Genomic DNA, 72,089 nt, shown 5'->3' on the forward strand with positions numbered 1-72,089 from the left:
ACAGTGGGGTGACTCAAACGTAAGGGAACTTGTACCAGCTCTGGTCTGCACAATGACTTCTCAGTTCTTTCTACAGAAAGGAAAGAAATAAGGAGAAAGTTCAAAGCAATGCCCTTGTCACAACCTCTCTAGAAGTCAGGAATGGCCCATAGTGATTTTGATTTTTATTGTTGTTGTTTCTTTAACTCTCATGTGCCAATCTTGATTGATTAGTAGTGGCTCCTTGGAGCACTATGTGACAAAGAATTCTAAGGCATGTAGGAAGCGCTCAGTAAATGTTTGTTGAATGTTGACTGAATGTCTGCCTTGGGTATGGGGGAGGGAGTGATATCACATGTGCCACAGGGTTGCCTGGTTGCAGCAAGATAATCCCAAGGAAGATGTCCTAAAGAGGAGGAAGTTGTTAGGAATGATGGCTAATATTTAAGTATGTAGTATTGTGGTTGCCTATTAGTGAAGAGGAAGAATGTAACCCATCTTAGGTAACCCAAATTTCTGTTCTTTCCTATTTGCAAAACAAAGATGGGTGTTAAACATTATGAGTTATTCTCCTAACAGATGAAGTCTGTCTGGACCTCAGACTTCAGGACGCTTGAGTAGCCTGTTAAAGAATGCTACGTTAATTTGGCCATATGCCTCTAGACTTTTAAAATAATGTGTATCCTTTGACTCCACTTCCACCTCCACCTTACAAATCTACTTCAAGCAATTTAACCTAAGGAAATAATTTAGGAGGTATGCAAAAACTTAGCCACAGTGGTGTTCTACAGAAGGATTCTTAGTTGCAAAGAATAGAAACCCATAGACACTAATTCAAGTTAAAGAGGTTAGCATAGAGGAGGGTTCTGCAACTTCAGCACTATTGACATTTTGGGCTGGCTAATCCCTCATTGCGGGGGCTGTCCTGTACATTATAGGATGTTTAGCAGCATCCTTGGCCTCTACAAGCTAGATTACAGTAGCAGCCCCTCACCAGTTGTGACAACCAAAAATGTCTTCAGACATTGCCAAACTCCCCTGGGGAGCAAAATCACACCTAGTTAAGAATCACTAGTGTAAGGGTATAAAGATAGTTCATGGGAATCAAGAAAAAGCTGAATATCCAAGACTCAGGAACCGAAGAGCTTGAACATCTTGGGGGCAACCAACTCGCACATTCCCATCTCTACATCTCCTGGCCTCCTGTTTGTTCTGTAGATCCACTCCATTCCCACTCTGAGTCTCTTCTCCTCATAGCTACAACATGTATGCGGGGCAATAATGGACATCCTACACCTAACTTTTCATGACTTTTCAGCTCAATTATCCACCATTGACTGGTAACTTCTTTCTGTTTCTTAGTTTAAATTTTAAGAAAAGATGCAGCTGATTGGTTCAGCTCATTGTGAAAAGTCAGGCCAAAGATGCCTTAGGTAACTCTCCACAGAAGGATGATCTTTAGCCTGCTTCCAATCTGAATCAGGTATCCACATCTAACCCACCCAGTTATAACTGGAGGAATACAAAGATCCTCAAAATTCCAGTGATAATGGTGCTCATTGCAACATGTTTTTCCTGCTTCTTTGTGTGTCTGGCAATTTTTGATAGGATGCTAGACATTGTGATTTATATGGTTTTTCATGCTGGATCTTTTAAAATTCCTATAAATTTTCTTGAACTTTGTTCAGGGATGCAGTCAAGTTACTTGAAAACAAGTTGATCCTTTAGCCCTAGACTACTCTAGTCCCACCCAGCAAGCCTAGTCTAGGGATAATTATTCCTGACTGCTGAGATAAGACTCTTTGAGTACTCTACCCAGTGCTCTATGAATTACGAGGTTTTCCAATCTGATGGAGGGAACAGAAATTATTTCTGGCCTTGTGTGAGCTCCAGCTACTGTTTCCTCTAATCCTTTTATGTGGTTTTTTCTTTGGACTTGGGTAATTTCCTCACATGCATGATGTGATTAGTACTTCCTTGAATACTGAAAGAGGGCTCTGCAGATCTCCAGAGTCTTCTCTCTACGCAGCTCTCTCCTTTCTAATTCTCTGTCCAGTGAACTCTAGCCACTTTGGTCTCCCTGGACCTCAACTCTCTTCAACTCAGGGAATCTGCCAGGCTCTGCTCATGTTCCCTCTCTGTGGCTATGAAATCCTCTTAAGATCGAAATCTGGGGTTTACCTTCTTTGTTTCCTCTCTGCTTTCCTTCATTGTCTGATGTCCAATGTCTTAAAAACCATTGTTTCATATATTTTGTCTAGCTTTTAATTGTTTCAAGTAGAAGGGTAATGCCACTCACTGTTATTTTACCTCGTCTACAAGCAAAATCCCACAATGTGCTTTTTATAGCGAAAAACTGGAAACAATCAAATAATTCAACCAAAGAGGATTGTGTATCTACAGGATGTTGTTAGAATGAAATTCCATTCAATCATTATCAATGATCCTCTAGATGAATATTACTTATATGTAAATACGTCATAATCTTTTGTTAAGTGAAAAATTAAAAAATAAGTATATGCCCAGTTTGACTTTATTTTTGCATGTATACCCATGTATATATACAGACATACATAAATATATATATCTATATCCACACGTATATTACTTATACTTTTACATATCTCTTTATATATACTCGAAATTACACATATATATATTATGTCATAATTTCTACAAAAATGCTCTCTAGAGTGGATAATAAATTTTTTTCTTTTTGCTAATATTTACTTTCCAATTTTCTACAATAAATAGGTATTATTTCATAAAAATTATATAAATATTACTTTAAATGTACTGCTAGTAGAAGTACATTAGTATATATGTTTAATAAAATTCTAACTTTTACTTTTATGCATACTTGACATTTTGAATAAATTTATAAAAAGCCTTTCCACCATCACAAAAATGAAAAGACAACCCACCAACTGGGAGAAAGTATTTGCAAATCATACATGTGATAAAGGGTTAATTTCCAAAATATATAAAGAACACATACATCTCAACAACAAAAAAATGAACAACGTGATAAAAAAATGAGCAGAGGATATGAACAGACATTTTTCCAAAGAAGATTTACAGATGGCCAACAAGTGCATGAAAAGATGCTCAACATCACTAATTATTAGGGAAATGCCAATCAAAACTACAATGAGAGGCTGGCCTGGTGGCATAGTGGTTAAGTTCACATGCTCCACTTCAGCAGCCTGAGGTTCACAGGTTCGGATCTTGGGTGTGGACCTACACTGCTCATCAAGCCATGCTGTGATGGTGTCCCACATGCAGGACAGAGGAGCATTGGCACAGATGTTAGCTCAGAGACAATCTTCCTCAAGCAAAAAGAGGAATATTGGCAACAGATGTTAGCTCAGGACCAATCTTCCTTACCAAAAAGAAAAAAATATGAAATCAGATATCACCTCACATCCATCAGAATGGCTATTATTAAAAAGATAAGAAATAACAAGTGTTGGAGGAAAAGGAACCCTCATACACTGCTGGTGGGAATGTAAACTGGTACAGCCACTAGGGAACCAGTATGGAGATTTCTCAAAAAATTAAAAATAGAAATACCATCCAGCCATTTGTGGCAACGTGGATGGACATAGAGGGTATTATGCAAAGTGAAATAAGTCAGAGGGAGAAGGTCAAATACCATATGATCTCACTCATTAAGTAGTAGATAATAACAACAACAAACAAACATATAGAGACAGAGATTGGATTGGTTGTTACCAGAGGGGAAGGGTGGAGGATAGGAGGGCAAAAGGGATAATTGGGCACATGTGTGTGGTGATGGATTGTAATTAGTATTTGGGTGGTGAACATGATGTAGTCTATGCAGAAATAGATGTATAATGATGTACACCTGAAATTTATGCAATGTTATAAACCAATGTTAGCGCAATGAACAAAAAATTAAAAAATAAATAAATAAATAAAAATAAAAATAGAAATACCACATGATTCAGCTGTTCCACTTCTGGGTATTTATCCAAAGAACACGAAAACACTAATTCTAAAAGATATACGCACTTCTATGTTCAATGCAGCATTATCCACAACAGCCAAGACTTGGAAGCAACCTAGGTGCCCATCAACAGTTGAATGGATAAAGCAGATGTGCTATATATATACACACAGTGGAAGACTACTCAGCCCCAGGAGAGGGCAGGATCATGCCATTTGTAACAACATGAATGGACCTTGAGGATACTATGCTAAGCAAAATAAGTCAGACAGAGAAAGACAAATACCATATGATTTCACTCAATATGTGGAAGATAAACAAACAAACACATAGATATGGAGAACAGATTGGTGTTTACTAGAGGAGAGGGAGGTAAGGGGAGGGCAAAAGGGGTAAAGGGGCACACTTGTATGGTGACGGATGGAAACTAGACTTTTGATGGTGAACACAGTCTACATGGAAGCCAAAATATAATGATGTACACTTGAAATTTACACAATGATATAAACCAATGTGACCTCAGTCAAATAAAAAAAGTCTTTCTAAAATGAAACACTCAAAAATTAAATTAAGTATTGTAATAATTAGTAAAGCTTTGATAAACTATTATTGGGTTTCTAATATTTCGAAAATAATGTTTCCACCTTACACAGCTATGTACTTTAGTTATTACCGTTAACTTATTAAATATTTGCCATTAAAATATTTTTAGGCTTTCTTCTGTATGCTTTCATTGAAATCAAATACATGAATGAAAGACAAATGTAAAAGAAAATATGATGTTAATATACAGGTCCAGGCCATCCAAGGCAGCAATTATGAAAGGAAAGACTGATGCACTGAGGAGGGTGGAAGAGTAGGAGAGCATGGCCGTTCTGGGCAGTTTAGAGAAGAATTCTTAACAGTCTTTGAGTGAATAAACCTTCAAGTTCTCACTAATTAGCAGCCAGAGCTGATATATTATCGTCCACAAACCAAACAAAAATCACTGATTTATTCCTATTTCCAATCCTGGCAATTCTATCTTTTCATCACTACTCTTGGAACTGTAGAAAGATGTGTGCAGGTGTGTGTGCCTGCGCGCACGTAAGCGTGCACACACACCCACGCAACAGCACCCGAGGTCTAGAGGCCCCATCTGGCCTGTGGTGGTGAGCACGATCAGGGCTCCGTTCCTGTCTGCATCCCACAGAAATTACATCATCTGAATGGTGGTTTTACAGATATTCCTGAAATAGCACACTCCACCTGTGCAAAGGGGAGGCTGAGGAAACACACCACAAAGCAGATTTCAGCAGGCCTGTGCTCAGCACTGGGAAGGAAAAGATACACAACAAAAATTCCAAGTGAACACGTTTCACAGTTAACTCTGGGTGTGGGACCCCGGAAGCACTGGAAATTGCAATCCGGGCTTTGATTTAAAACAGTTCCTCTTTCTTACAAAATTCGCTATTTCCCATCTCAACGGCCAAGACTGCCCAAAACAATCATCATAAAATACAAGCTTATTGAATATACCTAGAGGTCCAAAATTTTGCTTCACACTATGGAAAGTGATAAAGAAATATAAGAAATAGTGTCACTTAATAAGGAGATAAGCCTAATGCACAAGAAACAAATGAGAGTATTAAGATAGGGTCCAAAGGCAAACCGATTGAGAGCACTGTGCAAAACAATTGTGTTTGCACATGGGCGCGTGCAAAAGCAGTTCAAAACAGAGAGAAATTGGTAATGGAAGGAAAGGAGTTAGAGTCCTCATGAAGGAGAGAAGACTTGATGGACCGTGAGATACATTTTTAAATCTTTCATTTTGTTGAAAATATAATCCCATGACAGAAAACTTAAAAGTTCAGGAAAAAAAGTCACTTCACTTCAACAAGCGTTCCCTACATTCTTTGCAGTTTTATTCACAATAGCAAAAAAGGAAAACAATCCAAATGTCCATCCGCAGGAAGAGGAATAAACAAATTAACAGTATCTGCACATGTTGGTACACTAACTCCTTAGCACTGAAAAGGAGTGAACTGTTGATACATGCAACATCGAGGATTAACCTCGAATTCCCTACTTTGAGTGAAAGAAAGTAGACATGAGTAGACATGAAAGAGGAAATTTATGTGAAGGTCAAGAACTGGCAAAACTGATCTACAAGGAATCAAAATAACAATTGCCACTGACCAAGGACGGTCATTGGCTGGAAAGGGGCACAGAGGAACTTTCTAGGGTTGATGTTCTATATCTTGATTGGGGCATTGGGCATGTAAGTGTATACATTTGTCAAAACTCAAGCAACTGCACGCTTAGGAGCTGGGTTTTTTACAGTAGGTCCTTCTATCGCAAAAATCTACTTCCCTAAAACTGTGATATCCAGTCTTTCCAGTGTTTCACTTGGAACATATATATTTTTTCCTGACTGTAGTTGAATGTTGATAATTCCAACCTGTAATGTAGACCTACGAGAGCCAAAGACAGGCACACGCTTGGACCCTGTTGTCAGGGTCTCTGAATCGAGATGAGACCCTTTTGATTCTCTCCATGTTTTTGCACAAGGATAGTGGAAAAGTTATAGATGGAGAGAAACATTCACATTTGTGTGACTGTACAGAGCCCCTGAATAAACAGTGTGAGACGAGGCAAGAGAAATGAGGTCAGTAATCCAATTAATTTTTTTCAATAAGTAGTGACAACTCTTGATAAGAAAGACTCTAACTCTATCCTTTTATGCCCAGGAATAAAACACATCAACTATACTCATGAGTACACGAAATCAGTCTCTGGAAAATAATGACTACTGGCGAACATTTATTTACTTATTACTCTGAGCCCAGTGCTTGCCATGTGTTAATCGTTTATCCTCACAACAACTCTTTCAGACAGGCAGAATTACTACTCCCTTTTTTTTCGGGGCACAGAAAGGTTAAATAACTTGCCTAAGGTCACACAGCTAGACAGAGGAGAAGCCAGATCAAGTCATTAACTGGAATGAGGACTAGGAAATGAGAAAGGAGTATGGAGGGAATGGACAGATGGACAAGAAAAGAATTAAAGGCTTTATAGGGGAGGAAAGTAATTCAAAGGAACATTGGCTATTGTCAAGTGAACCCTCATCACAGGTAATGAAACTGAGGCCCAAAAAGGTGACGTGACTTCCCAAAGTCACTCATCTAATTAGGGCAGAGCTGGGATAAGCAGCCACATTTTAAAAATTCCAGCTCAGGGCTTTTCTACTACATCAAAAAAAAAAAAATAATTGAATTTTTTTCAGATCATGTTCAATTTTGAAATCTACCCCCGAGGGGACTGTTGGTTAGATATTCATAGTGTTATAAAATTCAAGTATTGGAAACGGCCTGGAGAGATCCTACGGCCCTTGGTCCCCCAGCATCACTCTTAAACCATCCCATCCAGATGAGAATCTTTCCCAGTTTTTAAAGCCTTCCAGATGTATCTCAAGAGGATTTCTTCATTTATTTACCAGAGCAAAAAAGCAGAATTTGGAAAATAGCCTGATATTCATAAGCCATTAATGACATCCCAGGAGATAGATGAGCCCAAACCCTGGATATCTAAAGCATTTTAATTCAGGATGCAGTGCACTGAAGCCCTGGGGATTATTTTCATCAGAGTCGACTCTATGAATATGAATTATTTTTCATGTTGGCATTTTTTTACTGAGAAGGAAATCTTAACACAAGATTTAACGTGGGAACAAGTAGCAGAATGTAGGGAAATATGAAAGGGCATAGAACGAAGGTGAACGGATATTTCCACCTTGCCCCAAAAAACGTCAATAAGCATGTTATGGCTTCCTCTTTTCTTTCCTCTCCTTGCCATCCTCACTAAAAAAATGCCCAGTCCACAATCCAATGTCCTTTGAGAGTGCCTCCAAATTAAGTCTCAGATGAGTGATTACCCCTGAGTCTCCAACTGGTTCCATTCCACAGCTGTGTTTGCAGTGATGGAAAGATGCTTGTTGAAATTGGGACATCCAAGAGACCACTAAGTGAAGGAGCAGTTGCTATGCATTGTCTAGAAACCACCATTTGGATCCTTCCCCGCTCTTGTAGAAAACACTGAACATGTCATAGCAGAGTAAACACATCCGAAGAAGAACCATTTTACCATTTATGCAGGTACTCAACATATGATTAGAAAGACTTGACAAACAAAAGTGGAGTTATGACACTATGTGGAGTGATATGTTGCTGCTGGAGGGTAGCGCAAATAGTCCATGGCACTTTAAAGCCAGATAACCTATCTGCTTTGAATAGAAATGTTCCAGTCACTTGGATATGCTTCCTCAAGGAACTGTCTTCCTCTCTTTGGGAAGGGTATTCAAGACTAGAGATGATGTGCATGGAATTTTGAGAGAGGAATCTTGCCTGCCTATCAGATCAAGAAAATTACTTCTAGCAATAACACAGTGACAGATTACCCTCATATTCGCTTTTGATCAATCTCTGGATGCCTGTTTGCAAGCTCAGTTGGCTTGTCCATAGTACATAGCAGGCAGGGAACATTTCCATGGAGCAACACACTAGGCAATTTCCAGTTTCCAGGGTGATGAGCTGGCTTCATCTGCCAATTGTCCCTGTATGTGGCTTGAACAGACCAAGGAAATGGTCAAGAGAGCATTCAAGGGCAGTACTGGCCTCTTGTAAGGGCTCAAGTAAACTCCAGTGTCTCAGTCTGCCCTATCCCTTTGGATCTATCCAAGTTAATGGATTCCCTTGTCTGGTCCTTTACTTCTGCAGTTCTCTCAGTTCTGGGAATAATAACCTTTGGGTTGCTCTTCAGGCGGAGACTACAGAAGACCTCTAACCCTTGCTTCATTTCTGATATTCTATCTCCAAAGGCTGAGATCAAAGAGAAACTTGCAAATATTTATTAAGAGTCTATGATGGGACTCCTGCTTCTGGGTAAGATGGAGACATTTGTGGTGGACCAACCTTTCCACTAAGAACAACAAGGTAAACCAGATGAAATCCTCAAATCACCTGTTTTAAAGGCACTGAAGAGCTGCTTAAGCGATGCCAAGTAGAGGGGCTAAGATTTGGGAGAGGGGAGAATCTGCAACAGCCTTTTATCCCAGAGCACTGCGGTTCTGGCGAGGACACACAGCCCAGTGTCTGCACTGTACCTGGGAAGAGCTACAGAACTAAACAGAAGTTCCAACAGGGGATGGGTTTCTCCTGAAGACATTACTGAATTCTGAAACTACACAGGGAAGGAAACGGAGAAGCTAAGCTGAAAATATCTGAAGAGCTGAGCAGAGTTTTCTGCAGTCAGGAGATGCTGCAGAGACTAAGGTTAGAGTTCAGCACACACCAGAGGCGGGGTCCTCAGGCACACCAGGCTCCCAGTGGAAGCCTGCAGGGCCTCATCAGAGGAAGAGGATCAGACCAGAGGCGCCTCACACAAATGAAAATTAAAGATGAAATAGAAAGTTTTCCCCTTCGAGAGGTGGAAAGAAAGAAAGATGCCTTCTCTCACCACTTCTGTACAACATCGTCCTGGAAGTCCCAGCCAGCAAAATGATGCAAGAAAACACATGAAAGGCAGAATAATTGGAAAGGAAGGAATAAAACTGTCATTAGACATAAACAAATTGATTTTATATGGAAAAAAATCTACGAACAACTTAAATTTAATAAATCTGTTTAATATGGTCTCTGGATTTAAGGTCAGCATGGAAAATCAACTCTTTGTAGAACTGCAACAAAGAGAAAATGAAATCTTACAGTTATATCATTGGCAATAGCATCAAGGAACATTAAATACCTAATAAATCTTTTAAAAATACGTGAGACATGTATACTGAAACTACAAAGCAGTTTTGAGTGAAATTAAAGACCTAAATAAGTGAAAGGACATACGACATTCATAAATTGGAAGACTCATGTGGTTAAAAGGGCAACTCTCCCTAAATTCGTCTATAGTTCGTGTAATGCCAAGAGATTGCATGTGTGTGTATTTGTAAATTGATTAGCTGATTATAAAATTTATATGAAAATGCAAAGCGCCAACAATCGCCAAGGAAATCTTGGGAAGAAGATAAGGAGGTCAAAGGAGGCTTCATGGAGAGATATTTGAGCTAAGTCTTCAGGGGAGGGGGTGATAAGTGGAATTTTGTTAGGAACTGGAATCGTATCTACTTTGTTGGGACAATCCTAACCCCTATCACAATGCCTGTCTGAGGCATAGAAAATGCTCAATAAATATTTGTTCATTGTTTGTATGAATGGATGGATGGATGGATGGATAGATGGATGGATAGATGAGTAGATAGATGGATGGGTGTTGGAGATAAGAACATTGGGGGTTAAAAGGACAATATAAGCAAAGATAAAGAAACATGGAAACACATTACAGTGAGTAGTCAAATATGTCTTAATCATGTGTGTGGGATATCAGAAAAGGAGGCTGGAAAGTTAAGGTAGGACCACATTGTGTCTGAATGCTAGGCTAACAGGGTTTGGATCTTATTCTTTAGGTATCTAACAGTTTAGAAGAATAGAAAGTGATTGAAAGGTTGGAAGATGAATTGGACCAGTGACAGAGGAGCATGTGAAGCCTACCCAGTCACTTCACTGAAGTACATCCTCTTTGCTTTCTATGTCAAGCACTGGTAATAAAATTGGAATTCTCTACTCAGGTCATTATTCATATATTTAATATGGAAGCTCCCCATATGCTTAAACTGATAGCCACTCAATTAAAAAATCTAAGTGCTCTCAATCAGAGCCTTGAGTATGCCAAAAGCCAAGAACTGTGCTATCAAGAACGTAATGGGATTTCCTTTCTACATTGCCTTTTCAAAAACCACTGTAACATTCTACCCCAGAGATTTTTTTTTTTTTTTTTTGGTTAGGAACAGAGATCAATGAATTCTGTTGGTCTCTACCTGTTAAGATGGAGACCAGCTGTATGTACAGAAACTCAAAGTAGCACTGTTTTAAATACACAAAAGTCTATTCACAAGTCAAAGAAGTCTAAAGTAAAGTGGCCCACAATGATTATGGTGATTTCATGCTATTGTCTCCTAGTAAGCAGAACTTCCAGAAGTTCTACTCAAATCTCATGGCCAGAACGAGGTGACACGATGCCTAGCTGCGATGGACACTGGGAAATGAAGTGCACTGATGCTCCAAATAAAACTAGAGCTTTGTTAATAAGGAAGAGTATTGGTGAATAGTGGATAGGCAACCAGCAGTCATGGCTACCTGATCCATTTTTCCATTCTAAGGAAGCAATCTTAGAGGAAGTGGAAACTTTGAGAATTTCTTTTCTGAAAAGTTTTGTTGTTGTTGTTGTTGCTTTACAATCCCCTTTTTCTCCTAAGAGGAGTAGTCCGGGGAACTGGAGATTCTTTGTTTCTTGAGCTGGTTGAAAACATGGCTTACAAGTCTGGATAGCACAAAAAAATTATTTTGCAAAAGAATAAGGAGAAGAAGAAAAACCAGGTGGGAGAGCAGAAGGAGGCAGGCAGGACCAACCACCCTGTGGCTAGATGAATGAAGTGTGTGAAAGGGGCCTGGAAAAGAATGGGGTGGTCTGGGAACTGTTGCTCAGAGGAGAGACATCTCAAATGAAACCTGAACTGAGAGGTGAAAATACCCTCTCTACCCCAATGAGACACCTTCGTTACGTCTTGACACAATGCTCACGCTATCTGTGCAGCTGGCTTCTTTCTGGTTTTGCTTCACGGTCATGATTAATATGCAGGGAAAACATTGACCTTTTCTTGGGACAGTGGACATATGGGCTTCCAGGCTAACCACCACCAAGAAAATGGAAAATTGTTATCAAGGATGAATTTGCTCAAACAAACATTAAAACACACCATAAATGTTGATTACTTAGAGCAGTGTCATACTGATTTAAACAAACAAACAGACCAACGGTACAGAATAGAAAGCAATGAAACAGAATTTAACTTGTGCATAAAATGAGCCCATGAGAAGCGAAACTCAAATGTCGATCTCTTAGGGAAGCCTCCTGTTACCCCTAGTCAAAGTCGATTGTCTCCATTATTCTTTGTCTCCCCTGTTCTTTGATTCCACAGCCCAAATTACAATTCACAAACATACGTTTATTTACTCAATATTGATTTCCCCTGTCAGGCTATAAGCACATGAAGAAAAGATTGCCTGTTTTGTTTTTTTTAATTTTTATATTTTGATTACTGTGTGATCAGAGCCTAGAACAGTGCTTTGCATATAGTAGACTTCAATGAACACTTGCAATGAATTGTTAATTCATTATTAATGAATTATTTAGCAAGTGTACTCAATAAAATTATATGTTTGAAAAAACTTAGATTTCTCACCTTCCATCCCACAGCACGCACCAAAATAAATTTTAGATGCATTAAATATGCATTGGAAATTGCAGAACAAATATTTTTAAAGGAAATCATAGAAAATAACAGAATACAGGCAAGACTATGGAAAATACAAAGCCAATAAAAACAGTGACAAAGGTAAAGAAATATATATTTGACTTCCAAAATGTTAAACTTGAGTATGTAAAGTCACTTCATGAAGAAAATTCAAATGCTAACAGCAAATTGGGAGAAATATTCATAAAAAGTATGATAGGAAAAATCAGTATCTTTAATACGTTAAAATTCTTTTCAAACCAATGAAAACAAACTAATATTCCTAAAATAAAATGAGCAAAGTACGTGAACATACAGTTCACAGAAGAAACACAAATAACTCAAAATTATGACAAAATAGTATCCCAATTAATTTTGCTTTTTTAAAAAAATCAAATTGGAAAATATTTAAATAAGTACAATACTCAGTACTATTGAGTTTGTGGCTTAGAAGAATAATTAGCAGAACTTTTCTTGAAAGAAATTGAAAACACATATAAGAACCTTCTAACATTTTTACCATTTGACTCAGAAATATGACATTTAAAGAACTTTACTAAGTATGTGATATTTTCACAGATCACAAAATTGAAGGGTGCAAAAAAAATAACCACAAAACCCAAACACCTCTTTTACTTTTCTATGACTAAATATTTATCTCAGTTCCTATAACCCGTGAAATCGGAAAATCCGATCCAGTTGATTTCAGTTAAAATGTGTCATTTCTGCTTTTCAGGCATTTTGGACTTAAATTTATTGATCCCAAAGTCTCCCCTGCTCCATTTCCTCTGGTAACACATTTCAGATCTGGGAGGGGGAGAGGGAGAGGTAAGATGCAGCAGGACTTTGGGAGAGGGGATTGGGTGCTTGGACGTGGCCCTGTATCCTCAAGGCAATCTCCTGCTACATTCTTCTTCCCCTCGGCGTCTGATAGGCAGCATCTTCCCCATTGACTTGAGCTGACGTGTTCTGACCAGTCGAGTCTCCCAGCATTCCTTTCCCTCCCTGGTGGCATCAGCTAAGCTGGTACAGCACCCTCTCCTGGTCCCCAGACGCACAGCCTACATCACACCTTCTGCTATGGCATCCTCTGTCCCATGGGGAATAGTCCCACACATCTGCTGGCTCAGACCCTCTCAGCTACATGGTGTCTCCTTCTCCTACCTACTCCCATCCTTCTGGAATGCCAGGACTCCATGAGGCCATGCTCAGGCCCATCTGCATCCTACAGCTCAGAGACAATGCCAGCTTGGTTTTTCTCCAAAGCTTGCTCCACTTGGGGTGAAACTCTGGAAAATGAAGCACACATTTCCTCTATTTTTAGCAGTCTCAAAATGTAACTGGGGTGGGAGTAGGTTAGCATATACGCTATTTGCTTCACATACACACACACACCCCCCGCCAATGGACGAAGATCTCCTTTCTCAGAGTCATCACCACTGTCTGCCTCTGTTTCTCCTGGGTCTGATGCCTCCCTCAGCCCATCAGTCTGCCTAGGTTTGAAGGCAAAGTCGTTTGCTCTTCATCACCAGGAGCTCTTCCCTCTTTTGGTGCCATGGACCCCTTTGGTGGTCTGATGAATCCCATGTGCCCTGCCTCAGAAAAATATTTTAGATGCATAAAATAAAATACATAAGGGTACAGTGGGAGATATTATACTGAAATTTTGTTCTATTCACAAACACTAGGCTAAGAATCCCTTGTCCAATATTTTATTTATAGCATGGAGTCTATCCCTGACTCCTTTCAGGTTTGACTCTTTGAATGCAAAACAAAACCCAAAACCTTTTCTGTCTCAAAAAAGACTGCTCCTGAAAAGCAAAAATATAGATGTTTAAAAGTAGGGTCTCCATCACAAATTTTAAAACTTAGAAAGTAAGACTTTGACTCTGCTCTCTGTTTATGCTTTCGGTCGTCCTCTGTGGAAATGCATGATGTTGACACAAAAGGAAAGAACCTTGGATACTTTGAAGGACAAAGAAACTTTGTTAATGTTTCACCCCATGTTATAAGAAAACAGCAGTGTCCAGGGAAACTGAGGTACAAGGATATTCATTGCATCATTATTTTAAATTAATAAGAAATTAGAAAAAACTACAGCAAAAACAAGGAATGGTTAAGAAAATTAGAGTAAACCATGTGATAGAATGTTCTTTAAAGCTGTACAAAATGATGTCATAAATTTTTTATCACATAGGAGAATATTCATGGTATTAAGTTAAATGGAGAAAAGTAGAGTTCAAAGTTATAGATGTAATATCCAGAGAAAGAGAGAGAGAACAATGGAATAGGAAAAATGCTGAAGAAAATGGCACCAAATGTTTACAGGGATTTTTCTCTGAATGATGAAAATGTGAATGTTTTCCTTCTTTATGCTTTTCTGAATTTTCCAATCTAATATTTTTTTCAAAATGAAAATCTCTATTTTTCTTTTTTTATTAGAATTTTGAAGTATTTATATCAGTCTTTTTCTAAATACATTCATGATTCTTATTTTTTTATTGAGGTATAATTGACATATAACATTATATTAATTTCAAGTGTACAACATAATGATTCAATATACACTGAAAAATGATCACCACAATAAGTCTGGTGACCATCCGTCACCATACATAGTTACAATTTCTTTTTCTTGTGATGAGAATGTGGTTTTTATTTTATTTTGTTTTATTTTTTTTTTTGAGGAAGGTTAGCCCTGAGCTAACATCTGTTGCCAATCCTCCTCTCTTTTGCTGGGGAAGATTGGCCCTGGGCTAACATCTGTGCCCATCTTCCACTACTTTATCTGGGACACCGCCACAGCATGGCTTGACGAGTGGTACGTAGGTCTGTGCCCGGGATCCGAACCTGCAAACCCTGGGTCGCCAAAGCAGAGCACACGAACTTAACCGCTATACCACCAGGCAGGCCCCTGTGGTTTTTATTTTTAAAAACAGTAATAAAACAAACCATTTGACATTACACTTTTTATATATTTTTATATCTTGCTATGGTTGGCCTTAACATATTAAGAGCACTCTCAAATGCTGTTAAGAATTATTTGAAACATAATTTTAATGGCTCTATTTTTCTGATTATCATATCATTCTTTTATTTGAAAGAGATATTTCTAAGTAAAGAAAGTTGGATGGCAAGTTGAGTTCTTTAAATGCCCCTAAAGGTAGTGTATAACAAACAACTATGATTACGGAAAATAACCAACAAACATCGCCACAGATTACTATATTAAGAAAAAAAACAGTCAAATGTTCACCCCTGATTTGCTTATACGCTGAGTCAAATCTTGCCACCACGTGTCATGTGTCTCCCTATGATGCATCTGGCCATCTCACAGGAAGGCGCCCCCGGGGGGTTACTCTACACCAGCTCAATTATTGTTTCTGAGTATTGCAAACCACAGAAACTATATTTCGCTGTTTTTCTCCAACTCAAAATGTGTATACACCACACATTATGATATCACTATTTCACAGCAGCAACTTGGAAAATTCAGATGAGAACACATTTTAGCACAGACTATTTTCAGTCCAAGATCTGGATGTGTTCATCCTGGTCAGATTGGATCCTGGTGTAGGAATGTAGGAGTTGGAGAACCCCAAATCGGGGGGTCCTCTAAAACATTTGCATCAGAACCAACAATCTCAATGACAGAAGGTTTTCCATAACTGTAATTTGGAGAAGCTGGCTGGGGTGCCACATCTTTTCTTCTATTTGAATGGAAAACATTTTTGCTTTCTAAAACGTCCTTTGAAGTTAAAGTGGGTGGATTTCAAGAAACCAATGTCACCCAAACAAAAATGAATTGTGTTTACAGTTAAAACCGCCATGCCCACCACTCACATTGCCCTAAAATTTGTCCAAGAGGTTCATGAAAGTGAAGAGAACAAGTTCTTACCTATAGGTTCCCCAGAACTTTTAGGAGACACTCAGAACAAAGTTTCTGCTCTTTGCTGAAATACAGGCAGAGGAGGTGTTTTTGACAAATTAACGGCAACCGTTTCAAAGTCTTCCTTGTGTGGGTTGTGTGGTTTTATTAAAATACACTGTGTGGGGGCCAGCCCAGTGGCATAGTGGTTAAGTTCACACGCTCTGCTTCAGCAGCCTAGGGTTCACAGGTTCCAATCCCTGGCGCGGACCTACACACCACTGGTCAAGCCATGCTGTGGCGGCGTCCCACATACAAAACAGAAATATTGCAAACAGATGTTAGCTCAGTAACAATCTTCCTCAAGCAAAAAGAGGAAGATTGGCAACAGATGTTAGCTCAGCAACAATCTTCCTCACCAAAAACAAACAAATAAACAAAAACCACTGTGTGGTGTGAAGAGAAGGGGGCTGTAATCTCTTGTAGTTTTTCTGGCTTGCATTAATTTCTGTTTTTTCCTATGATTTAGCAGTTTCATGAATGCTAGTTGGGAGCTGGGTCTTTATTTTCCACTTTCGTATTCCCTCTGGCCATTCCACAGCAAGGATTAAATTTGTTTACTTTTATGGATGAAAATAATTCTTTACCACAAACAACTGGACACTTGTTTTGTGCAAGTCTTCACATTTTTAAATGAAATAACTGGATTAACCATGCCTTTTTATTTTCTGTATTTTGGATGCTCTGGAGTCCGGGTCCTTGCTGATCACGGGGGACTGCACATCACAGGGCTCGCTAATTCCTAGAAATAGCAAACTGCTCACCTGGAAGTACATCTTTCAAGTGCAAACCAACCATTGCAGAACCTGCACCCCTACCACCCCTCTCTCAGGCTCTCACACTCAGGGCCACTATCCATCTGTTCTCATCACCCGGAGACCAGCTACCAGATGACTAGGGACAGCTCTTATGCCCTAGAGCCACTGAAATTATTCAAACTAGCCAATCCTCAGCCTGTTTACCCTGCCTCACCCATTCCCTCTTGCATAAACCACAATGAAGGCTCTTGCCCATCTTTTCCCCTCGCTCCCTCTGCCCCCTGACCAACACTGGTGCTGCCACGTGTGGCCCTGCATAGCACGGTGGGCCCCCTCCTCTGAGAACAACCTGTCTTTTCAATGGCAGTCATCTCCTGATCTGTTGGCCTCCCATACCTGAATAATAATAAAGCCTACATTTTAAAACCATAACCTATGTAAAGTGCCTGGTATAGTTCCCAGTAAGTAGCATGTGCTGAAAAAATGGTGCTTATTACATCTTTATTCCCAGGGTGTGTTTAGGAGTATTGATGATGTTTCCCTTCTCCCCTTAAGCCCCATCCTTACATGAATTCTACAAGCTCTGTGACTCTGGCTTTTGTGCCCAAGTTCACCATAGAGGCAAGAAGGACACAGCCTACTTCTCAAAACGTTAACTCTGCCTCCTGATGATGTGCCAAAATCCATTCCCATACTCCAAAGTCTCCTTTGAAAGTTTAAAACCCTGGGACTGGCCATATAGCCCTGCAGTATCTTAATAATGAATTAGGACCTAATACAATTTGGTTGGCATCTAACTAATTTGATACATATATATATAAAAACACTATGGACTGAATGTTTGTGTCCCCCCTCCCACCAAATCCATATGTTGAAGCCCTAACCCCCAGTGGGATGGTATTAGGAGGTGGACTTTTGGGAACAAATTAGTTTTAGATGAGGTCGTGAGGGTGGAGCCCCCATGATGGGATTAGTGTCCCTATATAAGAGGAAGAGCCTGCCCTCTCTGTGCCATGTGAGGACACAGTGAGAGGGCAGCTGTCTGTGAACCAGAAGGAGATTGTCACCAAGACCCCAACCATGCTGACACCTTGATCTTGGACTTCTAGCCTCCAGAACTGTGAGAAATAATTGTTTGTCATTTAAGCACCCCCGTCTGGGGTGTTCTGTTATAGCAGCCCAAACGGACTATTTCAGGAAAGAGGGCTCATAGAGAAGAGCTCTTGGGGGAAATTGGGGCAGAAGAGAAGAAATGACATCGGGAAGGTAGCTTGAACTCTGCCAAGAACATGCTTCGTTGGCTTAAAAGATTTGCCCAGTCACTCAGAGGCAGTTCATGAGCCCCATCGGCCCTGAGAAGCATGGGCCAATTGAGTCTTCAGCAACTATTTGGACTCTGAATTACTCTAGAAAATTGGGATAATGAACAAGATAGACAGGGCTCCTTCCTTAAGATGTCAAGTAGAGCCGAGGAAGGGGGATTGGGAGTGTGTGTGTATGCGCGTCTATGTGTGTTAGTGTCTGTGTGTGTGTGTGTGTGTGTGTGTCTCTCTCTGGTCGGTAGAGTTGAGGAGGGGAGACTATAACATTTACAAAGATGATCTGGGTAGACCCTCTGAGAAGTTGAGATCTGAACTGAAGGAAGTTAGAGTTGGAAAACTTAGCACAACGAGTCAGTAACACAAAATCTCTGGGTTGCCAATCCAGGCACGGTGCCTTCTCTCTGCACCCCATCCCCTCATGCATGTCTAGTCATTATTGATCCTTTGACCACAGAGCAAGTTCTATTTTAACAAGATTATTCCATATGGCTCCCAAGATGCAGTCATTCAGACTCTACAAATTTTAGAGATAAGTAGAGAGCATCTAGTCTGAGGATTTGCAGACATATTTTTTTGAGCTATAGAATCACTGTTTAAAAGAAAAAAAATCATAAAGGGAAACATAAATAAAGCAAATGAGGCCACTCTGGGCAAAGCTCAGAGTCTCACCACAAGCCACCACTCTCCAAGGCAAATCCTGAAGGCCCTTCTCGGAGCACATTTGAAAGGTATGGATTTAATCTAAGCATGTCTGTCTATGAGAAAATTGATACCCAAACAGGTCAGATGCCTTGTCCAAGATCACAGAGAGCATTAATCAGACTCCTTCTCTACACTCCTCCTTCCACCAAGAAAAGTTACCCCTCACATTAAGCTATATATAAATCTTGGAGGTAGAAACAACAGTCTTTCTTACCAGCAACTTAGACACTTAGTTTCAAAAGTCCTAAAATTTTGCACTGTAGTACACTGCTTAGAGTTTTATGATTACGTTTTTCTTAGTTATTGATAATTTACACAATAAAGAATTTTCTTGGTGTAAGAATTAATTCTTTCCTTTTCAATCTGATGGAACTTCTCTCTAATGGTAGTAAATGACTGAGAAAGGTCTTGATGATTTCAACTTTTCCAATTTTTTCTTAATGTATTCAACTTTTAAAAGATTGGCCAATAAATCCCAGGACAGAATTAGATGTGCAAAATAGTCTTAACAAAATAAAGCTCTGATAATGCAGATTCACGTTACATGTTATTAAAATCTTAAATCAAGTTAAGTTCTTTGGAAAATTCCTTTAAGACTTATAAATGGTTGCACCCATCCAAAGTGGAGGAGTTCAATATTTAATCAATAGAGCTATACAAATAGAGTAAGTTCGGTATAAACTGGATGAGAATAGAAGTGTCGTGGAGGAGGCTTCATTATCTAGTTTAGCAGGCTAGGTTGATTAAATCAACTAAATTAAGGTCTGTTCTCCCTTTACACCCAAATACAAAGAAATAGGCCTATGTTCTTTCCACTTTGGGAAATCTATCTGTTCCCAATGGGACCATTGGAACAAGGATGGGCTGATGAGTACTGCTTCTTCATCGACCATCATGGGAATTGCTTTTTTAATTCAGGAAATTGATCACCCATCTGGCCTCAACTGCAATTTTAATGCTATATATTCTGAGTTTTTACACCCAGCTCTGCTCCTTTTCTTGAACTCTGAAATTTCCAGCTTTCTGTTGCCTTTCTTACCTAGCTGTCCATCTACCATCACTTCACACTTAACCTGTCCAAAACTGAATGTCACTTCCAACTTCTTGATTTCTCTTGATGGGACTAATATTCTTCTAGTCACTCCAACTAAAAAACCTGGTGTCATCTTTGAGTATTCACCACACTAACTCCTACATTCAATGAATCACAAGGTTCTATAAACAAGTGTCACATTCATCTTCTTTTCAATGACCACTATCAACACATCAATTTGGATTGTAACCTCTTACCTGGACAAAAAAATGCAGCAAGTGAGTTGCATGGACGTAGGCAGTTATATTTATTATGCCTCAGTGTAAAAATTAAAATTGCACAGAGAAATGCACCCAAACTATGTCCTACTTGTCTTTTCCCCACTACCTACACATTTTAGTTCAGTTATACTAAATTATGGCTACCATCTGAACTACTTCATTCATCTCCCAATTCTTCTCTCTGAGTTCAGATTCTTTATAATCCATTTACACACTGCTGTCAGATTCATCTTCTTTAATGAGGAGCTCTGATGCCTCAAACATCTACTCAGAAGTAAGGACTCATCTTAGCCATCAAGGCTCTTCAGAAGATGACTGCTACCTACTTCTGTAAATTGTAAAAGGCTGTACAGATATGTGTCACCTGTGGTATAATGATTATCACAGTCCTCCTTTACCATTGCTCATGAAGTCCAAGCAAGACTTAGCACTGTTTTCCATGTCTTTCCTCTCCTGTAGTTCCCATTACTACTTCTGCCTCAGTAACTCAAGAACATATTATTCTCGTGATAGACTAGAGCTTCCTGATACTTTTTCTGTCTTCTCTATTACCATCTTTTCAGCCCACGTACACATTACTTCCAGGTTCTTGTTTTCCCCCAAACACAGCTCAGACTATGTTACTGCCTTGCTCAAAAACAATGGTTCCATGTTACCTAATTAAGGACAAATTTCTGTGTCATTCTTTCCTCTCACTAATTTGTTTTATGCATTCTGCACTCCAACCAAAGTTCTAGAATGTACTCCTCTCTTTCTGTTCCCATGCCTCTGGAATTCCCCCACTCACCATCCTTCACAGAAATATTGAACTCTATCTTATTAAAGAGTCCTTTCTGCATCTTCCCAATGATAGCACCCAGTTTAGAAATTCAGTGGCACTTTTTCATGCTCATTTGTCCAGTCATTTACTCATTGAGCACCTCAGTTCTTGCCCATGAGTTTATTCCCAGAGAGAGAGATTAGACACTAGAAAGTACTTTCACATACACTATTTGTTAATGGTCCTGTGGTCTAAGTGGTCTTATTACCCCCATATATCATTGAGGAAACAGACAAAGAGAATTGAGTGACTTGATGGAATTCAAATCCAGTTACCCAGCTCAATAATCAATTACTTTTTTTGAGTAAGTTGTTTTTGAATTCATTTATGAGTTTTCCAAATTATCCCTTCTAGGTATCAATTCTTCGAGATCAGGGGCAGTATATTCAATATCAGAGCCCCCGCCACAGTGTATTTGCGTAGAGTATTTGCTAAGTGAAGGCTTGTTGCCTTGAGTTGAACTGCATTGATTTGATTTGAATTCTGGAGACTCCTCATTTTTGATAATATGTTTGCTAAGCCAGTCATGATCTCTTCTGATCTTCTATGCTTTGTATACTTGCCAGAAATATTTATACTAAATGTTCTTACCCTCTGGCGTGGATTGGTCACATATCTTTCTCTGTTTGGTGGTTTGCTTGACATCTCTGACTAGACTTACTTGCTGAGATAATTTTTTCTCTGAACAGGCTGTTTTCTATGCTTGATTACTTTACATATGTTGTCATCCATCAATGCTGCATCCTTATGAAAACATTGACTAAGCAAATTCTAATATGGTGTAAATAACAGTAAGAAAACTACTGTCGCTCATTTTAGATTCTGAGAAACTTTTAGGGCTCTAGATTAGAGACAGGATTGTTTGTAAAATCAAAATTCTGTCTCTTTTGAAGCAAATTGGTAATGGAAACTATACAAGAGACTCTAGTTTGGGCTCAAGAGAATTACAGATTTGAGACATGCGTCTATTAGCATAAATATTTGCTAACTTATCCCATGATTCCTAATTGGTCCAGCCTCAGATGGACTTGGATTTATGGTCTCCATAAAATACATACTAAGTCAAGTCTACCTAGAGTCATCTGTATTGTCAGAGATCATATAATTTTTAAATCCTCTTGAGTTGGCCTTACTTCAAGGGCAGTGAGTGAGAGTGCGGGTGAGGAGGTTATAGCTTCGGCTAGATAGTGCCAGAGCCTGCAGAGCGAAGGGCTCTACGAAAAATATACCTGAATTCCCGCCTCACGCCTCATTCCACACCAGCTTTTTTCAAGTTCATAAAAAAAACTGTGATTCATGTTAATAAGACATCAGCCAACACAATTTCAAACAAATTAAACATATTTCCTAAGGAAGATGAAAATTGCAATATTGTGAGTGTATGTTGTTTAGTGAACCGATGTGGCGAGAAAACTTTGATGGCTGTGTGGTTTGGGGGAAGGAGGGAGCCAATGTCAACAGTAGTAGCTTGTGAGGGAGAAAGTTAGAGAGAGAAGCAACTTAAAAGGGAGAATCGTTTGTTCTATGCCTCAATGTTATAATCCCAGACAGAAAATACTCCTACTGAAATGAATGGGAAATGTGACCAATTAGAGAGTGTGGAATTTAGCCTTTGATTCATTTTTCCTTTGATATATAATCATCATTGCCCACAGCAGGTATGAATTTTATTAACTTAATTTACCATTAGTTCAAAAAGTCATACATTTCCTCAAAATAAACTCATTTTAAAAACTGAAAGAACATTTCGAGCCTTAAAAATGCAAATGTGTCATAGTTTGGCTGCATTCAGCAAATTACTAGACTCAATCAGCCGAAAACAGAGTAATTCTATTACTGAAGAGGGAACTGAAAGCATGCAAATTGAAACCAGGATAAAAAATAAAATGTCAAAGAAGGCTTACAACAACCATGAAGTGTTTCTCTTGTATGACTGTGACAGTTTAGTAAGTTAAATATAAAACATAAATAATATTCATATATAATATAATACTATTTTTCTTGATATGACATAAGACATTTAAACTACTCCAGAGATGAACTCAGTTTATTAAGCAATGCATATCCTGGACCTGGTTAAGTCATAATAATAATAATTTCAAGCAATAACATTTTCTATTTTACAAAATGCTTTTACATACCTTATCTCCTTTTATACACGCACACACACAAATACCCCTAAAATGTAAGTGCCATAGACACAATTATTTTCATTTTATAGATAAGGAAATGAAAGTCTCAAATTGAAGAGCCAGTGAGAGGCATCTGAGAACTCGGGATTGCTCCACAGTCCTGGAAAGGGCACCACACTTTTCCCACCACCCGCAGGAAACCAGAAAACAGGACACTCTCTGTTTAGGATGCAACTGCTTCTCTGGCTTCACAGCCTTAGCCACGCCCCACAGTTCTGTTTGAGGCGCGGTCTTTCCAACTAAAACATGGGCGATCCAAATTTTACAGATGTTCAACCACTCACCTTGCGGCTTCTCAGATAACCTGAAGATTTTTGCTACCTTGGAGGAGGACACATGGAAGGAGAAACAATGGCCTGAGGCTCCTTAAAATGAGAATGATCTGGCATGATGGTAATTTCCTTAGCTTCATTTTTTGAGCAACGTGGTTAAGAATTTGGGCCCTGGAGTTGGGAAAGCATGATTTGCACCCTCTGCTCTGACATTTCTTAGCTGGTTGAACTTGGGCAAATGACATAACCTCTCTGAGTTCTACTTTTTCATCTGGAAACAGAGATTATCAGACAAATCAAGCAGAGTGATGTATCATTGTTAGATATCCCACGACTATTAGCTATTAGGAGAGCTCCATTCTTTGGGAATTATGAGACAGGTCAAAGTCATATTATCTTTGGTGGGAAATTGCATGGTGCCTGGATATAAAGTGAAACTTTCTGTCCTGTGCATCTGTCCCTGTACAGAGCACTCTGTGCTGACAGCATGTGTATGTTCTCACAAGAGCTACATTAGAGCAAGAAGCTCCAAGAGCAACTGGATGCATGCATCTGTATCATCTGTGCTTTCAGAAAACCACAGGTGCCTTGGAGGAAAAAGAGAAGATAAATAGGTTGCGAATGAAGTACAGAACCAAGCACTCAAGCAAACAGCGAGAGAGTCAAGTTTAGCAACTTGACTTGCGAGAGAGTCAAGTTTAGCAACTTTAGCAGAAGTTGCTAAATCAAAGAAGCTCCGTGAAGGGGACGACATGAGGAGCTGAAGCAGAGCTCCCAATGTGCATCTTTATGGTGCCGCCATGTTTCTGGCAGATGTCACAGGAGATTCCCAACTCGGCTTTCGGTGAATTCTCAACATCACTTGCAGAGGCTGAAAGACAGGATTCCCCCACCATATTGACAAAATGCTGGGAAAGCTCCTCCCATCTCCCCTACTCCTACCACCACAGGTAGCTACAATCCACAATGTGGTATATGCCAAATTTCCCTAATTTTATGGGTAGCATTATCTTACAAGAATGTATACGATGGTCTTATCTTTACCATTTAAAAAGCCCTTTCATGCAAACAAACAGGATTGCATTTAAGGGGTGATTAAAACAGAATGGGGTGTGTGGTATTTGTCTAAATGGAATCTAACTACGCTATTCATTTAGTGAGGAGTCTAATTACTAGCTCTCTAATTACACTACTCAAGAAAATTGTTTTAGTGATGGTTACATTAAACTAACTTGAGACAATTTTTGTGCCAACATGAGGGAACAAATGGAATTTAATTTCAAAACAGGGGCAAAAGAAGGTTACCGTGGAGAGGAAAACCTCATGGGCTGGACTGCGGATTTAAAAATTGGAGCAGAGCAGAGTGCAGTTGGAAAACGAACAGGCTTACGTCGCAACAAGAGAGATTTAGGTAGCCATTAAGCACAACTTCCTGACTCAGATTTTCAAGAAAAGAATTTGCAAGGAAAGCTTCATAGGCTCTAACTTCCAGATTTACGTGAATCTACAGTGATTCTTTCTTGCTTATTCTATGTGAAACCCAACTCAACGTGTGGTCCCCAGACCAGCAGCAGAGTCATAACCTGGGAGCTTGTTAGAAATTCAGAATCTCAGGTTTCATCAGAATCTGCATTTTAAATGGGTTCTCCAGGTGAACATATGCACATTAAAATTTGAGAAGGATTGATGTAAATGACCAGCTTTTGGCTGCAAATTGAAATTTTAATTTTTTCTGTTTTTAAGTGCAACATATGCTCGGTAAAGAAAAAACATGCATAACAATATAAAGAGGAAAAATGTACCTGTGATCCTACCACTCTGAGAGGGTACCTGTTAAAATTTTGGTGATTTCTCTTCCAGGCTGTTGTCATGCATATTTTTATACATTTTAAGCTCAGCCTATAAATATGCTTTTACTTTTTTTTTCATTTAATGTTATAAATATTTTCTATATTCTAACAAAGTCTTGTTGGCATTTGGCTGCCTTCTACCTTATGAGTATACTCATTCATTGTTAAAAATTGATAGTCTTTTTTTGTTGTTGTAATTATAAATAATCCTTTGATGAAAGTGCTTGTATTTAAACTTTTATTATTTCATAAAGGTAAATTCCTAGGATATAAATATATTTGAAGCTCTTGATAGTAATGATCTCTTCTAATCATATTTCTTTCTTTTTTTTTTTTTTGTGAGGAAGATCAGCCCTGAGCTAACATCCGATGCCAATCCTCCTCTTTTTTGCTGAAGAAGACTGGCCCTGGGCTAACATCCATGCCCATCTTCCTCTACTTTATATGGGACGCCCCCACAGTATGGCTTGAGAAGTGGTGTGTTGGTGCCAGCCTGGGCTCCGAACCTGCGAACCCCGGGTACCTAAGCAGAGCCCGTGCACTTAACCGTTGCGCCACTGGTCAGGCCCCTAATCGTATTTCTTGAAATAAGATGTTTTGGGGTTTTTTTTGCTGAGAAAGATTCGCCCTGAGCTAACATCTGTTGCCAATCTTCCTCATTTTTTTGCTCGAGGAGTATTAGCCCTGAGCTAACATCTGTGCCAACCTTCCTCTACTTTATGTGTGGGTCGCTGCCGCAGTGTGGCCCACGAGTGGTGAGGTCCACGCCCAGGATCCAAACCCGTGAATCTGGGCTGACAAAGCAGAATGTGCCAAATTGAACCACTACACCACAGGGCCGGCCCCAAATAAGGTAAATTTTTAAAGAAGCATTTGAATGCTTAATTTCCTGGATTTTTTTGGAGGGGGTGAGAGGGTGCTAATTTGTTTGATTATTGGGGTTCCTGACAAAGTCCATTTTCACCAAAGATGGTCAGTGCTTTGAACCATGGACTATCCTATTTCCTAACACTTTAGGATAGCAGAACAGAGGTACCTATATGCTAAATGACTACTGTTAAATCAAGAGTTGCCATTGACTTCACTTTGTAAATAACCACTCAGTTTCTTACCGGATGAGTCTGTTACATCAGTAAGATGATCAGGTTAGGTGTATGGGAAGACCCATACTGCACTGGTTTAAGTTCTGCCTCTATCCTAAGGCTGTGTCACATCTCACAAGTTATTACTTACCCTGTTTGTGCAATAATCATCTCATTTATAAAATTGTGTTAATAACGCCTCCATCATTGGGTTAATGATTGCATCATAAAAGAGATATTAAAGCTCCCAGCACAGAGCATAGGGTCTGCCACGGAAAACAGTTCAATAAATGGTAGATGTTATTCGTTTCCTCTTTTACTTATGGTGAGTTGACCCCACGTCAGCCATTTGTGTTCTAGAATCATCTCTGAAAACCATGTCTTTAAAAACGTGTTGAACTTCACGTAGAGAAATTGAGCTTGGTTTCGCTTTCTTCAATTAACACAAAACACACTTCCATCAGCAAGAGTGTGGATAACTCATCCTTGAATGCTTTCCCTCTGTTGATGGAATAAGCCTCCTTCAGCCAGACTAGAATGGTCGAGACGGTACAAGAAGGAACAGGGACCATCTTACATGGACTGGTGGCCTCAGCAAGAGGGAATCATTGGCACTCTCAGGCATGGGGTCTTTACTGATCTCCTACTGAAAATGAGAAGCACTTAGTGGTGTGGATTAAGTTTTGTCTAACTTCTTATAGCTGTGGGTTCCTGACTTCTTGGCATGCTTGAATTTCAAAAGCTTGTATCCCTTATCTGTAATTAATCAAGAATTGAGGTTCAGGTGACGTTTATACATAAATACTTGTAAATAATAGAGAGAAGTTCACGATATGTGTCAAATTAAAAATCATGGATCTATATACATTGAAACATCAATAGTGAATTTATCTGGGTGGAAGTGTAGGCAACTATTATTATTATAAAAAGTTATTATTAAATCTGTATTTTCCACTTTTCTAAGACAAATATGCATTACTTGTGTAATTAACACATTATAAGGAAGGTGTAATGGTTAATTTTATGTGTCAACTTGACTGAGCTAAGGGATGCCCAGAGAGCTGGTAAAATATTATTTCTGGGCATGTCTCTGAGAGCATTTCTGGAAGAGATTAGCATTTGAATGAGTGGACTGAGTAAAGCAGATGGCCCTCCCCAATGTTGGCCCTCCCCAAGTCCGTTGAAGACCCAAATAGAACAAATAGGCAGAGGAAGGGTGGATTCACTCTCTCTGGTGAGCGGGGACATCCATCTTCTCCTGATCTCAGACATCAGAGCTTTTGGTTCTCAGGCCTTCAGACTCAGATGGAGACTTATACCATCAGCCCCCGATTCTCAGGCCTTTGGACATGGACTGAATATACCACTACTTTCCCAGTTCTCCAGCTTGCAGATGGCAGATTGTGGGACTTCTCAGTCTCCATAACCGCATGAGCCAATTCCTATAGTAAATCTCCTCATATATATATCAATATGTATATCCTATTGGTTCTGTTTCTCTGGAGAACTCTAATACACAAGGCAAGGGATTTAACTTAAACTAAAATTGTAAAGAGAAGCTCTATTAATTTGTTAATGAGTCTTTACACTGATCTTTAGCCAAAGAACAGACTACTGAATTATCAGAAGAGAAATTTCAGTTTCCTTAAGGTTTTTTGTCATATTTGCCTATGCCAAGCCCCCAATTCAAAGGTTGGAGCCAAAGCAGTAGGCTCCCCCAATGATACTAGGAGGCAGATGAAAGGCCTTGACTTACAAAGATGACATTCTTATTAAATTATATCTTGTATATGCATAGTGGCTGAAGGAAACCAGAATCACATGCCACAACAGATATTTCTCTAACAAATTAGTTTTGAAATACATAGCACCTGTGCGCTGACAATGCGTCTATTCTGGGATTTGCTGCACTATTCTCTCCACAGCTTCCCTGACACCTTAGGACAAACACCAGCGTCCCAGCCCGGGTATGGGGCTTCTTCAGGAGACACTGAGCTGGCCCACCAGAATCCTTCCTCTGGCATTTAAAGCACATGTGTTTCATCTAGTGTGACATTCATTAGAGGTGGAGAACAAGAAAGCAAAATGAAACAGACCTTTGTCCAGAGCTCAGCTGAGCTGGAGAGAGATTTGAACTGCCAGGCATTAGAGCAGTCAACTAAAAACAAGCCAAAATGGAAGAGTTAACTTTTTAATCATTTTCTGTAATAATATAAGCAAGAAGCAAAAACAAGAAGAGATGCCAGCTCCCCCGTGTTCCATTTCCCCACCATGGAATAGCCTGCCAGTGAAGGGTTAAGTGCAGACATGGGGGTCCTCTCGCTGGTAAGGAACCCAAAACAAATGGCTCAGGAAGCTTTATGAGCCCTTAGACCAAGTGGTGGGTGGATATATGGGGAGCACTAGGAGTGGCACAGAGATGCCTAAGGAAGACCTTGGCCAAAGGCCCAGATAAAGAGACCTGGAAGTGAAGACACCTGGGCTAGGAATGCAACTATTCACCACAGCATGGCTGGCCAGAGGGGCCTGAGTCCCTGCCTGCAACTCCCCTCCCCTTGGAATGCTCTGGCTGTGCACGAGTCTGGTGTGGAGAAGGTAGCTTGCCCCCAGGAAGGCTGCCAGGTGAAGCCTTTGTAATTGTCTGTAGTTGGGCTTGAAAAATTGAGTAGGATTTTGGCCCAGAGCTAGACTAGTCAACCTCATTGACTAGCTGTGTGATTAGGGGCAAGTCGGTTAACTCCTCTGTACCTCTGCTTTCTCACGCTGTAAATTATAGGTAATATTTGTTACTTCACAGGTTGTTGTAAAGATTAAATAAGTTAATACATGTGAAGCTCTTTTACAAATGGACATAGAGAGCATACGCTGAAGCTTGGCCATGAGTAGTGATCCTCTTAGTGACGTGATAACACTAACTTGTGCATTTTCTTTCTCCCATGTTTCCTTCATCTATCTCCTTCTGGTTTTGATGAATAAACAGAGGTTTGGGGTCTGTTTGCTTATTTTTTTGTTTTTCTCTCTGTTATGTCTATTCTCACTCCGGCCTACTTCCAAGGTTCTGGAACCTCACTAATCTGATTACTTGAGTTCATCCACTCATGTAGAAATATTCACTGAGAGTCTTGATAAGAGATTTTCACATATGAAGGCATATGAGGTAACTATCGGGGTTCAAAACAGATTTGGCTTGAACTAAAGAAGGTTGATTTATGGCCTATCAAACCTACATTGTCCATCTGCTTTAACCATTACAGTAAAGAATGCACGCTCTTAAGATAAGAATGCATACTTCCCCTCCTACGATGCCAGTATTGGTAATGCTCTCTTGGTAATGCCTGTATTAGTACTCTTGAAGATAAATTCCCTTTCCTGGACATCAAAGTCGTGTTGACCTGCTAATTTGTAACTGAATACCTCTTTGAAACTTTGATGAATATGTATCCTGGGCGTGTTTAATGTATGTTCTTTGTTCTAAAAATGTATAAAACTGTACTGAAAACCATGTTTCTCCAGAACACTTTCTTCCTTTGTGGAAATCGTCTTCCCAGGTTATAATCCTCACCCTGGCTTAAGTAAACCTCCCCTTATCTCTCTTAGCTACAGAATGGTTATTGGTTAGTTTGCGTTGACAGTCTATTATGGGCTATAATCTCAAATATCCTGGTTCTTTTGAGCAACCACAAACATTTATTGATTTGCTGAAGGAGTGTGTGATGATTCCTCTGTGTTTCTATGTGTTTATCTGAGACCAAACACAATAGCCAAGTTATGTTTCCCGGGTGAATACTTGAATTTTTTTCCACTTCTTTTTCAAAGGAATACAAATAAATTTTTAAAATATATGTGGGAAATTCTAAGTCTGGCATAAGCCCCCTCTCAAACTGTCTTCCTGGATATCTGAGAGAACAGATACTTTCTGACTTACTTATATTTGAATGTTTTTCTCTCTCAAGCCAGTTTCTTTTTTCTTTTTAACTGAGGCCTGTTTCTCGTCGGGCGACCACTCTAAGGCATTACAGTGAGTTCACAGTAATAATAGCAGAAAGAATTTTTCTTGCCGCCACAGCACGGCTAGATGAGTGGTGTGCAGGTCCGCACCCGGGATCCAAACCCATGAACCCTGGGCCGCCAAAGCGGAACATGCGAACTTAACCACTACACCACTGGGCCAGCCCGAATTTTTCTTTTATTTGTTATCCACCTGCAAAATTACAGACAGCCTGATCTCTGTTCTGTCCCTTTGGTTCCTGAGGGTCTAATGCATGTCTTGTGTGTGCTCACGAGCATGGATTCCCTGGCTCCTCTGTGGTGCGTTTCTGTCCTGCCACTCCCAGCAGTGGTTCCTCAGGCCAAGTGTTGGCTGCCAAGATGCCCCCAGAGCTCTCCTGTGGGCCATTTGGTTCTGTACCCTTATCTGTAGTCAGGACCAGCTATGTGATTTGCAGGGCCCAGTGCAAAATGAAAACGTAGACATCTTGTTTAAAAAAAACCAAACTATTAAAAATGTCAAGACGGTGACAACAGAGCATTCAACCAAGTGCAAGGCCCTTCTGAGCACGCTGCACAAGTCACATGCCCGTGAAGCTGCCCTGTCCGTATTTATTTCTCATTCTTGAGTTCTGGCTACACTGATCTCCAGGCCATGAGTAGGATGTCCTCTGCCCTTTCCACTGCCTTGATGGTCATTGCACTGAAGTGCAAAAATTGTGCTCTGCACTACTTGCATTGTGTGTAAACACGAGGCCACAAAACAGTGTTACTTTGTGCCTTTGATTTCTTACAATTTCACTCTCTTGGAACCAACACACATCCATGGGGCTGGGGTGGAAGCCCATCCAAGCAGCTCATGCTGTGCAGCCCTAACGTTTCCACACCCTTCTTAATGGTCTCCTTTAGAGCACGCTCTGAAGCCTTCCGTCCTTGTCAAGAGTTACCATTGCCTGAGGCTGTTTTCTCCCATGTTAGATTGTATTTCTGGGAGGAAAACAAGGAATATTAGCATATTCCTTGTATACTAATAGGAATATTAGCATTCAACAAATAAAATGTATATTTGGAAAATCTTGCATTCCTAGCATAATGCTAGGTACTCGAATAATGACCAAAAATGTCTAAGAAAGAATCTGCCTATGTGGATCTCATGAGAATCTTTAGTGAATACAGGTATCAAATCAAGGAAACACAGAGGGAATGTAATCAACTTGTAGATTTTGTAGTATAGGCCATTAGATTAAGGGAATTCCTAAAAGGTAAAGTTCATTGTGAGTGGGGATGGGGAAAGGGAACATCCTGATATTCGCAAAAGAGGTAAGGTTTGAAGTGGGCCTTGAAGGATGTAGGATAATTAGGTTGCAGAAAGTAAAAAAGATGCAATATACTGACATATAAATTCAATTTCAGCTCCAAAATAGGACGGCACTGTCTGTCTAGTTGTAAGGAGTGGTGCTACCAAATGAACAGAGTCAGGGACACAGCGAGTTGAGAACAGAAAGGAGACGAGGCCTGAGTGCTGCTGAAGAGATCAAAAGGAACTGGAAGCCACTTCAGAGAGGGTCTTGAATTCCAGGCTGAAGAGCTAGACCCTGGATCCCGTATTTTGCAGGGAACACCTGCAGGTCATCAACCATGATGGTAACAGCGATGTGGTCCTAGGAGGGTCATGATTTGGAGGAAAGAGAAACCTGAATCAGGGAAGCCAGTATGATGACATAGCAGGTAGCCCAGGAGAAGATTGTCAGGATGGGTTATACTAAGTTAACAAACAGATCCAAAGATGTGACAGCTCAGCACAGCAGAGTTTGTCTCTTCCTCTTGTGACTGTCCAGGGCAGTTCTAGGTCATTCAAGACAGGAGGGAGAGTCTGGGCTCTGTCACATATATAGGGACTTGGGCTAATGAGAGCTGAATATTTTTGCAATTTTAGGCAGCAAAGAATGCCAATGGAAGTGACATTTTGAGAGGTGAACCTTGAGCTATTCAAATTCGGCTCAGTTAGGGGCCTACCTGTTGAACCATACCCCTTCCCAAGTCAGCCTAAAGCCTTGCTTTTAGGCCAAGGCCAAGGGAAAACTCAAAACTTAAGTTATGGGCAAAATTTATTTTTAGGGGGCCAGCCTGGTGACATAGTGGTTAAGTTTGCATGCTCTGCTTCGGTGGCCTGGGGTTCGCAGGTTTGGATCCCGAGTGTGGACCTACATACCACTCATCAAGCCATGCTGTGGCGGCATCCCACATACCAAATAGAGGAAGATTGGCACAGATGTTAGCTCAGGGCCAATCTTCCTCACCAAAAAAAAAAAAAATTTTATTTCTGGTATTATAGGCTTGAAAAAACTTGAAAAGGGCCTTATATAACAGATGTTAGCTCAGGGTAAATCTTTCCCTGCAAAAAAAAAAAAGAAAAAGAAGCAGAAGAAAAGGGCCTTATAAACTGTCTGGTTGACACCTTTGTTTCAGGTTGACACCCTGGAGGCCCAGAGAAATGAAAACCTCGCCCACAGTCACTCACTGGTGCCCAGTGCCCTTCCAGCATGTTCATTCTTCTGCTCATTAAAACACACACCTGGTAATTTGTCGTGTTGAAAGTAATCCAAGCTACTATATCATAATCTCATATTAATAACTTTTTTTTTTTTTTTGTGAGGAGATCAGCCCTGTGCTAACATCCGCCAATCCTCCTCTTTTTTTTTTTGCTGAGGAAGACGGCCCTGGGCTAACATCTGTGCCCATCTTCCTCCACTTTATATGGGACGCCGCCACAGCATGGCTTGCCAAGCAGTGCGTCGGTGCGTGCCCGGGATCCAAACCAGCAAACCCCGGGCCGCCGCAGCGGAGCGCATGCACTTAACCGCTTGTGCCACCGGGCCGGCCCCTCATATTAATAACTTTAAACAGGGATATTTTTCATCTTTAACAATGAAGCTCTAATGGCACTACGTTAGGCACCGTTGACAGGCCAAAAGAGGAGGTATTTGACTGTATTGGGTAGAGGGTATGAGGGGGACATTGCTGGTTCCTGACAATCACATCAGGTAGCCAATGCTTTCTAGCCTTCTCTCATTATGGCATCCATTGAAAATGGGACTGCTTGTCAAGCACGTTGGCATAGACAGAGATTTCTCACTGTGGTGACAACTGTCTGGGGTCTCAGATTGCTGCAGGTGCCACCTGGCTGCTCCCTGTGGACACATCCCCTCTATCTAGAGCACACTAGCTGGGAAACTCCAAGGTAGAGCACCACCCAGTTTACCTGCCCATCAGCTCATCTTTGTTTGCTGAGCCCCCTCTGACGGACTAAGGAAACCCCGTGTGTGGCTGTAACTCCTGGAGGGATGTGACCCTCTGCTATTATCTGGAACTAAATACTGAGTTATTTGGGTTGAGAAATAATCCAATCAAAGCCATAGGCTGCTCTATCTCCCTGCAGGACTGTTCTCAGTGATCACGGGTGTTCATTTCTGAGTCGACTCTCTTCCGAGAGAGAGGTATGATTATCTGAAACAAGATTTATGAAGCATAGAAATTCCAGGCTAACTAGGTCAGCTCCTGGTGGATAGTGCAGAATTATTTGCTACCACGTTTCTCCCCAGCTTTTACCTAGTTCAATTCTAAATTACTCAGGAAATGGCGAAATGAATTTGTCATCGCTGAGCTGCATATTGATCCATGCGACTACGCAGTGGGGGCGGTCTGACCCTCCTACCTGCAAAGCAGATGAACAAAAGACCAAAATGTAAATGCAAACAGAACAGATTCCTGGAAAAACGACAGTGAGTGCTCGTGTGGTACTAAAAGACCACTAGACAGATTCGGATTGCAAATAAGCAGAACTGTGATCATGAGTTTAGCTTAGTACTCAAGATCCCCTAGGAAGTCACAGTCAGTCTCAGAGACTCAATCAATGAGTACTTATGGTACTTGCTTTTATTTTACTAGTGTATTTTGATTTTACTAGTGTATTAATTGTTTTTCAGGGAAGATTAGGTTCCTGGGCAAAACTATTGTGCTTTTTGTACAGCTTTGGTGTTAGTATTTTTTTCTTTTTTTCCAGCTGGGAAAGTATTTTTTTTTTCACTCTGAGCTACCCATCTGTTGCCAATCTTCCTCTTTTTTTTTCCTTCCCACAGCCCCAGTATGTAGTTGTATATTCTAGTTGTAAGTCCTCCTAGTTCTTCTATGTGAGCTGCGGCCATAGCATGGCTACTGACAGACGAGTGGTGTGGTTACACACCCAGGAACTGAACCCAGGCCGCCGAAGTGGAGCATTCAGAACTTTAACCACTAGACCATCAGGGCTGGCTCAATTCTACTCAAAGTCATTAGAGGCACACGACGTAGATGTTTTTCCCAGGGAAAAACAGCCGCGGGGGAGTAATATTCCTATGTTCTTTCCTTGCTGCTATCTCGCTCAAGAGTTTGTTCACATGTCTCCCTGCACCACTAGATGCTGAAGTCCTTGTGGGGAACAAGGATGATGTTTTATTCACCTCTGTGTCTTCAGAAACCTGCACAGCACCTGCCCGTAAGAGCACTCAAATATTTGTTGAATAAATTAACGAAAGAATAAGCGTTCCAAAGAACTGTCTTTAAAAAATATACCATACTTTAGGGATTGTAAAAGAATCATTAGACAGAATTTTTTAAATAGTTTATTTAAATCATGGAAACTTAGGAATTGGTGGGACCATTTCAAATTCCCCTCCTTAAGCAAAATAATATTTACAAGAAATGGAAGCAATGTTTGGCTCTCCAATTTTAAAAGGTTAAAAGGTGTTAAACGTAAATATAAAATAAAAATTAAATTTGTAAGAGCTAAGGTATATATGTAAGGATATATATATATATATACACACACACACAAGTCCTTTTTGTATACAAGTCCAAAATTAAAATAAAGTTTCTGTTCTGAAGGTTCTTTTTATTTTTATTTAGTTATTTTGGTGAGGAAGATTGGCCTGGAGCTAACATCTGTTGCCAATCTTCCTCTTTTTGCTGAGGAAGATTAGCCCTAAGCTAACATCTGTGCTCATCTTCCTCTATTTTGTATATGGGACGTCACCACAGCATGGCTTGATGAGCAGTGCGTAGGTCCACGCCAGGGATCCAAACCTGTGAACCCTGGGCCACTGAAGCGGAGCACGTGAACTTAACCACGGCATCACCAGGTGGGCCCCTATTTTTATTTATTTATTTACTTTTTGCTGGGGGAGATTCGCCCTGAGCTAACATTTGTGCCAGTCTTCCTCTATTTTGTATGTGGGTCACTGCCACAGCATGGCTGATGAGTGGTATAGGTCTGTGCATGGGATCCAAACCTGAAACCGGGGCCGCCAAAGTGGAGCATGACAAACTTAAACACCACACCACAGGGCTGGCCCCCTAAAGGTTCTTTTTAATCAGAGCTAGACAAAAGGCCTACTTACAGGTATTTTTGAGAATTTACTATCTCAGATGGTGTAATACAGATGAAAAAATTTAAGTTAGAGTCAGGAGATCACGTCTCACTATTATTAACTTGTTCTGTTACCTTCTATCTGTTCAGTGTAATGCGACAACATTTAACAGATATTTATTACAGCAAATCATGCAAATATTGCACAAAGCAATGTACTTGGTGGGTCATTTAACCTTTCTGCATCTTAGTTTTCTAATCTGTGCAAAGGTATAATAACACCTTTAGCTCATCCCAGAAGAACATTTTGAAATGATGTTGAAACATCTTAAAAATAATATTGCTAGGGCCGGCTCCGTGGCTTGGCGGTTAAGTGCGCGCGCTCTGATGCTGGCGGCCCGGGTTCGCATCCCGGGCGCACCCCGAGGCACCACTTCTCCGTCCAACCTGGGGCCGGGTCCCACGTACAGCAACTGGAAGGATGTGAACCTATGACATGCAACTATCTACTGGGGCTTTGGGGGGAAAAAATGAATAAATAAAATCTTTGAAAAAAAAATAATAATAATATTGCTAGTGTCTATGTGTAAAGGACCAGCATTACTATTAAGCTGTCTCATTTCAAATTGTCAGCTTTGAACCTGACTGAATGACCTGATTACTTGGGTGGGAGTTGGGTGGAGCAGTATTATGTCGACGCAGCTGTTTTTCTCCTGCCATGATCTTGTTTCGTCTCAAGATGGCTTCTGATTTTTCATATTAACTACAGTGGCTCAGATGGGTTGACAATTTCTCCAATTAGAAAGCTCATTTTTCCTACCTACTAGGTTTATTCTGGTCTGATGAATTCACTCTAGACATGTTGGACCACATGATAAGAGAATTGGAAAAGAGCTCATCCATCTGGTCCAAAATTCATCTGCAATGAATTAGTGGGTCGTGAGATCTATTTAACGGGTTGTGAGCAACATTTAGAAAACAGACTGGTTCAGAAAACATCAGAGTTCATTCCACATAGTAGGGTGAAGCATTGTTCTATTTCAGTTACATATGTGTGTCACAGTGTGAAATACGTTTCTGACTATCAGACATTTTTGAAAAACACTGATAGTTCCATTTCTATATCTGACAAATGAAAATAATGAAGCCCTGAAAAATCAAGTGTTAGGTCATCTATTTAGAGACATCCAGGATAAAAATTCTAATGTCCGATCTTCCGGAAGACCTGGCATGATACAATAGAAAGAACAGTGAAAGACACAGGTTGAAATCTGGTCCTTAAAAATTGTGTAACTTTGTGCAAATTGCTTACTCTGTAGGCGTCATTTTTTCTCATCTCTAAAATAGGGTTAATAACATCTGTCCATTTCCTTTTTGGATAAATGGTAGAATTATATAACACAGGTGAAAGAAAAAAATTGCAAAATAAAAAATATACAAATCAACTATATCTATATACATATTTATTGTTCTCTTCTATTCTTTCCCCTAGACAGTGTTTTTTTCATACTTAGCTTCTCTTTTTTCCTACCCCTTAATTTGTTTCTTGTCTAAGTCACTCTTTAGCTCTCATCATTCTCTATCTTTGAACATCTTCCAGCTATAAACATTATTATTTTGCATTTGCTAATATGTCGTAACATTAAAAGAATTTCTTCTTAGATTATCCCACTTGAAAATGCTTAAAAATGCATAATAAGTTGAAAAAAACTCAGTATACCATATACGTTAAAAAAGAGTAATAGAGGATATTTCTGATCAGTCTATCATTTCAACAATTTCTTGTCCTATCCAATTTGTTTTCAAAGTAATTACTTTTGACCAAATTGCTTTCAATCTGATATTTCTAATTAGATTGATAATTCTAATCAAATTATCATAGACCAATGGCATCTTCTCTAAAATCAGTGATTTTTGCAGTCTACACTTGCTCATTTGGTCAATTACCTTCTCTCCTAGTTCCTATTAGTTTCTTCAGATCACTGTGAAATGGGTCTGGACTATTGCCCTCAGGTCAACCTTGCATCCCTCATCTGGCCTTCTGCAAGATATCACCCGCCAGTGTGGTATTAGCCCCTCAAGTCCAATATGGCAAAGAAGGTACCCCATTGCACTTCATTAAAAAAAAAATAGTGGCTTCCTCAATCTTCACCAGTGCAGACCTGCAGAGCCTTCCCTGTGCTCAGCTATCATGGCCATAGCTCTCCCACTGTTGGCATCTTTCCAACTCGATGCTCTGTTGAGATTGTGAAAGTGACTAAGTGACTGCATGGACAGCATTACGATTGGCAGCAGCAACTCCAAGGAAATGTTTGGAAGCCAAGGCTGTCGTTTCAGATTAGGCCTTAAGATATTGCCATGTCAAGGGGAGGGACCTAGAGCAACTGTCTGAGATTCTGATATCCCTGGAAATATAACAAATAGAGAGGATTTTCTGTACTAGAATAACGTTAATGTACGGTATGAAATGAATGTGTCTGCTGGGTGGTGGTGGGGGGCTGGTATGTTCCCATTTGGGCAAGCTTTCTAAGGCCGGTCGGTCCAGCTAACAGTAGGACTTGTGTTCTGCAGATTGGGTGTACAAGTACGAGCCAAATTGCTTGAACACTGGAGAAGCCAGTGTGCCAGGCCACTGGCGAGCCTCCTTCTTCATCATTTCCCTAGAGACCGCTCAATCCCGCTCCCAAGTAAATACTGATAAAATACTTTATGAATACGATTTTAAAGAAATGCCACATTATCAGCTGTTCAGAGTGCCCATATATGTAATTCTCACTCTGACTACTGGTAATTATTAGAAAAAAATAATTAGAGATGTCATTGAGATCTGAATCTTTTTTTTTTTTTTTTGAGGAAGATTGGCCCTGCACTAACATCTGTTGCCAATCTTCCTCTTTTTTTCTTTTTTTCTCCCCAAAGCCCCGGTACATAGTTGTGTATCATAGTTGTAGAGCTGTAGCTTTTGACACTGCTCCAGCATGGCTTGGTGAGCGGTGAGCATGTCCGTGCCCAGGATCCGAACCGGCGAACGCCAGGCCACCAAAGCGGAATGCGCGAATTTAACCGCCACGCCATTGGGCCAGCCCCTAGATCTGAATCTTTTACCTGACACTTTTAAACACACTTCATCTCAGTTTGTCTATACCTGTTCACGTGTGTAAAAAGCACTTATACACGTACAATGGAGTCACATCATACCTACATTTAATTGATAACCTGATCTTCGCATCCCATCAAGGTAGAGCCCATATCCTGTTTAACACAAGGAATCTTATATTTATCTTAAAGATGGAATGGGTCGAATGCTCGGATATCTATGTAAAGACTTTCCTTTTGCTCCTTCCTTTAATTTAGTTTAAGATGTCTCAACTAGTTGGTGTGTATAAGAATTAGCATATGTGATTATATCCACAAAGCCCTGAATTCTGTAGTTTATGAACATTTTAAGGAATCTTTCAAGGATAATTTTGACTACATCTGATTTGCATTTGATGTTCTGACTTTACTATCCAATCCCTGCTTATGCTTATGATGGAATATACTGGTGTTTATTTGTTCATTTGTAAATTTATTCAACTAATACTTACTAAACGCTTAATGTGTCAGAAATTATGCAAGGTCCTGGGGAAACAAGCATGTAAGATATTGCCCCTGCTCTCACGTTGCTTGTTTTCTAGTAAGGGAGCCAGGCTTGTATCTAAGACCATGCAACCCAACTGGTAACTGCCAGCCGACTTTTCATTGTGTGTTCTTTGTTATTATGGCCATCGGAGCAGTGAGAGTCGTAGAGTTGGGGTCATCTGGGGAAAGCTGGATGCCTCATAGAGGCCAGGGCACACTGGAACAAATGTTCCAGCCCTGGGCCCTTAAGCAACCCCCCCCTCCACCAGATCCATCCACACATCACACACCTGGTACTCCATAAGGAAGAGCTTCACACGGGCTCGTGGATGAAGCCATTGCCCAGAACTTTTGTGTGCTTGGAATCTAATTTTATTCTCTTTTTCTGCCTTCACCTCCCTCCAAATTTTTGCTCCGTGACTTACAGCCTTGAACTCACATCTGACTCATTTGAGTGTGCTGTTCCCATGGTCATACGTGTCGCCCCTGGTTCCTGGCCTCAGCTGCCACCGTGGACTTTGGTGCAGGTCGCTCATCCAATTTCCGTGTTTCCTGTTCCCTTTCTGCTTTAGGCTTCTTCTGTTGAGATAACAAGCAACTTGGATACCTTTAGAATATTCAAGATATTTAGGTATCTTTTATTTTCCCAGCTCGAACTTTCTCTTTACTGTTTTTTATCCTCCATAACTTCGATGGAGTCAAATTTGTTGATATTTTTCTCTATATTTTTAATTTTTTTTTTTATGGCCTGTTTTTCTGTTTCTTTTTTGCATCCTATTTACGGACTCCGTCTCTACCCTCTATTGTAAAGAAATTCTCTTGTATTTTCATTTCTTTTACAATTTTGCCTTTCTTCCAACTGGAATTTATTTTTGTGAGTGATAGGTGCCAGTATGATAGATTTACCTTTAATTTTTGTTCTTTTAAATATATGGTCAATTATCTCAGAATCATTTATAGAATAAGCCATCCTTTCTCCAAACGCCACCTTTTTCATTGTCTAATTTCTCTTACACATGAGTCTGTTTTTTGAACTTCCAGTTCTGTCCCATTGATCTAGTGATCAACAAAGCTGTCTGGCTTTGTCGGATGTTCTGATATCTGGTAGGGCTATTTCCCCTCTTTGTATTGCACATTTATTTCAGTTTGTCAATTTCCCCCCAAAATTATGTTGGGATTCGAATAGGATTGCACTGAATGTGTAGATTGATTTGGGGCAGGTTTGACATGTTTACAGTATTGAGTTTTCCCTTCCGTGAATGATTCAAATATTTGAAAATAGCTACGACACTCTCAGTCACACTATCTCTTTATTTCCTTCATAGCGCTTGTTATTACTTTACATTATCGTGTTATTAATTGGCTTACTCGTTTACTGTCTGCATCTCCATCTAGAATAAATGCAGAATTTCCCAGGCCTGGAGCATTTAGTAGGTGCTCAGTAAACATTAGTTTAAAGATTGAATGAAATAACCTTGGGTTTCCAAAGGCTTATAGATCTTAGTTTGAGAACTTCAATCTCTTTAATGTCTTCTTGGTTACTTGGTTCTTCCCCCACTGGCTGCCCACCCCACGGCTTCACTAGGCTCAACCAGCCAAGATCACTGGGTCATCGAGTGTGCACTTTCAGTCATATGTCAGTTGGCCTCACTTCCCCCCTCGGCATTCGTCCCCCAGGTGTGCCCAGTGAGTCCTGTTGGTTTACCTCCAACTCTCTGCAGCATCCTTGCAGGCCCTCTGAAGGCCATTCTCCTTCTCCTCTGGCCTGAAGTGCTTCTTCCCAGCGAGAAGCTCAGTCTCTGCTCCTCCCTTTTTCTGTTTCTTGCCTGAAACATCTTATCTAGACTTATCACTTTGGCTTCCACCTAGATACTGATGACTCCCAAATCTATTTTCCTGGGCTCAATCTCTCTTTTGATTCCCAGACACATAGATATGGCTACTTGCTGGACGTTTGCATGTAGAAGTCAGAAAGGAGTCTTCATAAGCTGTACATACACGTCAGACAAAACACCACTCCCAAGACCACACCCTCCGTCTGCTTCCCTCCTCCTCTCCCATTAGTCTCTCCCCTTCTGAAAGCCTCTTTCCTCTACCCAATCTATCTTCAATGCCAGAAAACTGGAAACCATCCAGAAGCTGCTTTCATCCCCAGTCCATTTCTCATTAGCTGGCCTCTCCCGTGGATTTTTCCGTTTCTTTCAAATACATACCGTTTCCCCTATCCACATGACTGCTGCCACGATTTCTTATTTCTCCTCCAGATTTCCTCAACAACTTTCTCATTGTTCCCTTTTCATCTCAAGTAGCTCCCTCTCACCTTCCAAATCCGACCATGTCACTGTTTTACTGAAATCCCGGCTGCCCATGCCCTATAGTCACATTTCCCAAGTGTGTTCTCTGCTGGCCCTAACGTGTTAATGTTCCTCTTAAATCTACTTCAAAGATAGTTTTTTTAGAGCTGGTATCACCTTCATCAGGACTTGAAAACTCACTAGAGACACACAATGACTTGTAGTCAAGCTGCCTGGTGTACTCCGCAGACATCTGGCTAACTGCCTACTTGTAAATCACTTTGTTCATATTTTTCTCATTTGGGTGCTGGATCAATTCCAATTAAGAGTTTAATAATGAACTAACTAATGATTTAAGCAAGTGTATAAGATTAATGCTGAACTGATGATTTTAAGTAAGTCTAAATACATAAATCCCCCCAAATTATTAATTTATGTTGTTTACTAAAGAGAGTATTAAAAATAACAGAGGAAGGCAGCTTCGTGAAAGGGGAGGGAGCTAGAAGGCCCCGTTTCAAGCCTCAGCTCTACGCATCACTTAGTAGCACGTGAAACAAGTCACCTCGGCTCTCCTTGTCTCATTTTGCCCATGCATCAACTGATGACAGCAAAGCTTACCTGGACCAACACAATAATATACAAAACAAGGTCATAAAATATAAATTTGATGAGTTCTTTAGAATTAACTAGCTTCAATCAACTTTCATCAAAACCTTGTTATGTTAGAAAACAAAGGAAGGTCTAATCAAAAGTTAATTCTGTTTTATTTGGGGATGTATTACTATGTTATTTTTTCCAGAATCTAATTTACTTTGTAATGTTGATTTCTTCGGGTTATTGTAAAGTTTGTTAACATTTTTTGAATGACACTCACTGATGACAAAGTTGTAAAGCCAGAAGTTGTGCTTGACCACAGAAGATGATAAGCCTTAAATGAGAAAAGGCCACAGGTGGAATATGATGCTATGGATTTGGTGCTATGGAATGATAGTGAATTCTTTAAAAATTTAAATGAGAGCTGTTGCCCCAAGTCTTGACAATATCTTGGTCTCCGGAAGAGAAGCAGTTTGTCGTCAGCCAAGAGACGCACTCTCTATTTCCCACCACTACATCTGTGTTGCAGGCCGACGAAACCAGGAGCAAATCAATCACAAGACTGGAGTTAATCCAATAAACTTCCCTTCAGCTGCTGGAAATCAGACCTCACATCTGGGAAGATAGTGCTAGTTATAACAAATGAGATCACAAATTTGACCATTTTATTAGAAACTCTCTTCTAATGTTCACAGGCAAAGAAGGAGGTTAAGTCGAAATTAAATGGAAACCTCCTTTCCTCTATCCTGATTGCAATATCTGATAATATGCTCAACTTGGTGTAGATCAATTGCCTAGTACTCAGAGCCCAGCTTTAATAGGTTATAACTGCTGTAATCTTGGAGAAGACTCAGCGGCAGGAAAATAAGCAAGATTAAGAGTATTTGACTTGAGGCCATACCCATCAGTTCCTCTCCAGCCATCCACCAGGTTCTAGGAACCAGACTCAGAAGCAGTATTTGTTTCTACTAGGGGTAGTGGGCAGTGTCATGAGGCCACCACACTTTGCATTTGCAGGTGGTCTCTATATAAATATAAACCAAGAAGATGTACAACTTACGAGAAATTCAACAGCCCAAAAGTCGCTTCTTCTTTTGTTATGTGAGTGGAGAAGCCCAGAGGAATGAGAAGCTTCCAGTATGATATCATAATTCTGTTTCATTTCTGCTAATCTTAAATTTACATAATATTTAGTACTTCATGCCTTTCAGAGAATGAAGAGTATGCATATGAATTAACACATAGATATCCAAGTTCTGTCACTTGATCATTAGCATATTGACGCTATGGAAATAAGGTCCCCAAACTTTTCAAATTAAAACCCTTATCAATGGTAGAAGTAATAATAATTAATTAACTGAAATTTCCTGTGCACAAAACATTACATTTGCATCTTTTCCTCCTCTAAAACTGCAAACTTTTATTATCTCTGCTTCATAGATAAGGAAATTGAAGGTCAGTGAGACTAAATCAGTTGCTCTAAGTCATCTAGCTAGTCAGTGATAGAACATAATTGACCCAGGCCAGTCTGATTCCAAATTATATGCTTTACACCATGTTGTAGATAGAGGTTTTTAAGAAGATAATCTACTTATAGTTCCCACTTCTCGAGTTAAGACATTACCACCGTAAACCTAATCTGTCGCTCAAAGCATCAGCAATTAAAAACCAGATTCTGTGTTTCTGGGAGCAATGACCAACTCAATTGGTTACCGAGGACCCGTCCGTTCTAGGAAACATGAATCTTTGCAACTAGGATGACAAGGCCAAGACCAACTTTGCCAGAGGGAGGCAGCAGAGTTCAGATGATTATTATTCAGAGCAGAGCAGTCACAGCCGAGTTGGGGCAGCTTCTAAGCAGCAGGCTGGTAAACTTGCCGTGGGAATCCAGGCACAGGAAGTTGATTCTCAGCTGCAGTCTTCACCGAAATGAGGTTGGAGACTTGGAGCAAGGTCAATGAGAGGCTGTGGAGCCAGGAATGAGAAGGAAGAAGATCTAGGAGGACACAGGAATCAGGAGTTCATGGGAGAGTCAAAGGGATAGGAAGTCACAGACAGGTCGGCGTACCTCAAAGAGAGACCAGCCAGGTGGTCACTCCAGAGTGGAGTTTGGGTTGCACATTATACAGATGTTTTTCCATTTATGGGAAGTGTTTTAAGTTGGTAACTTTCTGTACACCCATTTTAACTTTAATACATATTATTTAATGCACATTTTTCAATCACAGAAGACATTAGTGCAAAGGCCCTAGCTAGAAAGTAGTTATAATCTTCCTGCTGAGTTATTCTCCAGGTGCACACGAGTGGTAAACTCATCCAGTCTCATAGTATATTATAAGGCCAATAACTCATTATAATTAAAGACAAACCTTCCATTAACATTTCCAGAGAAGCATATACTGCCTGGTAAGGGGATGTTACTAAGGAATACACTGGAAACCATCTTCACCACCCACTCCTCACTTACCCACCAGACTTGGTTCAGTAGAGAGCTGGAGCCAAGAATCCACTTCTAGAAAACAAGAAATCACAGAGGTAGAAAGGACTCCACAGATCACCTGGCTCCATCTACGTGCTTTGCAAATGTGGAAATAGAGAAGTTTCTGCCATGAATTCATAGTGATGCCATGACAGGAACACCAGAGTTTTGACTCCTTGTCAAGTTCTTTATTATCTGTATAAGGCAACATCAGATTCTAGGGAGGACCACTGAGAAAGAAGAACACCAACGAAGAAGGTTTTCAGTAATTCTCTGAAAACATAAAAGGGAAAAGTACTGAAACTCACCCATAAGTTTTCAGATATATCAATATAGGGAAAAATGAGAAATTTAGAGTTTAGCTCAATTAGGTAGATAAGATCATATTAGTGTAACCAAAAAGTTGGTAACACGAACAAATGACTAAGACAGAGCAATGTAAAATGTACTTTTCTCAACAACAACAACACAACCAACTAATATTAGATGCAGAGGCGAACAACTGTAAATCAAGAAGATGAACACCTTAGGAGAAATTCACCAGCCTGAAGCCATAAATACTGTGGGGAGCATTTGGTTGAGGATAAATGGAGAGAGAAGCAGAACTGAGAGAGTTTTAGAATTGAGGTTATGGATGATGCTTTCCTAGTCTGCAGACCCCGTATCACAAACCTGACAGAGAAATAAGATCTAGCAGTAGCAAGGAATTCCAACTCCCAGATGTTTGCTGGAAATCTCATTCTACTGGAAACAGAGCATCTAATAAATTCATGGCTTGTCTTGTTGACCATTTAATCTCTCAGAAAATGGAGGTAGCAATGACGTAAAATTCAAGTCTTGAACTCATACAGGAGTTATCCCAAGTTTATTTTATGGTAGTGTTTCTTAAAGTATGATCCATGGGCCACTGATAGTTCACAAGGTCAAAACCATTTTCTTAATAATACTAAGACGTTATTCACCATTTTTCACTGCTTTGACATTCACATTGATGGCGAGAAAGCAACGGTGGGTAAAACTGCTGGCTCAGCACAAATCGAGTAGTGGGACCAAACTATCTGGTAGTCACTTTACTTTTACCACCACACACTCAAGCAAGTAAGTAAGTAAATTAATTAATTAAAAATGTCAATGTCATTTAAGAATGTCCTGAGCCAGCCCTGATGGTCTGGTGGTTAAAGTTCGGCACACTCACCTTCGGCGGCCCGGGTTCAGTTCCTGGGTGCAGAATCACACCACCCGTCTGTCAGTAGCCATGCTATGGTGGTGGCTCACACAGAAGAACTAGAAGGACTTACAAATAAGATATACAACCATGCACTGGGGCTTTAGGGAGGAAAAAAAAAAGAAGATTGGCAACAGCTTAGCTCAGGGTGAGTCTTTCCCTGCAAAAAAAAAAAAATGTCCTGATGAAGCATTAAATTTATTTTATTAAATCTTGATCCTTGAGTACATATCTTTTGAATATTTTATATGACAAAATGGGATGTAAGCAATTCTCCTGCGTATCAAACTATGGTGATTGTCTCAAGGAAAGGCACTTGTGTAATTGTTTCAAGTGCAAGCTGCACCAGCCACTTTTATCAAGGAACAACATTTTTATTTGAAAGAACTACTAACAAACTATTATTTACACAGAGTTGGGCATTTGGCAGATTTTCTTAAAATAAAGGAAGTGATCATTTCGCATCAAGGAAAACAATTGACAGTATTTGTGATCAATAATAAAATTTGAGTTTCCAGGTGAGATCAGAATTTTGAAAAACTTATACACATATACTGTGAGTTTAACGGCTTCCAAATACTTGAATGCTTTTCTATTGCAGCTGATGGTAATATTAAGAAATGTGATTTTTTGATACTATGTAATTAAATGTGTGAACATTTGAAAGTCAAATGCCTGATGTTATGAAACCATGAATGATTAAAAGGTCCATTCAAAGTGAAAGATAGACCAGTGGATTCTAATACAACAAAGTATGCAAAGTTCATTGATATGCTTTCAGATTGTATATTGCAGGTAACCTTTATGAAAATATCACTAATTGCATTTTGTTGCTGTTAGCATCAAAGAATAATATTCACAGTTAACTGAAAAGGTTAACACAATACTCTCTTTTCCAAACACATGTCTATGTGTGTTTAGATCTTCTTCACATACTTCAACCAAAGCAATTTATCAGATTGAATGTAAAATCAGATATTAGAAGGCAGATATCAAAGAGATTTACAAAAATCTAAGACAATGCCACTCTTTTCATCAGTTTTATAAAAATGTAGTTCTTGGGGCTGGCCCCGTGGCCTAGCAGTTAAGTTCATGCGTTCCACTGTGGCAGCCCAGGGTTCTCTGGTTCAGATCCTGGACACAGACCTACGCACCACTTATCAAGCCATGCTGAGGCAGCGTCCCACATAGAGCAACTAGAAGGATGTACAACTATGACATACAACTATCTACTGGGGCTTTGGGGAGAAAAAAGGAAGAAAGGAGGAAGATTGGCAACAGATGTCAGCTCAGGGCCAATCTTCCTCAAAAAAAAACCCTGCAGTTCTCAAGAATAAAATAAAATTATAAAATTTAATGTGTTTACTATTATCATTTTTAAATGAATTAATAAATATTATAAACATATGTTAATAAATGTCAATAATAACTCACACAAAAGCTCTTTGGGGATCTCCACAATTTTTAAGGGCATAAAGGGGTCCTGAGACCAAAATGTTTGGCAACCTCTGTCTCATGGAGCCACTCCACCCTACAATCCCCAGCATAACCTATTCCCCTTAACTTGCTTTACTTTTCTCCATACTCAGCCCCTCCTAATGTATTTTGTTTTTCTGTTTAATGTTTATCTCCCCCAACTAGAAACTTAACTCGTAGGGAAGGGACTTTTTCAGTTTTGTTCTCTCTTCTATCCTTGGTGCCTAAAATATCCTCGCACTCAGTAAATGTGTGTTGAATGAATGAGTTAGGGGAATGATTAACAATACACATCCTTAAAAGTCTTCCAACAACCAACCCTTCCCATTTTTAGGCAGGTGTCTAGGTGCAGGTCTCTAGGGCTTTCAGTGAGCATGTGTTTGAACTTGAACAGACCCACAGTTGCTACCCAAGACAGTGTTTGGCCTTGGTTGTTTATTCTCCTGCAGGAGCCCTCCATGCGGACTTTAGATGTCACCTGGAAAAGCTCTTTAATGTCCAGCACAGCATCTCAATCATCTATCCAGACACCTGATAATGGAAGCGTTGCCATCTCTTTTCAGTAAAACCACAGAGCAGTACTTCCGGTACCACCAGACCCCCTGGTTTAGAACAGCAGCCATTCAGTTCCCACTCAGTCCATGTTGTTTTAAAGAGGGAAAGCTGAGGCTTCTCCACCCAACAATAACATTGATTTCACAAGCACAAGATAGTAGCTTAAGAGCAATTCAGAAGAACCATGCCTAGAAGAATTGTGAAGTAACTACAAGTTCACTCTGGGGCAAAAATGACATGACACCATCTTGTGCTGTTCACTAAGGGTAGTATTTGACAAAAAGATAAGTGTTTTGCACATAATGCACACTGATGAAGCCACATTTCCAAAGAAGGTGAAGCAAATGAAAATATGTCATATAAGATGGATATGAAGGTGAACAAGGAATGCTCTAAGAGAGCGAAGACTTCGGTGTAAGGCATGATAGCTGTCTTCAGATATTTTAAGGACCTAGTCTCTGTGGCTCTGAGTCAACTCTAGATATATTGGTAAAAGGGAGGCAGTTTTAACACTACCATAAATAACTAATAATTTGGGGTGTTTGGAAAGGGGATAGCTTTCCTTGCCTGGCAGCAAGCATGCCTTTCTCTAAAGTTTTTAAGAACACATATTGGCCAGCTGCAGGAAAGAGTCTTAAAATGGGGATTTCAAAATTGGCTTGGCTTGGAAGGATGGAGGGTTCTTAATGTCTTTTAAAACTTTTCTCACCAGCAAGATTCTGAGTCTAAATGTTAAGTACACTCCTGTATTTTTATACTCTGGTATATTTCTGTATTTTTATGTACTACTTTTTATGACACATTAATTCAGAAAATTTAGAACATTAATACTTTATTTCAACTGCTTTATGAAGTAAAAATCTTCCCCAGTAAACATTCATCCGTTACACTGTTTAAGGGAAAAGAATGAAGGCCAAGACACGCTTGATGGCATAACATTAACTCCTATTCCCTAAGTAAAATTATAATAATTTTCTTAATTTTACATGAAGAAAATACCTCATTAGCCCCTTTGCTGATGGTGCAGAAGCAAAGACTTGAGCATAAGCCCTGTAAGATAAATTAAGCTCATTGAGCCTGTTGTCACTAACAACTTCTCCGGAGTCAGGTGAAATGTCTAGTTTGTTCACTAAGATGTAACTGAGTTTCTAAAGAATTGTTAAAACTGCCTTAGCATATCTTTGAGACACACAAAGAATCACGGATTAGGAATTGACAATAATAAAACAACCAGCCTATTTAGTAAAACATTAAGGGAATCCCAGAGCATAGAAATAATCTAATCAGTTGACTGAATGAATTACTCCTATTTTAACTCTTTGAGTTATCTAGACAGAACATTTAGAGCAGTAGCAGCTTGCTACAGAGATGCTGGGAAAGTATGGGGTAACCTGTTAGTTTAAAGACAGCAACTTTTGGGGCTGGCCCTGTGTCCTAGTGGTTAAGTTCGGCACACTCCACTTCGGTGGCCCAGGTTTGGTTCCTGGGTACAGACCTACACCACTCGTTGGTGGCCATGCTGTGGCAGCAACCCACATACAAAACAAAGAGGAAGATTGGCACAGATGTTGGCTCAGGGTGAATCATCCTCAAGCAAAAAGAGAAAGATGGGCAACAGTTGTTAGCTTAGGGCCAATCTTCCTCAGCAAAATAAAAAACAAAAACCAACAACTTTATATACAAAAGTCAATTGTATTTCTATATACTAGCAATGAACAATTGCTAATTGAAATTTTAGAAGTGTTACTATTTGAAATGGCATCAAAAACTTAGGGATAGTCTAACAAAATATATGCAAGATTGGTAGGCTGAAAACTATGAACCTGTTGACGAGAAAAATCAAAGAAGATGTAAAAAAATGTAGGGAAATACACTGTGTTCATGGGGGGAATGCCTGAATATAGCAGATATATCAATGCTCCCCAAAGAGGTCTATAGCTTCACACAATCCCAATCAAATTCTTAGAAGGAATTTTTTTTGGTAGAAATTGATGAGCTAATTCTAAAATTTATGTGGAAAAGCAAAGGACTGAGGAGAACCAAAATAATTTTGAACAAAGGACTAAATTGGAGGACTCAGGCTACCTAGTTTCAAGACTTACACAGAGTTACAGAAATCTAGGTAGTGTGGTATCGGTGAAAGAAGAGATGTATAGATCAATGGATCTGAATAAAGCTTCCATAAATAGACCTACACATATATGGTCAAGTGATTTTTGACAATGATGACATTCAATGGAGAAAGTATAGCCCCTTCAACAAATGATACTGGAACAATTGTTCATCCATATGCAAAAAAAAAAAAGAATCTGAAATGTACCTTACACCATATACAAAAATGAACTTGAAATGAATTGCTTAAATATAAAACCTAAAATAATAAAACCTCTAGGAGAAAATCTTTGTGACTCTGGCAAAGTTATTTTAAGACACAAAAATAAAAATCCGTAAAAAAAACAATTGATAATTTAGACTTCATCAAAATAAAAAACTTTTTTTTTTTTTTAAACACACTGTTATAAAAATAAAAAATGAAAGCCACAGACTGGGAGAAAATCTTTGCAAAAAATATCTGATAAAGTGCTTGTGTGAAGAATATTATTATAAAGAGCTCTTAAAATGTAATAAAGCAAACAGCCCAATGAAAATGGGCAAAAGATTTAAATAGAAACTTCACCAAAGAAGATAGATGGCAAATAAGATTCTCAACATCATTAATTGTAAAGGAAATGTAAATTTAAACCACAATGAACTACAACTACGTATTTATTAAAATAGCTGAGATAGAAAAACCTGATATTACCAAGTGCTGATGAGAATGTAGGGAAACTAGAACTCCATTACATTGTTGGCCAGAATGCAAAATGGTGCAGCTGCTTTGGAAAGCTTTTTGGTAGTTTCTTTTAAAATTAATCATATGACCTAGCAATCTCACTTCTAAATATTTACCCAAGATAAACGAAACATAAGTCCACATAAAGACCTGTGTGTGAAAATTTAGAGAAGTTTTATTGATAATAGCCCCAAACAGGAAATGATCCAAATGTCCATCAACAGATGAATGGATAAACAAATTGTGATCCATCCACAATATGAAACACAATTAGCAATAAAAAGGAATGAACTCTAGTACATGCAACAACATGGACAGATCTCAAATGCATTATGCTAAGTGAAGGAAGCCAGACAAGAAAGGCTACGTGCAGTATAGCTTCCGTTTGTATGATATTCTGAAATGGCAAACTTAAAGGGATCAGAAATCACATCAATAGGTACCAAGAGCTGAGCTAAGTGATTGAGTAAAATGGGGATAAGAGGAACATTATAGAGTGCTGGAATTATCCTATATCTTGATTGTGGTGGTGGTTACACAAGTCTACATATTTGACAAACTCATAGAATTCTGCAATTAAAAGGTTGAACTTTACAGTATATAAATTATTCCTAAAAACTAATTTTATCTGAATACACTTAGATGAAAGTTGAGAAAGTATTAGAAAAAGTGCTCTCTCCCAACTCACTCTATGAACATAGTAGTTAAGTGGACAGATCATAGTCAAAAGACCATACTGGATTCACTGGAATAATCCACTCAGCACGTTCTGTAGCTGCTTTGGATACTCATATTGCATCCAAAGACACATGGATGAATAAGTAGTGTTTTGGGGGAATGATTGGAAGGATAATTGCAAGTCTGAAGTTGAATAGAATTTACTAGATCCAGTTCATGCCAAAAGCAAATTGCAAAAATAACAATCTAATTTTGAGAGAAGTTGAGTGTGAGGGCAGCTAACCAGCTGCCCCTGATGTACCTTCCCAGAAATACCTATGAAAACAGGAAAAGAAGCAACCTCTCCATGTCTAAGCAGTACTAGAAACTAAGGAAATATGTAATTTGCTAATCCTTTGAAAGAAGTATCTCTAACCACGGTGCAGATCAGCTTAAATGGGGAAAAAATCAGCTGTCAAGTTACGCCTGACGTCTGGAACAATAACAAAGGCAGACAAGGGAGAGGTCAGACAACTCTTGCCGTGAATCCCTATTTCAGAGATATAAAGCCTCCAAAACTCACTAGAAACTCTTGCATTCACCTCTGTACTAAACGTCTACCCTCATTGATATGTCACTTTCTACATCTTCCAGAGGACAATTTCCAATGCTATGGGATATTATTTTGAGATAATTTTTTACCATTATATTTTCATTTACATTACACTATTACATTACATTTATTACATTAATTTTTTTACCATTATATTTTCTCTATCCTCATCCCTCAGTCAAGTAGAAATTCATCCTCTGATATTTTGGGGCTTAGTGTGATAATGGTGATAAATAATTTGCAGAGATTTCCTAGAGGCTTAGGGCTCCATAAGATCCCACCAAGGACCCCTTTATTCCCTGGGGGCAGGAGGGGCATGGTGAGAATCCTCAAGTTACTAAAATTGATTATCCCACTTACCCACTGAGATGGTGGCTTAGAGCAATAATTTAGCTGAATTTTTAGTAAAAAGTATTATATTTATTGCAGATCTCAGCTTGTGGACCAAGATTCATAACCACTATATCAATTTTGCCACATTGCACCCTGGTATGTTAAATCAAAACCATAAAAATGACGGAGAGAGAAAAAATACACTGCATATTGCCTTCTGGGAGCTATAGTTCTCCATCCACCACTTCTAGCAACTTCTGGTTGAAATTAGCATTTAGCTGCAGTATATAATGCAGCCAGAATCCTTTCTAAAATACCTACGATGATGTAGAAAATGATAAAAATGCCCACCACTCCCAAAACAAAGTCTTGGGGATAATCAAATGCCAGAATCCTGGAGAGCATGATGTGAGTTATAAGGTAGAGATAGGTAGATCGTGAGAAATTTGCCCAGCTCGTGAACCAGTGACTTCCTGAAGAAAAAGATAGGAAGATACATTGTGGCTGTACCACACTTGTCACTGACTCGGAGACCCAGAACCCCACGGAAAATTAAAACTGGGTAGTTGAGACTGTACCATTTTGAGTGCTGGAGAGCATTGTCCTCTCCTATTCTTACTCTACCATTATGCTATATTCAGGTAGGAACTAAAATCCTAGAAAACCAAATAATATGAAAGATAGTCAACAGAAGTCCAATATATAATAATTACTATTTCTGAAGAAGAAACGAGAACAAAAAGCTTTCATCAAAAATATAATAAGTAAAAATTTTTCTGAACTGAAGACCTGGGTATGTTGCTTGCAAAGGTCCACCTTGCTCAAGAAAATTAAAAGAGATGTAAATAAATATTATGCTCACCTAGACAGATTCCGTGGAAAGATTTCGAACTATGGTAAAAAGTAAAGAATGCAAAAAGGTTTTTTAATTTTAACAAAGAAACAAAAACATGCCCAGTGATGGAGTTCTCTCCTGACGACACTCAATGTCAGAACTTAGTAAAGTAACATACACAGAGTTTTTAGGTAAAAAACTGTGACCCAACGACACCATGGCCTGACAAATAGTCTTTTATGAGTAAATTTAGCAGAAAGACTTTCTCAAATTTGCAAGAGCTCAGAAAACATAACATACCTGTTCTCTTCTTGGCAAAACAAGTAGTTAAAGATGTGCTTCAACCAAGCAAGAGATCAGGTAAAATTAAGACCATAAAAACAAGAAAGATGTGTCACAAAATAACTGGTCATCACCAGTTAATTCAGTTCAGCCAGAGATACCAAATTTTAAAGTATATGTAGAAATAATCTTGTTTTAAAATCTAAGATTATGTTAAAGAAACTGAAAACTAAGAGGGTGAACTGAACTTCTTGCCTCAACGAGAATATAATAAAGACTCGGTTGGATAGCAGCAAGATGGTGGAACAGGTGGTTCCCAGATTCAGTCTCTCTCACAGGAAGACTAACTGGCAACTACCCACACATAAGATGCCTTTGTGAAAATTCCAGAACCCGGGGGTGCGGCTGAAGCCCACCCCTGGCCCACAAAAACTGAGACAAACAGCATTAGAAGAGGAAGAGGAGCCGGTCCACGCTGACCACATCGTCCCTCCCACAGGGCAGCCCAGGGCCACACCAAGAAAGTCCCCTGGGCCTACAGTTTCTCCGGCAGGAAAAAGAGAGCCCAAGGTGGACATCCAGCTTCCCCAGCATTGCAGGATGCTTCCGGAGAGGCCTACTTAGGTCTCACCTCAAAGGGATCACTGGTCAGTGGGGCTGGAACACCAGGGATTACTTCTTTCTAAATTCTTTTAGTCATTTATACATATATAAGGGCATGTATACATATGCACATTACTGCAGAACAGAGAAAACTATTTTAGAAGGCTTCTCTTTGTACTCAAAATACAAGAAGCTAGGATTCTGTGAAACAAGAGGTGAAAGATGAGAGGAAAATTGAACTGATTAAAACAAAAATTTTACATAAATTTTCATTTTAGATGCTTCTGATGAAATGCTTTTAGATGAAAAGCAGAGATTTTTTTTGTATGTGTCAAGACTAAAAATACAATAACATAGTTCAAATCTGCTCTGGAAGTAGTAAAGAATAGAACAAAAGCATAAAATTCTATCGAGGTTACAGAAAACAAGCTAGCTGCTCTCAAAAAACGCAAAGGATGGGAGAAAAGAAGAAACAATGAGAAAATACAATAGCTCTGTAGGATAGAGAGCAAGGCTACACTTGTCTCTCAGTATCGTTTCTGCCTCGGGATAACGGAGCAGGAATAAAATTATTCATTCAATAATACTTAGTATACACCATAAAAGGACCTTCTCCAAAGTTAGAAACAGCTGTAAAACTGAGTTTGAGGGCTGGCCCCGTGGCTTAGCAGTTAAGTGAGTGCTCCGCTACTGGCGGCCCGGGTTCGGATCCCAGGTGCGCACCGACGCACCGCTTCTCCGGCCATGCTGAGGCCACGTCCCACATACAGCAACTAAAAGGATGTGCAGCTATGACATGCAACTATCTACTGGGGCTTTGGGGGAAAAAGTAAATAAATAAAATTATAAAAAAGAAAAAACTGAGTTTGAAATTCTGAAGTGTTTACTATGATCCAAAAGTACAAAAATAAAAATGTTTTCACTTAGAGAGAGCCTGACAAAATTTTTACATTTCGAGGATTAAGAAAAAATCCCACAAGCATACAGGCAGAAAACAAACCTAGTAGAAGCAGCTCTGAACCCCCTCACTTGCCACTCTCCAAGCTTCCTTCCGGAGGAGTCAAGTTCAGCTCTTCTTGGCCCCTCACTCCTCCTGCTCCTGCTGTCTGTAATAGACTAGCACTCTTCTCTCTCCTGACACTTGGTCCTTCCTGTCTCTTGTCTCTCTCCCTTCTCTTCCCTTCCCTTCCTTTCCCTTCACTTCCCTTCTCTTCTCTCTCTCTTTCCCTCCCCTCCTCTCCTCTTCCCTCCCCTCCCCTCCACCTCCTCCTCCTCCTCCTCCTCTTCTTCTCCTTCTTCTATCTCTCTCCCTCCCTCTCTCTCTGTCTCCTCTCTTCTCATCTCCTTTTCTCTCTCCCTCCCCTCCCCTCTCATCACAAAAAATCTTGGAGCTGGCCTGGTAAAGATCAGACTCTCCTATTGGAGAAACTAAACAGCAAAAGATAGAATTCTCTTTAGTGACTGGTGAGAGAGCAGGGATGGAAGAGAGAATAAGATGCTCTAATGACTAACATATTAATGAATTTTGTCCCTGTCACACTTATCAATTCAATTCCACAAACATGTGAATGCCAATTATTATACATACAAGTAACTCATTCAGTCATTACTTCAACAGCAATTTTTAATGATGTTATTATGTGCCCAGCCTGCCGAGGATGCAGCAGAGAACAAAGCAGACGAGACCATTGACCTCAAAGAGCCACACCAGATAGATGTGATTGAGGTGAAAGTGGGAGAGTTAGGCTAAATCTTTGTCAATTAAGTGATGTCCCAGTATCTGCCAGGGAGACCCTTTTACCTGGAAGCAAGCTAGACCTTTAGAAGAGCTGCACTTGGTCCAGGAAAGGAAGGTGCTTAAGTAGGTTTGCATTAAATAGGTAGGAGTTAAAAGAGACCAAAGACAGAAAGATGGGCCAGAAGGGTACCTCAGATGACATCCTGGGTGTGGCCTCTGGGAACAAGGCATCCCCAGTTCTCCAGGGGCTCAATCATATTCAACTCTGAGAGGTGGGGAGCCAGGGTCTCACAAAGAAGCTGTGTACCTAGAGGTTAGTGTTTGCAGCAGCCAGAAAAGATTCTCTGTGAAAGATGGTGAAAAAAATCTAAACTTTACTGAGGTTTTCTGGGCTTCTAATGGAGATTTTATTGTGTTTCTTTTTTTTTAGTATTTTATTTTGAAGTGATTATGGATTCACAGTAATTTGCAAAATAGTACAAAAATCTCATGTACTCTTCACCGAGTTTCCCCCAATGCTTATATCTTACAGAATTATAACATATATCACAAGCAGGAAACTGACATAGGTACAATCCACAGTAAACTTGAAATTGTTCACATTTCACTAAGATTGCATGTTCTCATGCATGTGTGTGCATGTGTGTGTGTGTGTAGGTCCATGCAATTTTATTGTATGAGTAAATTCTTGTAACCACCACCACAGTCAAGATACAGAACTGTTCCATGACCACAAACGTCCCCCACACTCCCTTCCCCCCACATCCCCTGGCAACTGCTAATGTGTTCTCTATCTTTATAATTTTGTCATTTTGAGAATATTATATAATGGAATCATACAACATGTAACCTTTTGAGATTGGCTTTTCCATTCAGTGTAATTCCCTTGAGATCCATCAGGGTTGTTGTATATGTCAAGAGCATTTTGTTTGTTTGTTTGTTTTTTTGCTGGGAAAGAGTCTCCCTGAGCTAACATCTGTTGCCAATATTCCTCTTTCCCAAAGCCCCAGTACGTAGTTATATATTCTAGTTGTAAGTCCTTCTAGTTCTTCTATGTGAGCCACTGCCACAGCATGGCTACTGACAAATGAGTGGTGTGGTTCCAAGACCAGGAACCGAACCTGGGGCACTGAAGCAAACATACCGAATTTTAACCACCAGGCCATTAGGGCTGGCTCAAAAGCATTTTTTTAAAGTGTATATTAAATGCTAAAGTAATGTCCTATCAGTGCACGCTATTAAAGGCTTTTCTATAACTAAATATGATAGTGTGGCTACAATCAATGATTCTTAATAGATCAGGATAATTGACATTTACAGGAGTCAATAGCTTATGTTTTCTTGAGACAAAAGCATTTTCTCAGAATTGTTAACAGGTAGGCAAAGACTTGATTTAAAGGGCATGTTGTGTTTTGAAATGTTCAGACCAGAAAAGTTTTTTCTAAGCTTCTTGGTGAAGAGCCTTGGAAACTCAAGTGGGTGCTCATTCAGGCTTTGGGGCCAAATAAAAAAAAATAATTTGGCTCTGAAGCAAGCTTCCTTCCGTGTAGCCCATTGCTTGACGGAGATGGAGCAGCCTCAGTTTGGAAGATCACATAAATCATCAGCTCTTAGATTCCTTGGCATCATGTTGCTGCTTCTTGACCATCTAAGATCTAGCACACGTTGATCACCTTTCCTATTAAGAGAATCTCTGCTTTTCAGTAATAACCTGAGAGTTCAACCTCAGATTGACTGCTACTTAACCCACGTCAAAAGTGCAGTTGAGGGGCCAGCCCTGTGGCTGAGTAGTTAAAGTTTCTCGCACTCTGCTTTGGCGGTCCAGGTTCGCGGGTTTGGATCCCAGGTGCGGACCTGCACCACGCATCAAGCCATGCTGTGGCGGCATCCCACCTACAAAGTAGAGGAAGACTGGTGCAGATGTTAGCTCAGAGCTAATCTTCCTCAGGCAAAAAAAAAAAAGAAGATTGGCAACAGGTATTGGCTGAGAGCTAATCTTCCTCAGGGAAAAAAAATGCAGTTGAGATAAACGGTTTTGAGAAACAGTCCAAGGAACAGGATCAGCATCCTCATTAGATACACGTGCCAAGCAGAACATTAGAATGTAAACTGCTTGGTTTATGTTAATTTAACCCTCATAGAAGTGCTTTCTCTGAACTAAGATTCAAGACCATGTTCCCAGCTTTCATCAAGAGTTGGTAGAAAAAATGCCTTCACAAAGTGCATTTATTTATTATTGTTAAATAAAGTCTATCTTTTTCATATATAAGTAATTCATACTCATTGTAGACAATTTGGAAAATGCAGAAAAGTGAAAAAGAGGAAAACATCGAGGGTAGTCCCATTTCCCAAACAGTATGGTTTATTTCCATTCTGTCTGTCTTTGTTCTGTGAGATTATTTTTAGAATGTTACGACAAGATAATAAACATAATTTTCCAAGTGTATTTTTTCTGGAAAAATAGTTCTGAGGACATTGTTTATGTTATTTTATGTCCTTAATGTAACAGACTACATAATTTCTTCAAGAATACAAAATCACATGAAAGGTGGTCTCTTCTGACAAGTCAGGGTGGTTTCTTTTATCAGACCAAACCACGTACAGTATCACCTTATTTCTCTATTTTACTTGGTGACAAGAAACAAAATTTTGTGCTCAATTGCAGTGATTCTTCCCTAAGAACTTGAATCTTCTTCTCCCTCTCTTTCCATATGATTTCTCATCTCTCTTTTATCTTTATTTTAACTACTCTGAGTATAAAACATATATGAGCCCTTTTTTGTAAAAATTATCTACCAACTCCTTTTTGAAGAAGGTGAGATGCCAATAAATAGATAGATTGACAGGCAGGGAAAAACATAACAACCCTTTTACTTCTTCTTTGGTAAAAATGCAAAGAATAAAACCCAATATTAGCCAGATGAGAGGAGATAAACACAAAGAGTTAAAGAGGAAAAAAAAAAAATATATATATATATGACATGGAGTATCTACAAGCTACACAATTAACCGTATATAACTAAGATTTGGCTGGATGCAAAAATGCACACATAGAAAAATAAAAATATTTTTAAACAGGAAAAATAAGCAAAATAATGATCATTGAGATAACTTTACTTCCTATACACGTTATGTCCTGGTATTTCCCATGCAATCCCCACTGTCATCTAACTCCCTTTTTCCTCGTAGATGACTTCTAGATATCAAACTATAACTATTTTCCTGCTGATTGTGTCTAGAGCTATTGTTTACCTGAAGAGTCCATGCAGCATGGAAATGCAGAGATGAGCACTGCTACCATTTTGGTGTTATATCCAGTTTATTTCCTAAATGTTTTTGTACGTGATTTTTTTTTTTTAAGTTGAGTACATCATACATAACTTGGTGCATTGTTGTGCAATGGATCTCTGGAATGTTTTCATCTTGCATGACTGATACTATATATCCGTTGAACAACAGCTCATTTCCACCACCACTCACTCTCCAGCTCCTGGCATTCACCATTTCACTTTCTGCTTCTATGAGCTTAATTATTTTAGATACCTCATATAAGTGGAATCATGCAGTATTTGTTTTTCTGTGACTGGCTTATTTCGCTTAGCATAATGTCCTCAAGGTTCATCCATGTTGTAGCATATGGTAGGACTTCCTTCAGTTAAAGGCTGAATATTATTCCATTATATGTATATACACCACATTTTCTTTATCCATTCCTCCATCAATGGACATTGAGGTTGCTTCTACCTCTCGGCTATTGTGAATAATGCTGCAATGAACATGGGAGTGTGGATATCTCTTTGAGATTCTATTTTCAATTTTTTGGGTAAGTACCCAGAAGTGGGATTCCTGGATCATATGGTAATAATTTTTAATTTTTTGAAGGACCTCCATACTGTTTTTTATAGCTGTTGTGCCATTTTCCATTCCCAGCAACAGTGCATAAAGTTCACAATTTCTCCACATCCTCACTAACACTTGTTATTTTCTTTGTTTTTGTAATGACCATTCTAACAGGTGTAAGGTAATATTTCATTGTGCTTTTGATTGGCATTTCCCTGATGATTAGTGATGTTGAGCATCTTTTCATATATGTTGGCTATTTGTATGTCTTTGGAGAAATGTTTATTCAAAGACATTTGCCCATTTTTTAATTGGGTTATTTGATTTTATTTTTGCCACTGAGTTGTAGGAGTTCCTTATGTATTTTGGATAGTAATCCCTTATCAGATACCTGGTTTGCAAATATTTTCTCCCATTCTGTAGGTTGCCTTTTCACTCTCTTGATTCTTTCCTTTTCTGTACAGAAGCTTTCTAGTTTGATGTAGTCCCACTTGTCTATTTTTGCTATTGTTACCTGTGCTTTTGGTGTAGTATCCAGGAAATCATTGCCAAGATCAATGTTAAGAAGCTTTTCCCCTACATTTTCTTCTAGGAGTTTTATAGTTACAGCATGATTTTTAAAGATTGTCCAATAAACCATTAGATATAGCTACCATAATGTATTTAAATAATACCCAGTTGCTAAACATATAAGTTGTTTCTAAGATTTGGCTAGTTTAAGTATTATCAGGATAAACTTCCTTGCATCTAAGTATCTTTGCACCTATCCATGAATGTTTCCTTAAGTTAAATTCCTATAAATAGAATTGGTAAGCCAAAGGCATTAAAAAATTATAAATCTTTGCAGATTTCTGTATTTGCACCACAATATATCCCTTGACCAGTGTTAGAATATAAAAATATTTAGGAGGAATAGCAAAGAGCAAATAGGATGAACTCCAAATTTCATGGTTTATCATGTATACACCATACTTAATATCCAAATAATCCTGATGAGGAAGAACTGGGAGAGTTACAAAAGAACCATAATGGGTTTCACAGAAGGCCTAATGGTGAGTCATATAAAACTTGAAAGGCAAGTTACCTAGTCAGGGACTCTTGTAAAATAATGGTACAATCTAAGGGACCAATGTAAGAATGAGCCAAGTTTTGCGAAAAATGCAAAAGGCAACAATCTGATACCGAGCAAGGATTCGATCTGCTCGCTGCAAGATGAAAGGCCATGCAGGTAGGGGTAGAGAAAGAACTTTAATAAGCGATAAGTTAGAAAATTGGAAGATGGCAGACTATCATCCAGAATAAAACCACCTTAAAGGGGAACTGATTTGGAAATGACTTATATAAAACAAATGGAGTTGGGGAGGGGGCTCGGAGATGTTGAGTGATGGGTGGCCACAGAACATTGGGTGCCTCTCCATAGCGGATCTGCTGAATGCAACATTCCTGAGGAATCTAATAAGCCCTCAGTTCCTTCCTTAACTGGGGCAGAAGGAACAGTTTGGGCAGAGGACACAATTTTCCTGCTAACAAGTTACTCTTTCTACCGGTTATGGATTAGCTTGCCTAGGTGCAGTTCTAAGTGTTTTTCCAAAGCATACCGTGAGAATAAGACAGGGAGGGGAGTATGTGGCCTTGGAGTCTGAAGTTCTAAGAGTCCTCTGCCTCTAAGGGCAACTGTCTTTCATATTTCTTCACGGGCCGCATGTGCAAATTCGGGGTGGGGGAGGTTCTATGTGCTGCCTGCAGTGGATTTCTAGTCTGTGATGTGTAAAGCTTACAATCAGGTCATTTTAGCTTCTCAGTGCTCAGGGGGGAGATGCTTAGTCAGGTGGGGGGCTGTCAGCAGGCTACTCTCTTATTAGCAGTCCTCCTGCTGTTCTGCAAGGCAAGCTCAGAAACTTTAGTGACTTGGTTTTCCACATTAATCTTGTGGGGACAGGCACAGTTTCATCCCGATCCAGGGAAACTTTAATTCCTTCATCCTCAGTTTCATAACCACAAAAAAGGTTGCAAGTCTCTTCTATGTGGGAAGGAGACCAAGGGCAGGATAGGCCACTTGTTTACAGTGATTATAAAATACATACAACAGAGAAAAAGCAAACTTACTCGTGTTCCCTCTTTCTTCTTTTTTTCTAGTTATGACAATTGATCTGTAAATGAAAGAGTGTGAGGATACTGAACGAGGACATCCAGCTATTTTAGGTGAGTGTTAGTCTTGAAGCTCATGTATTCTTTCCCAGATTGGTAGAAGAACCTGAGGACGGGTGTGAATCAATACTGTTGGTGATCTTTTGAGAAATAATGCAGACACTAAAGCTGGAAGTCTTGATAAGGACACAGTTTGAGTAAATATTCAAAAAAGGTATGTGTGGGGGTGGAAATCAGGATATTATAGACTTGTAGCCTTGTCATGACTCCAGGGAAAATACTCAGGCAGGTCATTAAAAAGATGATTCTGGAGCATTCTTTAGCAAAATAAGTGGTTGCAAAGATCATAAGAAATGGGTCAGGCTAATGGGGCCACCACCTCCTCATGTGGCACCTCTTTGTGTACCAGATACAGCTTCTCTTCCGAGCTAATACAGTCCTGCAGGCCCATGCCTGAGAGGACAGTGTAAACCAGAAAATTTTCCTCTCTCTTCCAGCAGAAACAATCCTCCATCAGAGCACCAGCTGGATTTCAGCTCCCACTAATTGCCTTGGGCAACCACACTTGTTTAGAGTCGAGACTCCATAATGCTAAACTAGAATGGTGTAGCATCCATGATGAAGACCTTTGGAGTCAGAGAAGCTTGGATTAACTCCAGATCTACCCACTACCAGTGTTGTGACCTCTCTGAGACATTTCCTTTTCTGTAAAATTGATATAAGAATGTTGTCTTCCTTGCCTTTCCTGTTTGAGAAAAAAACAGCTAGACCACTAGGGTGAAAGATCCAACAAAAAAGATTTTGCTTCAATGCAAGGAAGAACTTTCTTAGAAAAAAATCACCTAATCAAAACAGAATGGGCTGCCCTGTGTGGCGCATCCCAGGCATGGGCACCCTGAGGCAGAGTGTGGACTGCTCTCTTCTGAGTATTATAGCAGACAACACAGACATCTTCTCTATTACATGTGCCTTTCCGCTGACCTAGTTCTAAGAGTCTGAGAAAAGATTACACGCACTTTTAAAAGCTATGTGAACATGTGGTGCTGGTGTCAGCAATGGATGGATTGTGCTTTTTACAGGAGAAACCCCAGGAAGAAGCAGAATATTAAAAACAGGCAAACAGCTGACTAGGAAACCTTCTGTTAGACCTGCCCTGGGTCACATTTTGCTACAAAACACTAAAGTTGAATGGAATTGCTTAATGGCTGTAGTGATAAAAGATACTTTCCAACAACCAGAGGGAAGGGGGAGTGATTAAAAAATTGATGTCAGCTAAATATGTTGATTGTGTGATATAAAATGACCCTGTGAGCATCACGTTTTATTATTTTTTTCACCAGGGAATCCATTTAAATTTGCTTTTACTCAAATGAGTTCAGATCATAGACTTTACCAACATATATAATTAAAGGCCTCAATTAATAATGTTGCCACAATAATTCTCTGTTTCCTAAGTTTCTATAGCTTAGGCTGCAGAAATTATATGACATTTCACTAAAAAGTATAATCCTGGACTAGCATTGGGGATTTTCATTATGCATAAAACGAAAGATCAGTCATTAAAAAATAAAATCCTTTCCTCAATAAGAATTCTATTTGTTGGAAGTTTTAATATACTCAAAACATTTCAAATAACCTGCTTACTTTAAATAACAAATATTTAAAAAGGGAAATAGGGCTGCAAATCTAAATCTAGAAGCAGCTTGTTGTTAGAGCAATCATCTGGGCATAAATTACTTTTGTAAAAAGTAGCTGTCTGGGAAAGTGAGTAAATAATTTACTAGTTCAACACAGAAGCTTGCTATTAAAGGAACTCGGATGAGTTCTCTTATAAAAACAAACAAAAAAGCATTTAACAAGTAGATTAGCATTCGCTGACCTATGTATATTATAATTTTGCACAGCAGTTTTTCTCAACATATATAGCTAATAATAATAAGTAAGCTATATTCTTAAAATCTGAAAATTCTTTAACAGGCTTTATCCTATTTTTTCTGTGCAGCAAAGAGTTTGGGAGAGTGAGTACCTTAAATAGAACCGAAGCATGTGCACAGTTATGAAATCATGAAAGTGTGAACTTGGCCAAGGTCTATGGGTCCCATTTTTCTTTTCTTCACAAATGAGGAAGCTGGGTTAGATTAGACATTCAACACTAACATCCTTTGTCTTGTAATAAGTCTTTTAAAGTTTAGAATACTTTTAAATTTACAAAAAAGTTGCAAAGATAGTACAAAGTTCCCATACACCTCTCACCCAATTTCCTCTATTGTTAACGTTTTACATTTTTATGATACATTTGTCACAACCAAGAAGCCAACAACAATACATTGTTATTAACCAACCTCCACACTTTTATGCGGATTTCACCAGCTTTTCCCCCATGTGGTTCTTCTGTTCCGGGATCCCATCCAGGATACCACATTGCATTTAGCTGCCACCTCCTTGGTCTCCTCTAGTCAGTGACAAGTTGTCAGGCTTTCCTTGTTTCCAATGACTTTGACAATTTTGAGCAGTGTTGGTCAAGTATCTTTAGAATGTTCTTCAGTTTGGATTTGTCTGATATTTTTCTTGTGATTAGCCTGGGGTTATGGGTTTGAGGGAGGAAGACCACGGAAGACCACAGAGGTGAGGTACCATTCTCATCTCATCATATCAAGGGTACGTGCTATTAAAATGATATATCACTGATGACATTGACCTTGATCACCTGGCCAAGGTCGTGTTTGCTGGGTTCCTCCACTGTCAAGTTAGTTTTCCCCCATTTCATACTCGACACTTTGGAAGCAAGTCACATAGAATAGCCCACTCTGAAGTAGGAGAGGAGGGATTCAATTTCACCACCTATAGGGAAGATTATCTACTTAAATCATTTGGAATTCTTCTGCAAGGAGGATTTATTTCTTCTCCCCCTTTATTTACTCAATAATGTATTTGTATCAGTATGGACTCATGGATTTTTTATACTTTGGGTTATAATCTAATGCTACTTTATTTTGTTGCTCAAATTGTTCCTGGCTTATCCATTGAGAGCTTCTTCAGGTTGGCTCTCTTTTTTTTTTTTTTTTTTTTTTTTTTGAGCACTTTTTACTCTCTGGCCTATAAGATGTTATTATGATTTTATTATTTTAGAGCAGTTTTAGGTTCCCAACAAAATTGAGAGAAAGGTACAGAGATTTCCAATATGCACCTGCGCCCCCCCACAGACTCCTCCATTATCAACATCCCCCACCAGAGTGGTACATTTATTATGATTGATGAACGTACATTGACACGTCATTGTCACCCAAAGTCCATAGTTCACATTAGGGTTCACTCTCGCTGTTGTTCATTCTATGGGCTTGGACAAATGCATAATGATGTGTATCCACAATTACAGTATCATACAGAGGAATTTCACTGCCCTAAAAAGCTGTGTGCTCTGCCTATTCATTACCTCCTCTCCAACCTGTAGCAACCACTGACCTTTTTACTGTTTCATAGTTTTGCCTTTTCCAGATTGTCACATAGTTGGAATCATACGGTATGTAGTTGTAATGCAAAAACTCAGGTTTTCCTTCCTACATAGGGAAAACCCCAGTTCTTCCCTACTGTGTGTTTCTCTCCAGTGAGTCTTTTTTACCTTCACAGAGAACACTTTACTTTCTGGTCACCAAATATGTGGGAGTTTTTTCCCCATAATAACAAGAAAGTCTCCAACACCAGCTCAATTCTGACATTATCAACCCAGAGGTAGTGTCAGATCTCATAGGTAAGGGCTCATTCCCACAAGACCACCCTCCCACCCTCTCTTCAGATTGCCAGTTGCAAGCTCAGGTTATCACCTGTGCTTCTGACCAACCAGCTGTAGACCAGAGGTTCCAATGACCCCCTCCTCAGTTTAATTAATTTGCTAGAGCGGCTCATAACTCAGGGAAACACTTCTACATCTAGCAGTTTACTAAAGGATATGGTAAAGGATATAGACGAACAGCCAGATAAAGAGATACATAGGGCGAGGTCTGGGAGGATCCCAAGTACAGGGGCTTCCGTTCCCATGGAGTTGGGGTACCTCACCGTCTCAGGGTGAATGTGTTTGCCAGCCTGGAAGCTCTCTGAACTCTGTGCTTTTGTGATTTTACGGAGGCTTCCTCATGTAGGTATGATCAATTATTAACCCCATTTCCAACCCCTCTCCCCTATCTAGAGAATGGGGGGTGAGGCAGAAAATTCTAAGCTTCTAATCATGGCTTGGTCTTTCTGGTGACCAGCCCTCATCCAGGAGCCATCCAGAAGCCCACCTAGAGTTGCCTCATTAGAACAAAAGATGCTCCTTGTGTTCTTATCACTTAGGAATTTACAAGGGTTTCAGGAACACTGTGACAGGAACCAGAGGCAGAGACCAATATATATATTTTCTATTATCTCACAGTAGACTTTTCAGATTGGCTTCTTTGACTTAATAATATGCATTTAAGATTCTCCCATGTATTTTCATGGCTTGATAACCCACTTTTTTTGGCACTGAATAATATTCCATTGTCTGATATACCACAGTTTATTTATCCATTCACCTACTGAAGGACATATTGGTAATCAAGTGTTGGTAATTATGAACAAAGCTGCTATAAACATCCTTGTGCTTGTTTTTGTGTGGACATAAATTTTTAACTCCTTTGGGCAAATAGCAAGGAGCAAGTTTCCTGGGTCGTATGGTTAGACTATGTTTAGTTTTTCAAGACACCAAACTGTCTTCCAAAGTGGCTGTACCATTTTGCATTCCCACCGCCAATGACTGAGAGTTTCTGTTGCTCCACATCCTCGCCAGCATTTGATGCTGTCAGTGTTCCAGATTTTGGCTTTTTTAAAAAGTGAGTCAAGGTATCTCGTTGTTGTTTTACATCTTTTTATTTAACATTACTTGCCCACAGGTACATAGTAAGCCTATAAGTGTTGCTGTATTGTAATATACCCCCCAAACAATGGCCATTTCCAGGCCTGCTCCTAACCCCATCTAGATCCCATTGGAGTATAAATCACTTGAAGGAGAGACCTCTTTTTTTTATTTTTAGGTCCTTGTGCAAGTCTGAGTACAGTATACATCAGAGATCACTTAGCCCTGGAGATTCAGAGAGAGGGCTGCTGAGACCATGGCCTAGGGTTTCATGCCAGCCTGGAAGTGTTTTTCCCTCATTCCAGACTTCCCTATGCTTGCTCAGTGGACCTGCAGCTATGTAAAATTGGTCGATTGGTTTAAATGAATAAAAAAACAAAGATAGTTAAACCCAATGCAGATTACCCCTCAACACTATTTAGGGAGGGGAAGGGCAGGAGGGAAGGAGACTTCCCAGAACATTCTTTGTTTGAAAACTCAACCACAGAGATTTGTCATCAACTTTCCTTCTGACATCAAACTAAAAGTTTATTACTTTTAGCTACCACTAGATTGAGGCGGATGCGATTTGGAAATGATTTAAATTGGAGGAGAGGAGACACCAAGGGGATTTTTCTAACTTTGCATTTCCAAAGTTAGGTCATTTCCACTTAAGACGTTAGACATGTACATATGATTAAGGAAACACAGAAGATATTCTGGCTTGGCATGTCAGCAAACCTAGGCAAGACCTACTTGAGTTACCACTTGTCTGCACCGCATTGAGAAGTCACCTTTCTAGACCACGGTATTCTGCATGTGACATCAGAAGGTCAGGCTGGTGATCAGAAGGTGTTTCTAGCTGGAACACTCTAGTATTCCATTCATTCATTTATTCAGCAGATGTTTATGGAATATCTATGTTGAGCCAGCCTCTGTGCTGAGCACTGGGAATAAAGCCACGAACAAGACCAATTTGAATGTTTTAAGTAGGGGAACACAAGGCATTGTGAGTTGATTCAGGAAAAGGGGGTTTTGCTCCTACCATTCCTGCTGAATAACCTGCAACCAGAATTCTTTTTTCTTCTCTTTCAACTGCAAAAAAATAACATTATAACAACCTTCCAACCTACCCATTTCAATCATTGCGAGCATGAGGCAAGACCACCAATAACAGTAGAAAGGCATTATAATACACTTTTCTCTCTTTTCCCAAAAAATAAGAACTAGAATGATGTATTTCCTATAGTAACAGAACCAATAATTCTATTGCCATTTTCCTATCTAAAATGTTTTTATTTTTCCTGAGAGTCCGCTGTCATTGGAAACGTGAACTACAACAGCCTAGAGCAATCTATTAACACTGTAGCCTTGAATCCAGAAATGTCATTTGTACCAAACTGTATTAAGAACAGAGAATAGTTATCATGACCCAGTCAACTGATGACTTTTGCCTTATGAGCCCAAGACTTTAATTATCATCGTTTATAAAGCCTGCAAAACAACTGAAAACACTTTGCTTTTGTAGGTTACTTATACCAAGGAGGAATCTACAGTATGCTATTATTACTTTTGTCATTTATAGATTTTAACATTTATGATGGTTTTGTATATTTCGTAAATGCATTCTTCACACAGAATTCCTACAAGAAATCTATCTTCTCCTCAGTAGAAATATCATTGCATTATTCTAAATCTAATAAAATCAAATCAAAATTTAATTTTTATTGATGGTAGAACTAGGGGAGGATCGTAGGCACTTGCTCCTTCATCTAAAGTAATCCTGAGGTTTTGCTCTGAGGATTAAATTAAATGGTGCACATGTAAATAATGAAGAATGATGTAAATATTAAGTACTATAAGTGCCCTTCATTTAAAGCTAGATATTCAATGAATAGAAACTAATTGCCTATGAAGGAAATATTTTTCTTTTCTGATGTTCCAAACCAACGGTCTGTTTGGTTGCTGTTGGTTTTTTTTAATGTGCATCTGTTAAGGATATACATAAAAATAAAATAGTCACATTATACCCTTTCTCATCCTTAGGAAATGGGGCACTGGAGAGTCAAGGAAACTCAGATGAAAGTGTTTATTGTTATTGTTTGCTTCTCTGGTTTTGAGTTTTTTTATTTCTTTAAAATTCTAAATATGGCAAAAATAATAAAAACTTGTGCAGTGAATAAAACAAAACAGAGGTTTATAAAGAAAGGGTTGATTAACTCTTTTCCTCCTCAAATTCCATCTCGAGAACAATATCAACGGTTGACTCAACCTACTCCCATGATTTTTCTGTACTCATGTGAACATGGAGGGTAACCTTGTCCCTCTTCCTCCATCCTTCGTCTTTTCTTCTTTCCTTCTCATATTTCTTCCCTCCCTCTTTCCTTCTCTCTCCCTCTCTCCCTCTCTCTATTCTTTTTTTTCTTTCCTTCTTTCTTTTTCTTCATTTGCAAGCAAATTGAAATATATCATATAATACTTACCATGAAAATTGGTTATATTTTTACTTAAAAATATATTATGAATCCTTTTCAGGTAATACATACAGCTCTAACTTACTATTTTTTAAATCATTCTTTTTAAACAGATACACTATATCCTAAAGTGTAAACACACTGTCATTTATTCAACCTGTAATCTATTGATGAACATTTGTGCTGGCTTTCTTCTCCTTCTTTCTTTCTTTCTCTCTCTCTTTCTTTCTTTCTCTCTCTCTCTCTCTCTCTCTCTTTCTTTCTTTCTTTCTTTCTTTCTTTCTTTCTTTCTTTCTTTCTTTCTTTCATCTTCCTGTCTTCCTTTCTTTCTTCTTTTTTTGAGGGGGAGGGCTATTACAACAATTTTGTTGCAGGAAATTCCCTTGTAGGTATAGCTATATGTCTAGGTCCCCAAAATGAAAGTTTAATTATTATTTTGAAAACAGGAAAATACCTTTGGGATTTTGGTAGGAGAGGAGAGAGCAATCATCTTCATGTTAGACTATCCCTAGATTGAAGAAAATGGTGCCCTGTAAATTAATATGCATATGATGACTATTATTTGAGTAGCAGGATATCTACTCTATGGTATAACGAGATCCTTCAAGGATTTTACTACGTTATTATCATTATTATTTGCCTCTTGAAATCTAACCTTATCATATTTTTATATTAGGTGTAAATGTGAGGTGGGCAGTGATAAAATCAATTTAGTAATAGCTGTAATTATTAATGGTAACTCTTATTCATTGTTCATTATAATCACTCATGATTTTATTATTCAGATAAATCTAATATCATGCAGATTTTAGTGCTGTGCATATTATGTTGAGATTAAAAATAAGTCTCTTAAATTTCAGGTGACTAGGTACCCTGCTTTCTGAATTGCCACTGAAGTCTGACAGATGGTCAATTTCATCATGAGGACTTGCCCCGAGCAAGCCTAGAAATGGAAGTCATGCACTTATGAAGGTACAGAAAACTCAGTTGTATTTACAAAATGTGTTTAAAGTTAGTATTTATTTATATTCCACTATATGCATTCTGTGGAATTTTGCAATTGGAATAGTGAATTAGGGTTTGTAAATCAAATGCTATTTTGAAAACTCCAGTTATAAGAAAGCATATCCTGATTATTTTTGTAAAGAAAGCTTTTGAAACACGGATGCCCATTTATAAAATGACATGTTTTAAGAATATAGAGTGCTTTTAAAATCACATTCCCTTAAAGGATTACAAACACAGGATTAAGCTTCTGCTTAAACTAGAAGCCACATCTCTAGTAAGAAGAGAGCATGTCACCTCCCTGCAAACAGACACTTATCTCTTCCCATTTGCCAGGTAAGTGGATGCATGACCTCTTCGTCGGCCTGCCCCGCATCTCCACAATAGGGTTTTCTGGTCTACCATTTCCTTTGATGTATGCACAGGTCAGATGAACTATGAACCGGGCCGTCCTAACCAAGCTCCTGGATAAAAGGATGAAAGAGCAGAGCCTCAGACAGCAAACTCGCTCAGAGAAAGCAGAGGTAGGGCAGTCCCTTCAGTCCAGACCCTCTTCTGCTCTGATTCTTATCAGAATTGCAAATGGCTCCGCTGGTACAGTTGAGTGTGTTTAATGATGGGGTGAAATCCTAGAGTTCAAACAGTGCACAGATAAAATTTGTATTTTCCTGGGATTATATTACTGGCAACAGGCCCCACATGACGGGATTTGGTAATTGTCAGTGTTGTCAAAATGGCATTTCTTTTTCCTTTTACCGTGACTAGTGCGTCTATGTAATTTGTCATACTAGCTATCAAACAGCATCAGAAAAAGTGGAAAAACTAACAAAAGCATATTCACGCTCTTTGTATTCACATCTTTACCACCCATTATTAAATCAATTATTAAAGCTTGGTTTAGAGTAGGTTTCTCTGGGTAGAAGAGCTCTCTTATCTAGCACTTGTCGTCTGGGTCTTTAACTCTTCACTTGTTAAACCTTTTTAGCTCCCTTAAGAGAGAATATATATACCAATGACATAAAATAAAGTAAAATAGGCAAAAATAAAGTGAATGAAATCTGATATCTGACGGAGAGGCGACGTTTGTTTGGTGATTTGTCTTAAGGTAAACAGCATAAATATGCAAGCCTTGGGGACAAGTAACTCACTGGCTTAACTAACACAAATAAAGCACGAACACCATGTAAAAATAGCGTTGATTTATTCTGTTATATACCAGGCAGAATTCCTCCACGGGTACATTATTGGTATCTATTGAAAAAGCTCTCCTCCCTTAATGTAATTTAGTCCATTCAATAACCCTTAGTCAACAAAAATTTCTTTCAAAGAGAGCCAATATTGCGTATTATCTTAGAAAATGGGTTGTGAAATCAAACTGTTTGAGTCGAAACTACTTTCTTTTTTTTTTTTAATTTGAGTAGGCAAGGTAGACCTCTCTGTTGTTCGTTTTCTCCTCTGTGGACTGGGAGTGATCATTGTATCTCTCGTGAAAGGTTGTAGAGAACAGTAAATGTGTTAACATAGATAGGGTGCCTAGAACGATGCCTAGCACATGAAAGAAGCTCAGTAAATGTCAACCAGTATTATTGCACACTAGAAACAGTCCAAGGTGCTGGCAGGGGTGAAGCTAGGATAAACTGTGAATTCTCAATTTTTAAGAAAGCCAGAATTAGTA

The sequence above is a fragment of the Diceros bicornis genome, chromosome 36 (assembly GCF_020826845.1).
Source record: "Diceros bicornis minor isolate mBicDic1 chromosome 36, mDicBic1.mat.cur, whole genome shotgun sequence".
Classification (NCBI taxonomy): domain Eukaryota; kingdom Metazoa; phylum Chordata; class Mammalia; order Perissodactyla; family Rhinocerotidae; genus Diceros; species Diceros bicornis.